At 36.7% G+C, this 71,084-nt stretch overlaps 7 protein-coding genes across 8 annotated transcripts; 5 read left to right on the top strand and 2 right to left on the bottom strand.

Moving 5' to 3' along the window:
* Positions 1–2,207: 2,207 nt before the first annotated feature.
* Positions 2,208–6,241, bottom strand: LOC126705091 (uncharacterized). The gene is made up of 5 exons (XM_050404041.1): positions 5,597–6,241; positions 3,818–4,237; positions 3,299–3,703; positions 2,921–3,160; positions 2,208–2,318 (listed from the first exon to the last, which is right to left on the bottom strand). Exons 1-5 carry the CDS (start codon positions 6,239–6,241, stop codon positions 2,208–2,210), a joined length of 1,821 nt encoding a protein of 606 aa, XP_050259998.1.
* Positions 6,242–7,104: 863 nt separating this feature from the next.
* On the top strand, positions 7,105–8,749 carry LOC126705092 (17.6 kDa class I heat shock protein 2-like). Its single transcript, XM_050404042.1, has 2 exons — positions 7,105–7,114; positions 8,364–8,749. Exons 1-2 carry the CDS (start codon positions 7,105–7,107, stop codon positions 8,747–8,749), a joined length of 396 nt encoding a protein of 131 aa, XP_050259999.1.
* Positions 8,750–9,589: 840 nt separating this feature from the next.
* Positions 9,590–10,476, top strand: LOC126705093 (uncharacterized). The gene is made up of 3 exons (XM_050404043.1): positions 9,590–9,687; positions 9,858–10,096; positions 10,145–10,476. The coding sequence occupies exons 1-3, from the start codon at positions 9,590–9,592 to the stop codon at positions 10,474–10,476; spliced, it is 669 nt and encodes a 222-aa protein (XP_050260000.1).
* Positions 10,477–14,256: 3,780 nt separating this feature from the next.
* Positions 14,257–31,714, bottom strand: LOC126706585 (serine carboxypeptidase-like 7). Of its 2 annotated transcripts, none has more exons than XM_050406115.1 (14): positions 31,474–31,714; positions 25,022–25,158; positions 18,546–18,622; positions 18,326–18,448; positions 16,726–16,828; positions 16,574–16,611; positions 16,352–16,453; positions 16,126–16,206; positions 15,880–16,029; positions 15,580–15,651; positions 15,129–15,253; positions 14,834–14,947; positions 14,649–14,703; positions 14,257–14,539 (listed from the first exon to the last, which is right to left on the bottom strand). In XM_050406115.1, the coding sequence occupies exons 1-14, from the start codon at positions 31,605–31,607 to the stop codon at positions 14,456–14,458; spliced, it is 1,395 nt and encodes a 464-aa protein (XP_050262072.1). In that variant the 5' UTR covers positions 31,608–31,714; the 3' UTR covers positions 14,257–14,455. The 2 variants fall into 2 exon arrangements, with proteins under 2 accessions (XP_050262072.1, XP_050262071.1); XM_050406114.1 differs by lacking the exon at positions 31,474–31,714 and adding an exon at positions 25,270–25,534.
* Positions 31,715–43,133: 11,419 nt separating this feature from the next.
* LOC126705094 (L10-interacting MYB domain-containing protein-like) lies at positions 43,134–45,081 on the top strand. Its single transcript, XM_050404044.1, has 3 exons — positions 43,134–43,196; positions 44,481–44,828; positions 44,920–45,081. Exons 1-3 carry the CDS (start codon positions 43,134–43,136, stop codon positions 45,079–45,081), a joined length of 573 nt encoding a protein of 190 aa, XP_050260001.1.
* A 6,925-nt stretch (positions 45,082–52,006) lies between these two features.
* Positions 52,007–52,772, top strand: LOC126706592 (17.5 kDa class I heat shock protein-like). Its single transcript, XM_050406128.1, has one exon. The coding sequence runs from the start codon at positions 52,164–52,166 to the stop codon at positions 52,617–52,619; it is 456 nt and encodes a 151-aa protein (XP_050262085.1). The 5' UTR covers positions 52,007–52,163; the 3' UTR covers positions 52,620–52,772.
* Positions 52,773–55,487: 2,715 nt separating this feature from the next.
* Positions 55,488–56,238, top strand: LOC126706589 (17.5 kDa class I heat shock protein-like). Its single transcript, XM_050406126.1, has one exon. The coding sequence runs from the start codon at positions 55,613–55,615 to the stop codon at positions 56,069–56,071; it is 459 nt and encodes a 152-aa protein (XP_050262083.1). The 5' UTR covers positions 55,488–55,612; the 3' UTR covers positions 56,072–56,238.
* Positions 56,239–71,084: the final 14,846 nt, after the last annotated feature.

Below are 71,084 nucleotides of genomic sequence, written 5' to 3' on the forward strand. Positions count from 1 at the left end.
GTCCTTCATAAAGCCGACGGACATAGAGCCTTGCGATCTGTTGGGGACAGAGGATTTAGGGGCGTCAGCCCTTTTTGATCTTACCAGGGTATGCTTTCTACTTTTTGGTCGAACTAATTTTATTTTGCTTTGATGAACTTTGACTGACGACTGTGTTCTTTTTTTAGGCCTTGGTGCGTGTTAAGACCCTTCAAGACCGTTGCATCACGAAGAAGGGAGTCATCACTCGGGTCCGGAAGCATAATACAAATCTGATGAATGAACAAAGGCAGTACAAGGATGCCGTCCGTACGCTGAACCAAGAGCTGAAGGAAGTTAGGGAGAAGCTGGTGGAGGCTGACCGTCAGAATGACAAGCTCAAGGAGGAGGTGACGGATCTAGGCCAAAGAGTGTAGATGGCTGGGGCTGACGCGGTTAAAGACTTTAAAGCGACGCAATCGTTCATTGACTCTTGTGCTGAGTATTATGGCACTGGTTTTGACGATTGCCTTAAGTAGGTTGCGTCAGCATTCCCAGAGCTGGACCTGCCCGGAATCACAATGGATGGTGGAGATGACGGCTCCTCTTAGCCTAACCCTATTCCGGAGTCTGACGATGTTGTTGTCCTAGCCCAACCTGCTGCAAACCCTCTTACTCCTGCTTCCAATACTCCAGCTGCGATTGTAAACGTTGAAGATCAACAAGCTGACGGGAATCCTGCTGACACTCCCGTTCCTTAGTTCTCTTTATTTGTATTTTATCCTTGCATTTCAATCATTTTGCAAACAATCGCTGTACTTTAATTTTTTTTGCAAACAACTGTTTAAGTGCCCGTTTGGTTTTCTCAGGGTTTTGTTTGTATACAGATGTATTTATTCATGGTATATTATTCCCGTCACTTTCGTTATTATTTTTTCTAATCAATGATTACAAAGTCTTGGCAAACATTCTCGTCTGTTTGGGAACCCCGTCAGTTTTTTTGAACTGGTTGGGAGACTCCGTCGGTATAGCCTTTTTGTGACTTATGAGATATCCTTCTTATCTTGTCAGTTTCATAGGTTTCCCCCTTAGATTTTCAACCTTGTTTGTCATTTTTCAAGGACCGTCAGCTTGGTTACACTATCCAAGTAATTTTTCTATTGCTTTTGGTCCGTCGGCTTTGAAGATTCTCCCGTCAATTGTCACCATTTTTGTTATTTTATTGACCTTATTGTGGTCGTCAATTTTCTAATTTTCAATCATTTTATAGGCTTAATGTAAGCCCGTTGGTTTTATAATGGCTCCATTCGTTTGGTGAGACCGTCAGCTTTTTAGCTTTAGTCTGACGGGCTTGATGAGCTTCTCATCTTTTGTAGACCCGTTGGTTTTAGAACCTTGTCCATATGATGATAGCCTTATTTATTAGGTGGGACCGTCAGCTTTTTAGCTTTAGTCTGTCATGGGCTTGATGAGCTTGTCATCTTTTATAGGCCCGTTGGTTTTAGGACCTTGTCCATATGATGATAGCCTCATCTATTAGGTGGGGCCGTCAGCTTTTTAGCTTTAGCCTTGATGACCTTGTCATCTTTTGTAGGCCTGTTGGTTTTTGGAACCTTGTCCATATGATGGTAGTCTCGTCTGTTTAGTGAGACCGTCAGCCGTTTAGTTCGTGTGTTATGGACTTAGTCGTTTTTGTTGTTCACTTTTGTGAACTTAGTTGTCCACTTCTGTGGACTTTAAACCGTAGATTTCTAAAATAGATACTTCAGCAATTTTGAATAAACTTCTCTTATTGCCATGCATTTGTAAATAAAAGTAATTCTAAAACCAAATCCTGCCTTTTGGGCTTAAAACAAAAAAGAGGTATTATTGCAAAAAACTAAAGTAAATGATAAAGCTGAGGAGTAAGACTAAAATTTGCTGAAATGTAAATAAAAAAGGTTGGTCTTCATGTTGCCGCTCCTACTAGTAATACTTTTGTAGGTGCTCGGTGTTCCATGGGTGTGGCAGTTTCTGTCCTTCTAACGTCTCCAGGTGGTAAGTGCCTTTCCTCTGTCACGATGTAACTCGGTAAGGTCCTTCCCAATTGGGGCCGAGTTTCCCTTGGGTAGGGTCCCTAGCGGTGCCCATGACCTTTTTAAGAACAAGGTCTCTAACTTGGAAGTCTCTGTGTCGGACCCGAGAGTTGTAGTGTTTGGCCATGCGATCCTGGTACCTAACGAGTCTTTGTTCTGCCGCCTTTATTCTCATCATGGTTGTGTACCCTGTAGCTCGTGAGCCCAACTTCGGCCGGGATGACTGCTTCGCTTTCGTACGTCAGTCGGAACGGTGTCTCTCCTGTGGGTGCCCTTGTCATCGTCCTGTATGCCCATAGTATGCTTGGCAATTCTTCAGGCCATATACCCTTTGCCCCCTCGAGCTGAGTCTTGATAATCTTGAGTAAGGATCGGTTCGTGACTTCGACCTGGCCATTAGCCTGAGGGTGGGCGGGGGAGGAGTAGTGGTTCTTTATTCCTAACTGTGAGCAAAAATCCCGGAAGGAGTCGTTGTCGAATTGCCTCCCGTTGTCCGAGACAAAGACTCTAGGAATGCCAAACCTGCATATGATGCATCTCTAGACAAAGCTTCGTACATTTTTCTTCGTAATTGTGGCCAAAGCTTCAGCTTCCACCCATTTTGTAAAGTAGTCAATGCCCACCACCAGGAACTTCAGCTGTCGTACTGTTGTAGGAAATGGTCCCATAATATCTAACCCCCATTGTGCAAACGGCCATGGGGCCGTCATCAGGGTCAGCTCTTCGGTTGGTTGTCTAATAATATTACTGAACCTTTGGCATTTGTCACAGGTCCTAACATAAGCTTCGGCGTCCTTCTGCATGGTAGGCCAATAGTACCCCGCTCGCACAAGCTTGTGTACTAATGATCTAGACCTTGAATGGTTTCCACAGATTCCTTCATGTACCTCTCTCATGACATAGTTTGCTTCTTCCATACCCAAGCATCTCAGATATGGTCGGGAGAAGCCTCTTTTGTATAGGACGTCTTTTATTAGGATGAACCTTGCCGCCTGGACCTTCAGTTTCCTTGCAACCTCCTTTCCGTCTGGTAAGACCCCGTCTTTTAAGTATGAAACTAACGGCGCAGTCCAGCTACTGTTAGAGCCTATTTCCTGCACGTTGCTGGGGCCTATTAGTGGAGAAAGCTGAACAAAAGAGAGTACATTACCAGGGATGACCATATGTTCTGCTGAAGCGGCCTTTGCGAGGCGATCAACTTGCTCATTTTCTCCTCTGGGAATTTGGACGATTTTGGCTTCTAGGTCATCCACTCTCGCTCTTACTTGATCAAGGTACCTTTCCATCCTTTCGCCCTTGCACTCGTAGTCTCCATTTATTTGGTTTGTAATGACCTGAGAGTCGCAGTAGATGACTACCCTCGCGGCTCCTACTGCTTTGGCGAGGTCGAGTCCTGCTATCAATGCTTCATACTCTGATTCATTGTTAGTAGCGGGGAAGTCAAGACGGACCATACATTCAATTATATCTCCTTCGGCCGATAGTAGTATGATGCCAGCCCCTCCGGCTTGTCTGTTGGACAACCCGTCTGTATATATGCTCCAATGAGAGGACTCTTCTGCCCCTTTGTCTTCGTCATGAGTGAATTCTGTTATGAAATCTGCGACGATCTGTCCCTTGATGGCGGTCCGTGGGTGGTACTGGATATCAAATTCGCTTAACTCTATAGCCTATAATGCCAATCGACCCACAACCTCAGGATTGCTCATCGCCCGTCGCAAGGGCTTGTCAGTCAGGACATTCACCGTATGGGCTTGAAAGTACGGTTTGAGCTTGCGAGCCACCGTAACTAATGCAAAGGCAAGTTTTTCCATTAGCGAGTATCTTTCTTCAGCACCGCGAAGCACTCGACTCGCGTAGTATACGGGCTTTTGTACTTTTTCTTCTTCTCTGACTAAGGCAGCACTAATGGTTATGGGGGAGACGGCTAGATAGAGAAAAAGCTCTTCTCCTGGCTGTGACGGGCTCAGCAGTGGTGGGGAGGAGAGATAAGCCTTCAACTCCTCGAATGCTTGCTGGCATTCGGCAGTCCACTCGAATGATCTCTTCAGCGTGCGGAAGAAGGGCAAACATTTGTCCGTCACCCTTGACATGAACCTATTCAGTGCCGCTATTTTTCCGTTGTGGCTTTGCACCTCCTTCACATTTCTTGGTGGCGCCATCTCCATAATGGCCTGGATCTTGTCCGGGTTTGCCTCGATTCCCTTTTGGGACACCATAAATCCTAGGAATTTTCCCGCTGTCACTCCAAAGGCACATTTTCCTGGATTGAGCTTCATGTTGTAAGAGCGAAGGGTGTTGAATGTTTCTTTGAGATCTTCCAGATGATCTTCCTCCCTTCGGCTTTTTACTAGCATGTCGTCAATGTAGACCTGGACATTCCTCCCAATCTGTTGCGCAAACATTTTGTTCATAAGTCTTTGGTATGTTGCACCTGCGTTCTTCAGGCTGAAGGACATCACTTTGTAACAAAAGAGGCCTTGGCTGGTCACGAACGAAGTTTTTTCCTGATCAGCTTCGTGCATTCGGATTTGATTGTACCCCGAGAAAGCATCCATGAAGCTCAGCAACTGGTGTCGGATTTGATTGTACCCCGTCACCCTTGACATGAACCTATTCAGTGCCGCTATTTTTTCGTTGAGGCTTTGCACCTCCTTCACATTTCTTGGTGGCGCCATCTCCATAATGGCCTGGATCTTGTCCGGGTTTGCCTCGATTCCCCTTTGGGACACCATAAATCCTAGGAATTTTCCCGCTGTCACTCCAAAGGCACATTTTCCTGGATTGAGCTTCATGTTGTAAGAGCGAAGGGTGTTGAATGTTTCTTTGAGATCTTCCAGATGATCTTCCTCCCTTCGGCTTTTTACTAGCATGTCGTCAATATAGACCTGGACATTCCTCCCAATCTGTTGCGCAAACATTTTGTTCATAACTCTTTGGTATGTTGCACCTGCGTTCTTCAGGCTGAAGGGCATCACTTTGTAACAGAAGAGGCCTTGGCTGGTCATGAACGAAGTTTTTTCCTGATCAGCTTCGTGCATTCGAATTTGATTGTACCCCGAGAAAGCATCCATGAAGCTCAGCAACTGGTGTCGGGCCGTTGAGTCTACTAGGACGTCGACCCTTGGGAGGGGATAGCTATCTTTGGGGCAGGCTTTGTTAAGGTCGGTAAAGTCCACACACATCCGCCATTTCCCGCTAGCTTTTTTGACCATAACTACGTTCGCTAGCCAATCGGGATAGTATACTTCCCTAATGAAGCTTGCTTCCTGTAGCTTTCGGACTTCTTCTGCTATGGCCCGATCTCGTTCGGGGGCGAACACTCTCTTCTTCTGTAGGACAGGTGGAAAGGCGGGCGATACATTCAACCTGTGCACCATGACTGAAGGGTCTATTCCTGACATATCTTTATGACTCCAGGCAAAGATGTCCCGATTGCCTCTGAAGAAGGTTATAAGCTCTTAACAGATTGCGGGGTTAGAGAGTGTTCCAATTTTGGTCGTTCGGCCAGGGTCGGAACTGTCAAGGGGTATCTCTTCTAGCTTCTCTACTGGCTCCGTTACCGTCCGGTGCTCTTCTATACTCAAAGCCTGAACCTGATCTTCCATTTCCATCATGGCTACGTAGCATTCATGTGCGGCCATTTGACTTCCGCGCAGCTCCCCTACTTCGTAGTCAATAGGAAACTTAATCATTAGATGGTAGGTTGAAGTTACCGCCTTCCATGAATTGAGCGTGGGTCTTCCGAGGATAGCGTTGTAGGCAGACGAGTAATCGACCACCAAGAATGTTACGTTCTTGGTTATCTGCTGAGGGTAATCGCCTACCATTTCGGACAATGTGACCGCGCCCAAGGGGAATACCCGACTCCCTCTGAAGCCCACAAGCGGGGCATTTGTCGGAATCAATCGCTCCCTGTCGATCCTCTTCTGCTGGAATGCCGGGTAGTATAAAATATCTGTTGAACTGCCGTTGTCGACCAACACCCGGTGCATGTTGTAGTCTTCTACCCATAAGCTGACGACGAGCGCATCGTCATGTGGATGGTGAAGGCATCGTGCATCCTCTTCTGAGAACTCGATTATGGGGCCTTCTCTTCGTGCTATCTTCGGCATAACTCCCGTCAGCTGAACATTTTGTACCATGCGAAGGTAGGTTTTGCGGACCTTTTTGGATGACCCGGCGACAGCCGTTCCTCCTACGATCATCCTTATATCCCCTATCGGGGGCCTCGGTCGCTCATTATCCCGTCGGGGGTGTTGGTCTTGTGGGGGTGGATCTGTTTTCTCCTTAATAACGAACTTCTGCAGTTTTTCTTGTCTGATAAGGGCCTCAATCTGCTGCTTTAGGTCATAGCAATCAGCCGTATCGTGACCATGGTCACGGTGGAAACGACAATACTTATCCCTAGAACGTTTGTTGGGATCGCTCTTCAGCTTTCTGGGGAACGTCAAAGCCTCCTTGTCCTTGATTTGCATAAGGACTTGATCTATGGGTGCTGTCAACGGAGTGAAGCTCGTGAATCTTCCCCCTAAGGGCTTAGGGCGCCTCTCATCCCTTTGGTCTCCCGTCCTTGCTTTTTTTCGGCCTTGGTCCTGCCGAGTGTCTTCCTGCCTCTCTCTTTTCTTTGGCCTCTCATCTCGCGCCAACATCACATCTTCGGCGTTCATATACTTTGTGGCCCGGTAAAGTACTTCCGACATGGTCTTTGGGTCGTTTTTATACGGGGAGAACAAAAACTTACCCTTCTTCAGCCCATTCGTGAACGCTGCGACAAGTATCTTATTGTCGGCTTCGTCGATCGAGAGTGCCTCCTTATTGAAGCGGGATATGTAGGCTCTTAAAGTTTCATCCTTTTGCTGCTTGATACTCATCAAACAAGCCGTAGACTTCTTGTACCGATGACCTCCGATGAAGTGTGCGGTAAATTAAGTGCTAAGTTCTTTGAAGGTGCTGATCGATTTTGGTGTCAGTTGGTTGAACCAAATTCTCGCTGCGCCCTTCACCATTGTAGGGAAGGCTCTACACATGATCGTGTTTGCTACTCCTTGAAGGTGCATCAGGGTCTTGAATGTCTCTAGGTGGTCCAGAGGGTCCCTGACCCCGTCATAACTGTCTATCTGTGGCATGCGGAACTTACTTGGTAGGGGGAAGGAGTTGACGGGGGCGGTGAACGGCGAGTCAGTTCGGTTGACAAGGTCGTCAAGATCACTAGACACTCGCCCCTTGAAAGCGTTCATCATAACCTCCATTTGTTCCTTCATCGCCTGCATCTCTGTGATAATAGGTGGCAGAGCCGTATCTGCGAGGGAAGGGAGGCTCACGTTCGGTCGCTCCGGTTTGCTCGGGGCGTTACTGGCCTGGGGTCCCTCTTGGTTTCTTTTGTCAGCGCTGGTTCCTTCTTGATCAGCTCCTTGGTTGTCCAGTACTGCGTTTTTCTGGCACAACTGCTCTTCCAGGTTGCAATTTTGTCTGGTGAGGCATTCCACGGCCGCAGCGAGAGTCTTAACTTGCTTCTCGATGGCGGTCGTGGGTGGTTCCTCTCCTTGAATGTCGTTAGTGGTTGCCATTGAGCGGGTGAGCACCATGCAACTTTTGTTCGGGAAGCGGTAATATGACTTTACACTACACGAGTTCCCACAAACGGCGCCAACTGATGATGCCAAAAATACCACTAGTAAGTCACACGGTCCTCGCGCGCTCCAAATAGCACCTGCACAGCAAAAAGAAAGGACCTAGCAGAGAGCACCGGTGTGGTACCGGCCAAATACCCTCCGAAGGTCAAGTCATAACTATTTACACTGCTCTAGAGTGTTAGAGAGGGTAAATTATGCGTACCTTGGTTTGTGAGGGTGCTTGGGTTTTATAGTAGTAGGGGTTGACCCCTTTTCCTTGGAGTAGAAGTCTTTTCCTTATAGGAGTCTCCTTGGGCATATTTTGCGGGATCCTTTCCATATAGGAATTCCTCTTAGGTTTCACAAAACGTGGAGGGCAAGTCATTTACTTATACACGCAAACGTGGTTAGCAAGCATTCTTTGATTAGTGCCGTTAGCTTATATTATGCCTTTGGTCTTCATCCTGTCAGCTTCAGGATCACCCTTCAACTTTATTATCCCGTCAGCCTATGGGTGCCTCTCCTTACAACTTTATCCCGCCGTCAGTCATGAAATAGGGGCTGACGGCCCAGTAGATACCATCACAAATAAACCGTCGGCTTATCTTGATCAATCTCTTTTTATCCTTATCACAACCCATCCAATCCTTCAACCATCGAAAAAAATTTAGCAAAAATCTGACAGTCTCTGAAGTTATTCACAACAACATCAAAGTCCAACGCAGCAATATCTTCGACCCATTTTCTCTAAACGTATGGGACCCACTCAAGGATTTCTCGACCCAAATTTCCAAAGAGAATTCTGCTTTTGTTAACACTCATATTGATTGGAAAGAGACCCCAGAAGCTCACGTGTTGAAGGCGGATCTTCCCGAGCTAAACAAGGAGGAAGTGAAAGTCGAGGTCGAAGATGACAATGTGGTTCGGATTAGTGGAGAGAGGAAGATAGAGAAGGAAGACAAGAATGACACGTGGCATCGTGTCAAGCGCAGCAGTGGCAAGTTTGTGAGGAGTTTCAGGTTGCCGGAGAATGTGAAGATGGATCAGATCAAGGCTGCTATGGAGAATGGGGTTCTCACTGTTACTGTATTTGAACCATAGATTTCTTTTTTGGGGGGGTAAATTATATTTTAAACCCTTTATTTAAAAAGATAGTTTCAAATTAAAGTAAACCTTATATCTTTAGATGTTTTAAATTAAACCTTATAATTTCTCTACTTTCAAATTTGAACACTAAACTTTCAGAATCTTGTTAATTGAAATCTTGGACGTTTTGGATTTGATTGGGGGTTTAAATTGATGATTTAAAAATTTTTGAGGGACATTATATATACTTAGATAAAATTAGTCTCATCACAAGCACTTTTCATGTGTGATGAGGGTTTTTTTAAAAAAAATAAATTTTGGATAAGTTTGTTTTGTTTTGAAGATATGGATTAGTGGGAGAGTTTTTTATTTTTATTTTTTTTTATTTTATAGGTATTTTAAGTGAAATTGGAGATATATTTTTATTGGATTGTTCTCAATTTTTTTTCCCGTTAAATCTAAGATTTAGGAGTATTTTCAGATAACAAAAAAGTCCAGTTTAAAGAGAGGGTCCCCTCCCTTCTATGGCCCCGGATGTGAAAGTGAGTTCTTTGATTGGTCCAGATAGAGTAGCTTGGAGAACAGAGGTTGTGCAGCAACTATTTCTACCCCATGAAGCTGACATTATCTTGGGTATTCCATTGAGCACTCGACGCCTCTATGATCGCATTATTTGGGCACACACACCATTTGGTATGTTTACATCTTGTAGTGCTTATAAAATGTTGGTTTCTTGTGATATCTCTACTAGTGCAGGTGGATTAAATCCAGACAGCTAGAAAAAATTCTGGAAAGGCATCTGGCAACTTCGAGTACCCAACAAAATAAGGCATTTTGTGTGGAGAATGTGTAACAATGCACTGCCTACACTGGTCAATCTTCACTGACGTAACATTGTGCCTATTCCAATCTGTGCTCAATGCCAAAATTATCCTGAAGATGCTCTCCATGCGGTATGGTGTTGTGAAGCCATCACAGGAGCTTGGTCGACTTTGGAATGGCTTCGTCATATTGCACCGCCATAACTTGCCTCCTTCAGCAAGTTACTAGTTGGATTCTTGTCCTACAGAGAAGAATTTAGAGCTGAGATTTTTGTGACCATTGCGTGGTTTCTCTGGAACAGACGAAATGCTGTTCATTTTGGTCGCCCCCAATTGCCCGTGGATAGCATATGCAGCAAAGCAGGAAGTTATTTGCAAGAATTTTTGCAAGCCCAGACAGAGGAGCCTGTTCCAAGTCGTCCTCCTCCCATGCAACAATGGTGTCCTCCAGATCATCATTGCTTAAAGATAAATTTCGATGCCGCGGTGTTTCGTCGATCAAGTATGGCGGCCATTGGTGTCGTTGTCCGCAACAATGCAGGTGAAGTTGAAGGTGCTCTGTCCTCTTCCATTCCCATGGCCTAATCAGTGGCGGATCTTGAAGCCTTAGCATGTTTGAAGGCTGTCCAATTTGCTCTGGAACTGGGTATTACTCGAGTGGTGTTTGAAGGTGATTCAGCAGTTGTCATTAATGCCCTTCTACACAGTGCGGGTGCATTTGCTAGTTTCGGCAACATTTTGGATGATATACACATGCTCTTTGTAGTATTTCAGTTTGTAGAATTTGTTTTTGTTAATCGACGGTGTAATTCAGTAGTTGATGCTTTAGCAAAAAAAGCTGAGCTTATTGTTGGGGCGCAGGTTTGGCTGCACGAAGTGCCAGTAGACATTGCCCCTTTAGTTCTTATTGATGTTCATTGACTTTGTCAGCTTATTTCAATAAAAGGCCCAGGTCCTTGATCTGGTTCCTCAAAAAAAAAAAAAAAAAAAAAAAAAAAATTGAATCAAGGGATTTACTATTGAACTGAAATTAATTAATTAATATAGAGCAACATAATGAATGAATTTTGTAAGAATCAAAAACTAAAAATATATTTTTCTTTCATTATTGTTTAGTCTTGAATTACATATTTAAATGTTGGAGACCAAGACTGCAACATGGATTAACATCATTGGAATGAGTCGCAATATGTACTCGAATTGAAATTATTTAAGGCACACTTGGTACATTAAATGAAGATTACGAAAGGAATGATAATCCTTATTGTAGAGTCTATATTTTTAGACTAACAACCATGAATAAATATAACATTTTATAACATAGTTTGTCTAGTTGATTAGTGTTGAATTAAACCTTGGAACAAGACAAATCAAGTTTAGAACAGCTGAAGACTCAAGAATGCAAAAAATAGAGTGCTAAAATACTGCATTTCAACTACAGGCTTGAAAGGTTGAAAGTCACTTACTTCAATTAGTTGAACTGCATGTTGTTGAGGACAAATTTTTCACACCACATGGTTTCATTTCATTGGCAACTTGTACCACATCAAGATTATCATGAATTTTGAGAAAATCTCTTCTAAAGTCCAAAAGAGCCCATATTTACACAAAAATGCATCAAAGTCCATGGTTCAAGCTCATAGCATATCATCTCATTTTTTGGCCCATGATCTAAACTCATGAGTCTCATCGGGGGAATTTTGGGAGTCGTGGTTTGGAGGGCCAAGAAGTATGTTCAGTAAAGCTCTAGTGGTTCAAAGTTGATAAAGGAAAGCGTGTTGCTTGGCATGTCTTCCCCAACTCCTTGAACTCTGACGGGTCAGTGTGCATGTAATAGGTAACATTTGGTGAGCCTCTCATATCATATAACAATTAAAATGATAAAACTTGCCATGCTCTTTACATAAAAATTAATGTTCATCATATAATATAAGTTTAAAAATGTAATTATAGTACTTCATATAAATTATATTATTATTATCTAAATCAATTCCAAGCACATGGCCAAATATATATTAATATCTCATATCTAGCATTAAATGCTCTTCTTACTCTCCAAGATTTGGTTAAAATACAAAAAGACTATAATTACATCTCTAAAACTTCATCAAATATCAACCAACTAGTCTATTACTTACTAAAATTATATATGGACTAAACATATAATTTTTCAAAAAAGGAAACTTAGCCAAAAATATCAACAGCAACTCCAGCAAAAACTGCAAACAACTCCAACAGAAGCTGCAGTAGCTCTAGTAGGTTGACGAATGCCCTAAAATGACATCACTTGCCCATTAATGCCCAATCCCAATAGCTTGCTGTCATAACCAAAGAAACAGAAGGATCCCATAAAGATTATCTTGTCATTTTTAGCCAAACCATGAATTTAATGCCAAATATTTTTCCTCCAAGCAAAAGATGTCATTCGGATGACATCATCTAGCTGTAATAGCTATGATTGACAGCTGTAACAACAGCATTAAGCCTTTAACTTTCTTCTTTTGGCTAAAAAACAAAATCCCACTAATGAAACCACTTACTTTGTCAAAAACTTTTCCTTATTTGCTAAATTTCCCTTCAACTAATTCTAATCTAGCTACATACTTGGCTTTATATAAAGAGGACCAAGCTACACACTAAGGAGAGGGATCCATCCCTCTCTCATCCTCAATATTCTGAAACTTCATTCACCTTGCTGCACATATCTCTAAACTTCTCCATACTTCTCCATCTCCCTTACAAAGATATCTCTTCCTAGATAACACCATTACATTACACCTATTACACCTATTACACCACACCATTACACACTATCTACCTCTCCCACACTTTAATATGCTGAAACTTCATCATTTTGCTGTCTAAAACACATCTCCATCTCATTCTTTATTTCTCATACAAAATCTCCCTTCTTAGAAAGCAACATAACCCATGACATAACACAAAAAACCACTCCAGCAGTAGCTATAATCTCATGTATTTACTATATTTAACATTCATATTATCTATCTCACACTTTCATATATTTTATAAACACATTCCTCACAAAATACCCATACATACTTCTCATATATCTTTAAACTCCATGTCTCACAAAGCATACATATACAAGATCCATATCCAACAAAGTATTTACATATAATTCCTATACATATTACAAATACCATATCTCACAAAATATATATATTTCTTACCATCTCCATATATCTTAAAACATATCAAACACTCTTCCAAGAACTTATTACTAAAAACCCTTTCTCATGGAAGACATATATTTATAATGCTAAAAGCCCTTCTCATGAAAGGCAAAAACTTATAATACTAAAAGCCCTTCTTATGGAAGGCAACATTACTCATATTTGACTAAAAATTAAAAGAGCATTACATGGGGAAAGTCATTTAAGTGCATGATGAAAGGGGATAAACTCAACCAACCTATGCACACGGCTCTACATATTCTCTCTTCTTCTAGTTGCACCCATTTTTCCCCTTTAATCATGAAGTCACCATCAAAGGACTCATAATATCATATTGTACCGTTGAACTCATTTTATCACGTTGCTGAAATGGCATAAGTCCATTGTTGTTCTACGGCTAGAGCTACAAACTATGAAAATAAGTCAATCTTTCTCTATTTTCAAGATTACATTATTAAGTACATGTTAACTTGTTATCATTTTATCTCACTAATACTTCATTAATGAACATACATATTAATAAATTGATAGATAAGTCAATACTTTCTCCATCTTTGAAATTACATTATTAAATATATGTTAACTCATTATTATTTTACCGCTGGATGCAAGTTACTTTAATATCATCTCACTATTTAATAAACATGATTTCACTAATACTTCATTAATGAACATACATATTAATAAATCGATCTACCACCATTGCACATATATTATTTGAACATGAACCACCACTGGATACATATTTTTTTGGAAATGAACTACCATTAAACATATATTATTTGGACATGGACCATTGCTGGACATATCTTATTATGTTGAACATGAATTATGAACCGCAGCTGGACATGGACTATTGGACTCATCCCATTGTCGGACATTTGACACCTAATTAATTATTTTCTAATATTGGACATCACTTAATATACATAATAATAACGTATCAACTCACCATCTAATCAAAGCTATTATGCTAAGCATATCATTTAAATATTTCAACCATTATCATGATTCTAAGACTTTAGGCTTCATCTATTTTGTAGACTTAAAAATACACCGGAAGCCATTGGTCTATGCGGCCTGATGTTGAGTCTAGGTTGAACTCCCTAAAACAAATCCGAGCTTAGCAGAGTCACACTTCCAGTAGGAGACACGTGGCTACGCGTAAAAAACCGCCCCCGACAAATATCTGGACTGATCAAGACTTGGGTAGAATGAAATTTCGACTTCTTTTTTTAGCCGTTTCATCTAGGATTTTGGTGAATCTTATGTACATATGAATACAAACCCTAGAGTACGTTCTTTAAGACACAGGAGGGTAGTGTTATGTACACAAGTTTGGAGTTTTTCCAAACCCTTTTAAAGCTACAACTAAAGACTACATGCAAACATTGGATCCAATTATTTAGTAAAGTTGTTGCAGTCAGTTAACCATAGTTGCTGATCAAATATTTTAGTAGAAATCTCGAAGTCACGAACATGGGAGTTCGTGTACAACAACCCATAATAAAAGAGTCCGTGGATTCAAAACTTCGTGTAGTCACACCAATAAATACAACATGAGATAGCAGTAGATTTAGAGTTGAGTTCGTGGTTGAAAGTTGATTAACCTTGTGACATCAGGGACCTAAAACCCTAACACTTATTACTAGGTATAAAATATGCTTTAACATTCCTCCAAAAGCAATAATAGAAGGAAAGAACTAGAGAGGATAGTAGTGAATCCATCTATGGAACATGTCATAACATTCCTTGCGTTTGTACTCTGTTGGAGAGTGTCCAGCTCCCTACACAAATTTAAAAGAATTAATGTTATTTTATTTTATTTTAAAAATTGATTGCATAAATAAATGAAAATCTTTTAATGAAGTAAAAAATTAAGGTTCTTTTTCTTGCCTTTATAGTTGCATATGTCAAACGATATCCGCTATTTGTATATTTCCTTGTGTACCTAGAGAATAATATACACATTATTAACAATAAGAAAACAAAAACAACAGTAAAGCCTTAGTTTTAAGTGGGAAAAAGAATATGGAAGGAAACACAATGCTTATGTCCGATATCATATCTTATAAACTCACCCTGCAACCTGGCCATCAACAAACCATGGTCTCCATTCAGTATCAATTGTCAAATCTAGAGCATTTATCCATCGTTCAACAGCAATATGTGTGATAGTCATGTCATGATCCCCACTGCAAGAGTAAAATTGTAGATATAAATAAAATTATTAATTATCTGGCACATACAATTTAAATTACTGTAATTTAATTATGTAACTAATTCTTATATTTCAGTTTGGTTTTATATTTGTAATAGCATAAGTAATAATTAATACAAATAAATACTTAGTGTAGTGATCTTGTAGATTGGAACCTGAAAACCAGGATTTGCAAGCCTGAATTTGTCAGATTTTTATGATAGGGAATTGCATCTGCGACATTGTAGGAGTACACCGAGGTCAAGGTGATGTTGCATCTAAAGACTTCTTTGACTGTTCCCTGTAGAGATAACTCACAATACAAGCAGCTTAGCGCCCATCAGTTTTTCATTGATAGTACTTGAAATATTCACAATTTCTATTTTAATTGTTGATGGGAATGTTATTTTGTAAAAAAAAAATTGTCCTTAAACTTGTTGTTTGTTATTGTATTGAACTATCAAGAATTACTTATTTAGCACTTATTTGCTTTTCGTTGATAGTATACTTAAAATATTCACAATTTCTTTTTTAATTGTTGATGTGAATGTTTATATCGTAAAAGAAAAGATTTGTGTCCTCAAACTTCTTGTTTGTCATTGTACTGTACTATCAAGAATTACTTACCGGTCGAACATGAAGAGCATCTTGGACACTTCTATAATTTATCCATACGTCAAAGAGAATATAATCAAAATTCTGCAGAAATAAAGTGACAAATAAATAAATGAATAAAATTAGTTCCACTATTGTACAGTCTTACATTTATAACACGTGGATGAATGAGCATTTATAAGTTATAACAAGTGCAAGAATGTTGCTTTATCCACAGAAAAAAAAAAAAAGTTATCACAAGTGCAAGAATGTTGCTTTATCCACACCAAAAAAAAAAAAAAAAGGGCAAGAATGTGAGAGAGAGAATTTTACTTTGCACCAAAAGTCTCCATTCCTAGACCATGGTAGGATGAAATTTCTTGAGTTTTCTTTGAGAAATCCTTGAGCGCCTTCTTTTGGTTTTGGTGATATGAACGCACAATTGGGACCCAAGATATCTGCTTCATTTACTTGCTCTATGCACTAAATATTCAGATTAACGATCACTCATTGCTGGTGCCCATATAATCGACCAAAATATATGATGTTATAATAAACATAAGTGATACTCTATCCAACCTGGGATATTAGTGCAACTGCCACGGTGCAGTTTGCATTTGTCGAATCGGTGTAATTCCCATTGCAACTAGTTTTGGCTGACTGAAATAGCAGTTAATAAGAACAACTATGAAGATGACAGCCAAAATGTGAAACGCAAATGAAACCCAATTTGCTAGTTTTAGTTACTTATCAAAACTTGTCTTAACTTGTTATCAAAAAAAAAAAAAAACCTTGTCTTAACTACCTTATACATTGCATCAGATATTAGAGCCATTCGGTGCGCAAATATTATTCTTGTGTTAACTTGGAGATCTGAATTTGTATGTGGGCATCCAAGCAAGAGTCCCTTGCATTATTTTGAAGAACATTATATTCTAATATTCATCGAAATACCAAATGAAAAGGATTTATATTAAAAAGAAAAAAAGAGAGAGAGAAATTCAAGTCCAATAATTTGATTGTGTACTTTGATATTCACTTGAGGCTCAATTCCTGCTTCATTGCCTGCAACTCAATAAAAAAGAATCAAGTTTGAAGATTGGGATTAATATTGAGTATACCAAAGATTTGATTCAATGAGGTAAGCTCTATTAGATGCTTGTGATCAATATAAGTTACCATTTATAATATCTTGGGCTAGAATTGGGGTGACAATTCCTTGATATGAGTCGCTCCCAAGATAGACGGGATTGTTCACAAAATCTAAGTGTTCGATCAACCACTGTGTCACGAATAAACATATCATGAGTTAATAAAAATATGTTGTTCTTCCATGTAACTAATTTTAGCAATTTGGTTTTAAAAAATTACACTTGGTCTCCTCTTAAATCTAAAGGCCATAAAAAAAAAATTATAAATCTAAAATTTTAAATAAAATTAACAAGTCTAAAAAAATTAGCTTAATAACAAAAATTACCAATAGTAAAGCTAAAAAGATTAAACTCAATCAATAAATTTTATCCAAAACAAACAACCTGACCTTTTAAAAAAATTTAAATAAAATTATTTTGCTCTTATCCAGTAGCAAACACAAGCATCAAAGACACACACCGAGTTTCCTTTTTCATAAATGATTTCATTGTAATGTATTAAGGAACATTAATTTGCTTTCTCACTCTTTTTTTTTTTTTTTGTTTTTTTTGTTTTTTTTTTTTTTTTTTTATACTTTTGCCCTCCTAACTTGAAGTCCTGCCTCCATCTTTGCTCCTATGAGCATTAGCATAGACTCAATATTAAAAAACTATAGAACACTTTGTTTTTCGAATCAAATTCTTGCTAAATTCATCTCAAATCCCTTGCATCAAACTTAATAGGTCTACTAAATAGCAAATTATACTCCTAAACTTTGTAATAATTTCAATTTCACCCCTTGAATTTTCAAAATTTTGATCCACTCTCCTAAAGTTAGGTATTGTTTGGATTTGCTCCCTTCCATCAATACACTATGTCTGGCCTTTCATGCCAAATTGGCATCCCAATGACACCTTCAATGTTTGTAATTGATTTGGTTTTGCACCCTTCATGTTTGGGGCTATTTTGATTAATTTTGAACTCTAATGGACAGTTAGGCACGGTGCATTGACAGAAGCAAATAAATCCAAACAATACCTAACGTTATGGGAGTAGATCAAAATTTTGAAAGTCAAACACTATTTAGATTTTTTTTTTTTTTTTTTTTTTTTTTTTTTTTGAGAATCTACCCTGATGTTAGTAAGAATCACATTGGAAAATCAACAATTACAAGGGAAGAAAATTCTTGAGGAATAGACTCCATCCAAACAATTAAAGGGAAAGAAAACCTAACTTTCCCAACTAAAGCATGAACTACAGAATTACTCTGCTTCTTACATGAGAGGAGTGAACTCTAAAAGAGTTCGAGATAGACTAAACTTTGTTCAAGGCATTATCGATGGCTACACCCCATCCCTCTCTCCATGATCATTTAACAATGGTGCTAACAAAGCCATTATATCTAGAGAAATAATATGTCCACAACATTTTTACAATAAATCCTAAGTGGTAGATTATTACTGATTGTTATTGTTGGGGCAAAAAAGTAATTTTAGTGTTAAGTTCAAATTTGAACTAATAACAACTAACCACCTATGATTTGTTGTGAAAATGTTGTAAAAATATGGTAGGCGTAGCACCTCTCTTATATCTAATTAAATGTAACAATTAGGCATTTTAATTGGCTATCACCATCAATTACACTCACATTTCTCAGAAACTCATAGGCTTGTGCAGCTACTTTTGTGTCAGACGCGCTCCAAGCTTCCGAGATTGTTGCATAGGAGAAGCCAGCACCCACAGGCAAATCTAAAAATAACACATTGGCTGTCTGCAAAAGCATTATGATTATCACTTTAAGCAAAATTCGAAGGAAAATGTGTCTAGAATAATGGAAATTAATGAGAAATAAGTACTAAACAGTGTACCTTTGTCCATGTGTTTGGTTCATATATCAGTGTTGGTAAGCCCCCAGTGTAATCAGTGATATTGAATTTTAATGGGCCTACGAGTGAACATGGAAGTTTAAATGAAAAATTTCTAAAATATCATTGAAAATAAACAATGAAATTAGGGGAAAAAATAGAAAATTTACATTTAGAAATGGGTCTCGTGCATTATTTATGGGACTCACAAATTTCACTTTTTAGCAATTTTTTCATTAAAAAATGGATTCCACGACACTATTCATACATTTAAAAATTATTTTGCTACAGTATTTTCAATTTTCAATTTTCAGTTTTCAGCAAAAATAAGTAGTATCCAAACGGAGCCTAAAAGTCTTGATTTATTTTGGTTCAGAATGATTTTTCCGGCCGAAATATGATATTTTGTTTAGTATAGTCGGAAGAACCTGGTATGACCGGTATTTGAACCTGTTAATGTATATTATGTTATGGGCTTTAGGCCCAATTAGGTTACTTGTATAGCACACTTGTACTTGTACTACATTCTACTTGTACTGCACACATATGCCTCCTATATAAAGGCAGTGATGTATATTCTTTTATTTATGAAATACAATACAATTATTCTGTATTTCTAACATGGTATCAGAGCCACTGCTCTGATCCTTTGGTGTGCCGCTCTTAAACAGTCTTGTCTTCTTGGGTGTCCTCTGTAGCCGTTTTTGTGAGCAGCACCGCTGCCTTCACCGCGACTCCAGTACATCAAAGACCACTGCCTTGCCGCCACCACTGCTTCCGCTTCTCCGATCAGACCACAGACAGCATCATTGGAAAGTAGTCTCTCCGATCTGCCGTTCTGTGAAATTTCGTCTTCATCGGAGTCTAGATCCGGCAGAGAAATATGTGTGACTTCAGATGGTGGTATGCACGTGTGAATCTTCTTTGCTGTGTAGAGATGTTTGTTTGATGCCAAGAATGAAACCTGGCTCGATACCATGTTAAATATTAGCATTGATACATCATGTTGTGTATGCTAGAGTAGATGCGGAAGAGGAAGTATAGAGGAGGAACACTGAGAACACGAGGGTTACGTGGTTCAGCCTTACGGCCTACATCCACGGAGGAATCCCTTAAGGGCTACATCTTTATTGTATGAGAGTGTAGTACAATAACTTCCTGTGTTACAATGAACCCTAACATGAGTATATATAGGCGACTAAACCCTAGACTACTAGTACAAGCAGGAATGGGCTTGGGCCTATTATATTGGGCTAATATGTCTAATATATATCTCTAACAGCAACAATCGTCGCCGACAATCCAACAAACGTTTTTGCAATTTTTGCAAACGTTTTGGCCATAATATTGAGACTTTCTATCAACGCAACAAATCAGCTGTTTCCATTTCTGCTGCTACTGTTGCTAACACTGAGAGTGTCCAACCTATGGCTCCCGTCTCTGCAAAGTCTCAGTCTTCTGGATCCACTTTCACCATTTCCAGAGATGACCTTATAAATATCATCGCCAATGTCATTCGTACGGTTGGTAATGCATCTTATTCCTCTTCTTTCTCAGCTTTATCTGGTATGTCTCCTACCTCTTGGCTTATGGATTCTGCTTGTTGCAATCACATGACACCTCACTCGTCCTTATTTTCTGACCTTAAACCTGCACCGCACCCTCTTAATATTCGCACAGCAGATGGTTCCACAATGTCTGGTCATAATATAGGTTCCGTTGTGACCTCCAATCTCTCGGTTCCTGGAGTCTTTAATATTCCTGACCTTTCTTATAATTTATTTTCTGTTGGACAATTAGCTGAGTTGGGTTATCGCATTATCTTTGATTATTCTGGGTGTATTGTGCAGGATCCGAGGACGGGACAGGAGTTTGGGACTGGTCCCAGAGTTGGGCGTATGTTTCCCGTGGACAACCTTCGTCTTCCACTTGTTGCTCCTGTTTCTGTTGCTGCAGCTGCTACAGCTTCTTCAATTCCTTCCCTTGCACTTTGGCATGCTCGACTTGGTCATGCATCCTCCTCTCGGGTACAACAATTAGCTTCTAGAGGTTTGTTAGGTTCAGTGTCTACAAAAAATTTTGATTGTGTTTCGTGCCAATTAGGAAAACAACCAGCTTTGCCCTTCAATACTAGTGAATCAATATCCACTGATATCTTTGACCTTATTCATTCTGATGTTTGGGGCCCTTCTTCTGTCTCTAGTATTGGTGGGTCTCGATATTTTGTTATCTTTGTTGATGATTACTCTCGCTATAGCTGGATTTTTAATATGAAACATCGTTCTGAATTATTGCAAGTATATTCTAATTTTGCAAAAATGGTTGAAACTCAATTTTCCAAACGCATCAAAATTTTTCGATCTGATAATGCTCTTGAATATACTCAATATGCTTTCCAAGCTGTTTTGCATTCCTATGGCACTGTTCATCAACTAACTTGTCCAGGTACCTCTCAGTAAAATGGTAGAGCCGAACGGAAACTTCGTCATATTCTTGACACTGTTCGTGCTCTTCTTCTCTCTGCCAAAGTTCCTGCTCCTTTTTGGGGCGAAGCTGCTCTTCATGCTGTTCATACTATTAATCGCATTCCGAGTCCGGTTATCCAAAATTAAACTCCATATGAGCGCCTTTTTGGGTCATCTCCAGACTATCACCACCTTCGCTCCTTTGGTTCTACTTGTTTCGTTCTTCTTCAGCCACATGAGCATAACAAACTTGAGCCTCGGTCAAGGCTTTGTTGTTTTCTTGGCTATGGCGAAACTCAAAAGGGGTATCGGTGTTATGACCTTGTCTCTCATCGTCTTCGTGTTTCCCGCAATGTTGTCTTTTGGGAACATCGCCTCTTTGTCGAGCTCTCTCACTTTCGTGCCTCCCTATCTTCCTCCTCTGTTTTAGATCTTTTTCCAGATGAGGCACATATTCCTTCTGTAGCTGCTCCTGATCCTCCTGTAGTTGCTCCTGATTCTCTTGTAGACTTCTCTGTCCAACCACCAGATATCACTGATCCCTTTCCTAGTTCACCCTTTAATGAACAGGTGGAAGATGAACAGGTTGAAGACGAGCTACCCAACCCCAACCCTGAGCTTGGGTCCCCTGCTCCTGCTCCGCCTGAAGATCTTGCACAAGACATTCCACCTCGTCACTCAACTCGAGTAAGATCTATTCCTACACATTTACTTGACTATCATTGTTACACTGCTCTTGCTAGGGCTGTCCACGGGTCGGTCCGGGTCGGGTTTGTGTCCAACCCGGAACCGACCCGATCACTTCGGGTCTCCTAAAAATGGACCCGCCGCCGACCCGCCGACGGCAACGGTTCGGGTGGTCGGACGTCAAAATTTTCCGGTCGGTTTCCGGTCGGACTCGGATTGTGAGAATCACGCCGGATTTTTGCCAAAATCTGCTTATTTTTGCTGGATCTGACCGGATTTCGAAGAGAGCTTGGCTGATCTCAACGAGCTTAGGCCGAACTTGGAGAGATCTTGGCAGATCTCAACGAGATCAGGCCCGATCTCGAAGAGATCCGGCGAGATCTCGAAGAGATCAGGCCAGATCTCGACGAGATCAGGCCCGATCTCGAAGAGATCAGGCCAGATCTCGGCGAGATCAGGCCCGATCTCGAAGAGATCCGGCGAGATCTCGAAGAGATCAGGCCAGATATCGACGAGATCTCGCCGGATCTCGACAGATCGGACAAAATCCTATCGGCGAACTACTTCAATCGACGGAGAAAGACTTTCCGGTGTGTTTTCCGGTCGGGTCGGTTGAAATCGGTTTTCCATGCTTTAACCCGTCAACCGACCCGCCGGACTCGGATTTTGGGATCGGGGATCCGCCGCCGACCGTCACCGGCGTCGGGTCGGCCGGTTCTCGGGCCGGATCGGACGGGTTGAGCGGGTGGGTCGGTTACCGGGTCTGGTTGGACACCCCTAGCTCTTGCTACATTACATGAGCCTCACACCTATCGTGAGGTTTCCACTGACCCTTTATGGCAGATTGCAATGAAAGAGGAACTGGTTGCATTATCTAAAAACCATACTTGGGATTTGGTGACACTCCCTCCCGGGAAATCTGTGGTTGGTTGTAAGTGGATCTACAAGATTAAGACTCGCTCTGATGGGTCCATTGAGCGCTACAAAGCTCGTCTTGTTGCAAAAGGTTTTACACAGGAGTATGGGATTGATTATGAAGAGACCTTTGCTCCGGTTGCTCGTATCTCATCTGTCCGTGCCCTCTTAGCTGTTGCTGCTGCCCGTAAATGGGATCTTTTTCAGATGGATGTCAAAAATGCATTCCTTAATGGGGATTTACATGAAGAAGTTTATATGCAACCTCCTCCTGGTCTCTCTGTTGACTCAAATAAGGTTTGTTACCTTCGACGTGCACTTTATGGCTTTAAACAAGCTCCACGAGCTTGGTTTGCTAAATTCAGCTCCACCATCTCTCATTTGGGTTACATGGCCAGTCATTATGATTCTGCCTTATTTCTTCGTCGCACTGACAAAGGCACTATTTTACTTCTCCTGTATGTGGATGATATGATCATAACTGGTGATGACCTCAGTGGCATTCAAGAACTCAAGAATTTTCTCAGTCAGCAATTTGAGATGAAAGTTCTTGGACATCTCAGTTACTTCTTGGGTCTTGAAATCACTCATTCTACTGATGGACTTTATTTTACTCAAGCTAAATATGCTTCTGAACTCTTGTCTCGAGCTGGACTCACTGATAGCAAGACTGTTGACACTCCAGTTGAGCTTAATGCGCATCTGACTCCCTCAGGGGGGAAACCATTGTCTAATCCCTCTCTTTACAAACGATTGGTTGGCAGCCTAGTTTATCTCACAGTTACTCATCCAGACATCTCCTATGCTGTTCATCAGGTGAACCAGTATCTGTCTGCTCCACGATCAACTCACTATGCTGCTGTTCTGCGCATTCTTCGATACTTGAAGGGCACCCTCTTTCATGGCCTTTTCTACTCAGCTCAGTCTCCTCTTGTACTCCGTGCATTCTCTGATGCTGATTGGGCAGGAGATCCTACTGATCGCAGGTCTACTACAGGTTACTGTTTTCTCCTTGGTTCTTCTTTGATTTCTTGGCGAAGTAAGAAACAAACTTTTGTGGCCCGCTCCAGTACTAAAGCAGAGTATCGTGCTCTTGCTGATACCACATCTGAGCTCCTTTGGTTACGATGGCTCCTTAAGGATTTGGGTGTGTCCACCTCCTCTGCTACTCCCCTTTATTGTGACAACCAGAGTGCCATTCATATTGCTCATAATGATGTCTTTCATGAACGGACTAAACACATCGAGATTGATTGTCATTTTATCCGTTATCATCTTGTCCATGGTGCTCTTAAGCTTTTCTCCGTCTCCTCCAAAGATCAACTTGCAGATATCTTCACCAAGTCACTTCCTAAGGGATGCACTCGTGATTTGGTTAACAACCTCAAATTGGTCTCACATCCACCTTGAGTTTGAGGGGGGCTGTTAATGTATATTATGTTATGGGCTTTAGGCCCAATTAGGTTACTTGTATAGCACACTTGTACTTGTACTACATTCTACTTGTACTGCACACATATGCCTCCTATATAAAGGCAGTGATGTATATTCTTTTATTTATGAAATACAATACAATTATTCTGTATTTCTAACATAACCAGAATGAAATTCATGTGTTTCTGTACCGTTTTAAGCTCGAGTAGGGAAAAATACTGGCCATATTGGCCAGTACGGTACTGTATTAACTTCCTTGCTCTAAATATATTCACAGTTGCCATCTTCTCTGATATTTAAAAAAAAAAAAAAAAAAAAAAAAAACAATTGCCATAGTTGCTATAAGAGGAATTCTATTGCCAAATCCCAAGAATTTCTAAAAAGGTTTCATTAAATATATTTTTATAATTTCAATAATCTACCATTAATTTTTTTTAATAATAAATTAATTTTGGGTCTTATAAGTTGGTTGCATTACACGTCTTAAAGTATGTATTTTAAGCTATTTTATCACGTGACTCATTATAAGTATATTAAAATTATTAATATAATTTACTCCAAGAAACTAAATTATAAAAAATTTCAAGAAATTCAAAGATAATTTCACTAATTTATTTCACATTATTTTATAATCTTTAATAATATGTATGTTTCTTCATAAGAACTCGATATTTCTTGATATGCAATTCTTATCAACTTTAAAGAAATTTGTGTTCGTATAAATTAAATTTAAAAAAAAAAAAGTAATTTTTTTATTATAAAAAAAGTCTTTTTTTGTTCTTTTTATTTTAGCTATTTATTTATTCTATTTATTATGCATCCCTTATCACGTGTGATTTCTTCAAGAATCTTTCTCGATTCTTGGCACATGTAATTTACTGAAAATTCACTCACTAGTCAGTGTAGTCACTACAATAAAGTATGAAATTAGTGTAGGGTCATTTAGATGCAAAGAGAAAAGGAAGAAGAAAGTCATACCAATCTGGTACAAAAATCCATTCAAAGCAGAACAACCAGGGCCTCCGTTGATGTAGAGCAAGAGAGGATCAGCTCCCGGGTTCCCTTCCGACTCGACGAAATAGTAGAAGAATTCCACTTCACCAACACTAATGTATCTATATACAAATTCCCATCAAACCATCACTAATCAATTAACCTGTTCTCTATAAAATCTTTAGAAAATAAATTAAGATATATAGTCTTAACTGCAGAAACTAATAGCATACCCAGTTTCAAGTTTAAAGGGCAATTCTCCAGGGAAGCCAGGAAGAGTCTTGACAATCCAGTGTGAGACTGCAGTTCTAGTGCCTGATACAAGCAGTAGAAGCAGCAAATACAAGCATACCGAACTTGATTTGGAAGACATTAATGTAAAGGTGATTATGGTTTGGTTATCAATTAGCCCCTAAAATATTTACTAATATTAGTATTACTAGGCTTCAAACTTACTAGTTAAGCTATGCTCATGCAGTTAGTTGTTTGATACTATCATACTAAAATGTAGGTATAGAAGGTTAGCTGAATAATCAAGAAAATAAAGCTCAAGAACGTTGGATGGAATGTTGTTGAGTTGAGTTTAGTAGTAATAAAATATGTACATTTGTTTAATTGAGCACTGAGGATGTCTTATGCTGGTAGAGTCAATTTTGTACCTAAAAAAAGAGAGAATTTTGTACTGTGCATCATTGCACATTTGGAACATAACTTTTTTTTTTTTGGGTGGTGGGGACCCGTGTTAAATTATATTTTAAATCCTATACTTAAATATGGTTTCAAACTAAACCTTATAATTTCTCTAGTTTTAAATTTGAACCCTAAACTTATAAAATCATATGAATTTAAACCTTCTACTTTTTTAAAACTCCATAATTCAAGTTGAACTAACAAAAACTACAGGGCTTAGTTTGTAATAATCTTAAACATCTTTAATTTGAAACTTTTGACACTATAAAGTTTACTTTGAAACCAACCCTAAATTATATGACTTTAAATGTAATTTGACGTGGTTTTTGTTTTCAGAGGGTGTAAGTTTCAAACCGTACTGGCTATGAAGGGGGTGTTTGGTAGAGGGGTTTGAGTAATGTTGTTTGAATATTTTTAATATATGTGTAGGTGAAAATGTTTGTGAAAATGTGTGTAAGTGTGTTTAAAATGCTCAAAAGTGTGTTTGAAATGGCCTACCAAACAGGCCCAAATTTCTCTGACAGGTGACCAAACTAGTACAAATAACCCTCCATTGCAAATCACTTTTTCGCTAGACTATTTTGGATGATTTCAGCAATTTCAGAATGTTTCGGTCATTCTAGTTGAAGTATTGATTTCTGTCCAAAATCTTTTTAGAAAAAAATCATCCAATTTTTGCCATTAGAAACCCGTAGATTCACAAAGGTAAGACATAACGAAGTTCAAACGAAGCCCACCAAAGTCAGTTCAAAATCTTTGAGTGATATTGAGAGCGTCTTATCTTATCTTAATAACAGGATTTTTTGTTTTAGTTTTAACATTTTACGTACTAAAATACCCTCATACAAATTCTTAAACTCTCTAAAATTCCCCAATCTTTTAGTTAAATAATTTTAAATTAAAAAATACAAATTGGTTAAAAGAGTAATTTACTATTCCTAAATTTTAGGCTTTTTCTTTTATCTTCTCTATTCAGCCTAAAACTTATGACACTATCTATATCTCATTTTTAAACATTATTCCATGTTACCTTACCTCTTTCTTAAAAAAAAATTACAAATGGTTATTTATATATCACTTTTAAACATTATAACACTAAACTTAAAAAACAAATAAATAAAAAAAGAGCATTATTGCATTTGCAAAGTATGCGTTATGAGTCTAATACTACTAATAACAAGATTCCCGGTTTGGGTTTCATCATTTTGCATACTAAAATTCTCATACAAACTCTTAAACTATCTAAAATATCCCTATCTTTTAGTTAAATAATTCTAAATTAAAAAAAAAATGGTTAAAAGAGTATTTTTTGTTCCTAAATTTTAGGCATTTTCCTTCTTCTTTTTTCTCCATTCTGCCTAAAAATTAGCACACGGTCTCTGTCACTTTTAAATATTATTCTACATTACCTTATTTCTTTTTTAAAAAAAATACACACTGTAGGGGTAAAGTCCCCAGATCAAACAATGGGCCTTGAGCCCTATACAGAGTCCAGCCACGTTCGAGGAGAAAGTGGGGCGCCAAAAGGGCTCCCGGCCCAACTCTTATGGGCCCGAACTTATTTAAAAGGCGGTCCGAGGAGGAATGTCTCCTTGGACGTGCCAAATATGGCTCAAACATGCATCCAAACAGCAATAAAGAATCACTCCAACGAGTATTGGTAGCAGGGATGAGCCCCACAAGCCCGGGAGAGGGAAGAGAGTATAGGATGTCAAGGGAGAGATTACAGCTGCCGCATTAAATGCAGGGAAGCTACTTTTCTGGCCGCATTAATGTGGAGAAGACAGGCGAACAGTGTTACCTTGGCCACTACAACTCACAGAAAGATAGGGGAGATGTCTGATGGGACGGGCACTCAAGTGAAGGTTCAGATGATCAACAAGTGTAAGGTTCTGATGACTTCAAGGAGGCTATATAAGAGAAGGGAATCCCTATGAAGAGGGGATCGGGAAAAAGGAGGAAGGAAGAACAGAAGAGAGAGAGAAAGACCATAGCCTTTGATTAAGAACAGAAGTGCACCCACACGTCTCCTCGGACCGAATATCCAGTGGACATAAAGGAGATATTCTTATGTTCAATTGTTGTATGGCTCAAAGTTTCCAACATTCACTTCGTTGGGGCCCAGTTCTGTAACCCGCTTTCTACAAATTCATTGTCTAGGGCTCCTTGGGCCATAATCACCTACCTGTTGGGCTTAGACCCCAATACGAGCCCATACACACACTATTTTATATATATATATATATATATATATATATACACACACACTTTAAAAAGATTACTTCCCCTATTTGACTTCTAATGCCTTTACATGAGAGTTGGAAAAAAAAAATGAAAAGTTTCAATTTCAAATAGTTTCTTCCATTCATATAGTCACCAACTCATGTATAAATAACTAATTAGAAAAAAAAATCACATAGAGAAAGATTCTAAGAATTAAGACAATATCTCAATCTTACTTCTAAATATTATGACACAAAGCCCCCCCAACCCCCCAACCCCCCCCCCCCCCCCCCACAAAAAAAAAAAAAAATCATTGCACACGCAAAGTGCGTGTGATTAGGCTAGTCTTATATAAAGGGCATATGCAAGACCTCAACTTTGTAATCCACGACTACGAGTATGATTCATATATATATATGAGAGAACATAATATATACTTTTATAATTTTGATCCAAGGGATTTACTATTGAAATGAAATTAATTAATTAATTAATTAATTAATATAGAGCAACATAAAGAATGACTTTTGTACTAACTGAAAATTATTAAAAAGTTTGTCTTTCATTATTTTTTAGTCTTGAATTGCATATTTGAATGTAGAAAACCAAGACTGCAACATGGATTAACATCATTGAAATGAAAGGAGCTTTGATCTTGGGGATTGGGTGAGAAGAGATGTGGCTATGAAGAAGGAGTTCATGTTCATTAGTTCAAAATTTCATTTTGGGGATTAAGAATTCAATCTGGTCTAAGTTGTTGCCTAGTGAGGATGGTGTTAAGTGAGTCATGTGAGAATCACGTGGGATTTTTAATTGTAATGGGAGCTAACGTGGAAGGGCTAACATAGAAGGACTATTTATATTTAAATTTAATTTATGCCATGTATGCATTCCGTTTACCACTTGAGTAAATTCCGTTAGTCATCTAACGATAAGAACCAAATTGATTGTGACTTGAAAATAGCAAGGACCAAATTGACTGTCCACAAAATGTAGGAACCAAATTGACCGTAACCTCAAAATATATGGACCAAAATGGTGTTTTCACCTATTTTTGCCACACGAGGTAGAAGAAATAAAATTGATTTTGGGAAACTTTGGGGTGAGAGCTCGTACGGAGTCTTGAAAATAGTAACTTTTGCTTGTCGCCTGTAGACATACTCCCAACTAATTTTGGGTACAAACCTAGAGCTATGTTCATGAATTTGTGCAGAACACAGGCCATTGCGTAAAATACAAGAAAGACAAGGCAATAGCTGCTGTTGGAGCGCTGTCCTGCGATAAGAATATCAGAGTCCATGAAGATAATGCAAGCCTTAATGTTAAAGCAGCCAGGTCTCTCCATGAAGATAATGCAAGTGAGGAATGCTGAACTTTTTCAGATACTGAAGAGGGTCCCAGGTTGGAAGAACCCGAAACAATTTGGTTCATTATCTTGCTGAAGTTTCGAAAATGCTTGTGCTTGGAAAGAAGAAACTCCAAACTTTATAGAAAAAAATGCATCTTTGATGTAACTTCAAATCAAATCATCAATATCAATATATATATATACATATATATAAAAGCAGAGATCTCAGATGGGAAAGCATGAGGTTCTATCAAGTAGCATATTGTATGACATTTTTTTCATTTAGGCTTTCCATCTCATCTAAATTTAGCATTTATGTCAAATTATTAAGTAATGACAAATGCATTTATTTCAATATATTAATAAAATTCAAAGAATTTGTATACATTTATAACTTAACATACTTTATTTTGATACGGATAGATCTAAAAAATCATGAGAAATGTAGGAATCAAAAAAACTTTTCAATTTTCTGCGTAAGACTAACTTCAATGTAGAATTGTAAGAGTCAAATTCAATAAATTAGGTAAATACTATGTCTCAACATTTGTCCAACATAAATCTCTATTTCTATTGGACTTAAAAATTAAACTTCCATAATTTTCTCACAATATCTTTGCTTTTTTGTTTGAGAGGTATGTTAATTTTCAAAACTTCCATAATTTTCTCACAATATCTTTGCTTTTTTGTTTGAGAGGTATGTTAATTTTCAAAATATTATGTAAACGTTTTTATTTACGTAGCATTGTAATTTATTTAGTCTTATTTTTTCATATTATGTGCCAATTTATATTTTTGGTTTTCTGTATGATGCGTGTACTTGGTAAAGATCTATTTTTTGCTACTTTTAGTTCAATTAAAATTTGAAGGTTAAATTGTGATATTATTGCATCACTATGATATTATTTTTTCTATTGTTGTATCATGATATTCTAGAAGATTTTATAACAAATTGATATATAAAACATAAATAATACAAGAAAGACACCTAAGAACCAATAGGTTTGTGGGTGACAATATGAACTATGATTTGGTAATATTTCTTGGTTGCATAAATTAAAAGAATTTTCCCCCAATGTATTTAGTTTGAATTTAGTTTTAGTAGAAATCCTCATAAATTAAGTGTGACTAACAATAATAGCATCTATGAAATCAGTGGATTATAAATAATTTCTTACAAAATTTATCAAAATGCCAAAAATAATAACAATAACAATACATAAATACATAAAAGCGTTCCTCACTTTAAAGTGCAGCCTTCAACTTTACTAAATATACTAAATAAAAACAAGATCTGACAAATAATTAAAAGGGAACTTGAAATGAATCTAATCTTGCCCCGATGCCAAACAAATGCCAGACAGAATTTGTGCTGAAAATAAGCGCTTTACCATTAATTAGCTAAAAATACTGAACCCAATGAATTTAGAGAAAGCAAGGGAACATAAAGAGAAGGAAAACTTTTGCAACAATGATCAATATATCCCGTCAATTTAATCAAAGTCCTAAACGACATATAGGGTTTGTCTTGATGAGACCAAGATCCACCTGCACAAAACAAGAGACAAATGAATGAACTAAATCCATTATGAAAACAATATGACCCTCATAACCAGAAGACAGAAAGGGCATATAGTAATTACCTTGTGCCCAAACAGATCCCGGATGTTATTATAGCCGTACAAGATCATAGTCGGCCTGGGTTTGAAAGAAAAATAAAGAAGGAAAGAAGAGGTCAATAATGTGTCAAAAATACTTTCCCTATTGCATTTGCATGCTAATGCACATAGAAAACATATAATCAGCGTATTCTATTCAATTTTTCTTCTCTCTCTTGAACTAAAAACAAATTTTCTTACCTCTCAAGGGAAAGGCCCCATGCAATAACACGAACATCTTCTGGTAATCCCATAGAAAGCAACATTTCAGGTCTAAACATGCCAGAATTTCCAACCTCTACCCATTTACCAAAGCCTTCATGGTAACTGATAACATAAAGAATAATATATGAAATTCCTCCTAGGCAAAGATGAAACAGCCTTTTAGAGAAACTCACAAAATAATATATACAAATTCCCATTAACACCATCACCAATCAATTGACCTGTTCTCTATAAAATCTTTAGAAAATAAATTAAGATACATAGTCTTAACTGCAGAAACTAGTAGCGCATACCCAGTTTCAAGTTTAAAGGGCAATTCACCAGGGAAGCCAGGAAGAGTCTTGACAATCCAGTGTGAGACTGCAGTGCCAGATACAAGCAGTAGAAACAGCAAATGCAAGCATACTGAACTTGCTTCCGAAGACATTGTCAAGGTGCATGCATGTGGTTTGGTTATTAGGCTATTAGCCTCCAAATTAATATTATGTACAATAACTAGGCTTCAAACATACTATTAGTGAAGTTATGGTGTGTGTTGGTTGAAACTTAATATCAGGTGAATGACCAAGGAGTCTAGCTCATGAGCGTTGGTTGAAATGTTGTTGAAACAATGAAATGCATGGGCGGCGCCTAGAAAATTTCTTTGCATAATTGAACCCATGGGCGGCCCTACACATTCTCAGGGGGTTCAAATGAACCCGTGACTTCCCCAAAAAAAAAAAAAAAAAAAAATTTATATATATATATATATAATTTGCTAGTTTAATACTATAATTTTTTTCTTAAAAATATATTTACACACCCTTATTACAAGTTTTTCCAACTCTAAGAATAAAGAGTAAGTATTTGTGAATTGTAAGTGTCATTATTTTTTATAAATTTATATTATGTGTGTGAGTATGTCTAATATTGATTGTGCGCATTATTTTTTGTTATAATATTATTTGTGTGAATTATGATGTGTGTGGATGTTTGTGTGTACATTATAATATAAATATATATAATTTAATAATTAGGAAATAGATATGGTTTGTTACATGTTTGTATATTGTTATTATGTTATAATAACTTTTTGTTATAAAGTTAGTAAAATTCAAGAAAAAAAAACGTAAAGTTAGTGATTGTCCAAGTATTTGATTGGTTAAGTGGACACTAGTGTATAATTTTATTTATGAATGAGTGTGGTTGTGTACGTCAATTATTAATACAAAGCCAATGAGTTTAGTTTAGTCATTTAGTTTAAAATATTTTTATAAATAAATAACAAATAGATAATAATAACTGCATAAAAATAAAAATGTTAGATAAACTTAACAAAATAAAATGATTATAGGCTCATAACTCCCCACATTGGCAATAGATACTTACTAGTCGCTAACCCGTGCGATGCATGGGATAATTAGTTAAATAACTATTACAAATAGTTTAAAAAAAAAAAAAAAAAAAACTATGTTCTTTGATTACAAATGTAGGATATTCCACATAATACATAAAGGCCACACATTGATTGCTTTATGGCAATGAAAACATTATTACCAACATTCCAATAGCTCATAAGTCATAGCTTCAAACACAGATTTGGGCACAAGATGAGAGTAGGACCTGTAAAATAAGTATTATTAAGTTATTAATATGTAAAGGGAATAATTTATAACAATAATAGTTTTATACTGAATTTTTTTTTTTTTTTTTTTTTTTGGTTTAGCAGTTATTAGTAGAACATAACTAGTTTACATTTATTTATTAGTTCTATCATTTCAGTTAAAAAAAAATCTTTATTAGTTGATTTAAATTTCTTTATTAGATAAGAAAAGAAAAGCGAGAGTTATATATTAATCTAAACTCTGTAATTGGTTTTATATAGAATAGTGATTTTAAATTTCATTATTAGATAAGAAAAGAGAGTTATGTATTAATCCAAACTTTGTGTTCGAGTTAAACTTATCTAACACAGTGTTCTTTAAATTGGATAGATTGGATTGTTATAAAAAATTTAAAGTTATTTTGTTAAATTTATGTTGGTAATAGGTGGGATAAGAATAAGATGATCCAAAAAAAAGGTGGAGTAACATTGAAAGCAAATTTTTACATTGCAAATACTTTGAAGGGATAAGCATAAGTTTAAACGTGATAATTGATAAGCTTAAATAGAACAAAATTTAAAATAAGAACAATAGTAAAAGCCTTAATATTGTTCACATTTATTTCTTTTCCAGTACAATTCCAACAACAAATGAAGCATCAAATTAATAACCTTTCCACACATTTTTTACTATTTAGTTTGATCCTAAAAAAAAGGTGGAGTAACATTGAAAGCAAATTTTTACATTGCAAATACTTTGAAGGGATAAGCATAAGTTTAAACATGATAACTGATAAGCTTACCAAGCATAAAATTTAAAATAAGAACAATAGTAAAAGCCTTAATATTGTTCACATTTATTTCTTTTCCAGTACAATTCCAGCAACAAATGAAGCATCAAATTAATAAGGTTAACAGTTTTATTGATCAGTATAGGGCTAAACTTGTTGCAAAGTAGTTTGATCAGGTTAGTGACCTTGTTCACGATAAGAATGGCTACTATCCGAAGCCAAAATAAAATAAACTCATCATTGCATCATCACATCAAGTTCACAATAAAAATTACTACTACCCTAAGCTAAAATAAAGATACTTATCACCTATCATGACATTATCATAAAGATGAGGGGCGATGTCATGCATTTTGAAATGAAAGGGGAAAGACTTTCCAAGCACAACAGATAAGTGAATAGAAGGGAAAAAAAGAATAATTGTTTATAATATTTTGTTTTCTGCATCAAATAGGGAAATAAACACCAAACATCAAATTTATTTTAGAAAATAACAAAAGTAATGTGAAAAATGTGAAGGACATTTATATATGTTATTAAAAACAAACAAACAAACAAACAAACAAAGAGGGAAAGGCTTACCTAACACCAATATGTAGGATTTGTTACAGAAAGAAGACTCTCATTGGAGTTCTCTTCGAGAAATCTTCTCTTAAGGTATTCTTTACTTGATCTTCAAGATGCAAAACTTACATGAGGTTTGTTTGAAGCAGCAACAGTAATAGCAAAATTTCAAAATTGTCTAAATGCTTATATAACTTAATAAGGATAACAATATGTTTAAATGCTTACGTGCCAATTTAGAATCTAATTGGATTTGTGCTCTTTGATTTTTACACTCAATAATTCACTTAATACTAAATTAAAAATTAAATGAGACATGTGGCGAAAAATTGAGAATTGTGAATCATGCTTTGCCAACCTTCCATTTGCATTGAGCCATCAAATCTTGACAAAACATGTAAATATATAATTTTAAGAATTTTCTTTTATCTCAACGTATGATGCAATAGATAACATAACATAATTTTCATTCATTCTAATTATCTTGTGCCTTTAGTGCAAGAAAACTTTCATTTGCTCTAAAGAAGTTGTTTTGTTTCTAGGGTTCACTAGCACACTAATGGCCTCTTAATAAAAATCCGGTAATAATAAGATAGTAATTGGGTGATCATAGATTAATGCTAATTGTGGCATATTTTTAATAGATAAAAGTCATATTATATTATTTACATAATCATTTTTTGTCACTTAAAAGAGATATGACCTAATTAATTTACTTTAGTTTGAGTATATTTTAAGTTATTATGAGTTAATTTAACTTGTTTCTTTCAGAAAACTATAGTTTCGTTTAACACTTTTGCTTCATTATATTTTAAGTTATTATTTACATTTATTTTAAGTTATTATTTACAAAATCATGCTTTGTCACTATAGGTTTTATTGGAAGTAGTATTTGAGTGATCATAGATTAATGCTAATTGTGGCATATTTTTAATAGATAAAAGTAATAATATATTATTTACATAATCATTCTTTGTCACTTAAAAGAGATATGACCTAATTAAATTACTTTAGTTTGAGTATATTTTAAGTTATTATTAGTTAATTTAACTTGTTTCTTTCAGAAAATTGTAGTTCTATTTAACACTTTTGCTTCAATATATTTTAAGTTGTTATTTACATTTATTTTAAGTTATTATTTACGTAATCATGCTTTGTCACCGTAGGTTTTACCTTCATTATTATGATGCTCTTTCAAGAAATTAGAATACCACAATTATTCATTTATTTAAAAACACTAAAAGAAGAAAGGCAAAAGGGAAAAGAAGAAGAAGAAGGAATATATGATCTATAAGAAATCTTACAATATTTCTTCAATTCTTAATATTCTTTTATAACAATCAAGAAAATAAGAAACAACATCAACACAAAGATACTTTGAAGAAGTGGACTTCTTTTTCTTTACATAAAATCGACTCAATCAAATTTAAAAAATTATGTGTACTTTGTTTCTTTGAAGAAGTATGTTCTTCTGTAAAGGGATTTGCATAATTCAAATGCCAAGCAAAGCATAAAGAGATTCGATTTCCTTATTTGTATATTGTTCTTAAAGGATTGAAAAGGACACTTCTTTTTCTTTATGTAGAATCGACTCAATCAAATTTAAAAATTATATGTATACTTTGTTTGTTTGAAGAAGTATATTGCTCTTTCTTTTGTAAAGGGGTTTACATAATTCAAATGCCAAGCAAAGCATAAAGAGATTCAACATCCTTATTTGTAAGAATAATTTTTTTTTTAAGTATATTGTTTTTAAAGGATCGAGAAGAAGGGCAATTAGGTCTTTTCATGTTGTGCTATATTTTTTATCCAAGTTAGCGGCAAACTTGATGTTGGGGTGCAAAGCGTAACAAGGATCATAGTTTTGAGTGCAAAATGTGCATTTGAAAAGTTTTGAGTGCAAAGTGTCATAAAAATATATAGCTTAGGGTGGTAAAATGTAATTTCTCCTTAAAAGAACGTTGTTTAATGTCCATTGAATTGGCATACTCAACCTAAGAATTAATTGAAGTTAAGTGCATGTAACTACTCAATCAATTTTTATTATTATTATACTTTGCTTGTTTGAAGAAGTTTATTGGTCTTTTCTTTTGTAAGAGGGTTTGCATAATTCTAATGCCAAGCAAAGCATAAAGATTTTTAATGTCCTTTTCTCAAAGGGGGAAAAAGCAATGAGAAGTGTATTCATAGTTCAAGAAAACGCTCATTCTTCAACTACAGAGAGACTTTTGAGAATTGTTTTACAATTTGATTTAGTGTGAATGCTTCATGAAGGAGGAAATGATACCAAAAGGAAAATTTCCATGTAATTCAACCATCTTAGTGAAACAAGTTGATACCAAGGATAAAGTTGAGGCTATAGACCATTATTGATATTGATTGAATTACTTAAGCGGTTAAACATTGAGAATTGAGAAGAATCATACACATATTAAAGAAAGAGTTACATACTTACATTAGTTGCACAAAGCATGCTTTCATGTCTTTTAGTCAAAATATTAAAGAGCAACTATGCTCAACTTTACTCAGCTAAACCCTACCAATTAAAATGGGGTGGCACTAAACATCTTAATCAACTAACCGAGGTTATATAACCAAATTCATTTATTTTAGATGAGGTAAGTCAAGAAACACGAATCATCATAAGCTAATCAAATGCGCACATTGATTGAATATCTACCAAGTATGCTAAGTAGGCAACACCACTTAGAAGTTCAATCAGTTCTTAAATCACCAACTAGCTAAAAATCAAACCATCCAATTACATTGAGAGATTATCAGACCAAACCTAGAAGATTAAGAAATATATGAGTGGTTAGAAAATAAAAATGGCTCTCCCTTCCCATCTTGATCTGAGTTATAGAGAATAAACCTCTTATTTGGAGCACATCCCTTTTATCTATCATGTGTCTACACAAACTCAACCAAAACCCCATATATGTTTCTACATTGCGCATGCATTTTGCCCCCAACAACAAAGCTTTAGATTTTCTTTTCGATCTCAATCCAACTCATACCTGTTTCTTTTGCCACCCCCTTCTCCCTCGTGCTCTTAATAGTCCCTTCTCTCTCGGCTTTCTTTGAGCAATGTTAGAACCACAAACAATCACACAACTTTTGCTACAACTTGCCACGTGGCGAGTTATGAGTGGTGGAGGTGTGGACCCACATGGACCCCCCACTTTTTCTTCACTACTTATAATTTGCCACGTGATGAGTTGTGATAAAAGTTGTATAATTGTTTGCAGTCTTAGCATTTTTCGCTTCCAGGTGCTGCCAAAATCAACTGATCTGTAGAATATTTTCCGATTTTGAATCACCATTAATGCTACAAGCACCGAGCAATGCTTGCCAAACAACCATACTAGGGATTTCTGGTGATCCATCAATAAAACTAAAACTGCTGTTTTAAAAGCAAAGTCCAACAAGCCAATGATTCAAAATGGTTGTGTACTGGTTTAAGAAAATCCTGCTCATGGAAGTAGCACCTATATATTTTTTTTGATAAACAAGTAGCACCTATATATTGAGTCTCCTATGACAGCACCTTTTTCTTTCTTTTTCTTTTTTTTTTTCTATTTTGGTTATTTCCCTTTGTTAATTTGATTAAATAATCTTTTCTCTCTATATGGTTTTGGGTGACGGTGCTATTATTTGAGAGTCCCTGTCCCAGTGCAAAGATTTAAACAAGCATTGTTCACCACCATTGTTATACACAAATAAAAAATAATCGAATATTCTTTTTCAAGAAAAAAATCAATAAAGAGACATTACATATACACAGGCCAATGGAACTTTCAGCTTTTCATTGACTTCCTGATTGACTTAATGGATGAGTTAATGAAACTGTTCCCAGCAGCAAGATCTCTATCAAAATCATCAACACCATTTACCGAATGGCATGTGTTCATTCTGTAATTTCTATCTCATATCTCTCGATTAAATATGCAATTAACATAATTTGTTAGGCTACAGTCTCATGACCAATATCCAATAGATCTCAGATAAAAAATAAATAAATAAAAGGGGACTACAAGAATTATTTGCAGTGGCACTCTCAAATAATTCTTGAAGTTCAAAGTATGTCTTACGATCCTATTATATTGGAATTATTCAATTAAAATTTAATATTTATTTGCTATATGGCTATATGGCTAGAAATTTTTGGTGTACGGTGCACTGATCAATTACTTGTTTGCCGAAATGGGAGGTTTGGCTATGGTAGGTGTTCTTTAGTAAATGAGTACAGTTTGCAAGTTATTGAAAATGGCAGTGCCCTTTATTTTCCTAAAAAAAATTGGAAAGTAATAAATAAAGAAAGAGGTGATACTTGTATTAATTAGGTAATAAAGTCGAAAGTAATAACATTTAATGATATTTTTTAATTATTATATCTCTTATAATTTGTGGTGTAAAAGATATGTAACTTAATATATATATATATATGCCTATCCTTGTAAAAGAGATTTGTTCCCTCAATAATACTATCTTTTTATTTTTAGAAACAAACACACACGAGAGAGGGAAATAAATTCTAACACAAAGGCACACAATAAACTTAAATTATACAACCTAGTGATTATTGGTTTTTCATGTTAGTATTTATATCCAAAATAAAATAAAATAAATAATTTATCTATATGTTATTAATGTGACATTTGTCAAACTTTTTTTTTTTTTTTTTTTGAGAAAGATGACATCTGTCAAACTTATATAGTAAAATGGACAATAAATTTAACATTTTCATTTTGAAAAATAACGTTTTAAAAGAACATTACTGTCTTTCAAATAAAAACATCCAAATTTTTTAAAATTAAGCTCTTTTATTTAAACTATATTGAAAGAAAAATATTGACTTTTTATATAAAAACTAGTGTGGGTTGCACATGCAAGGCACGTGCTTGCCTATACATTGGGTATTTGTAAATACATCCTGAGCTTTAAAATTTAAAGTTTTTTTTTTTTGAGAAATAATTACAACATACTGTTAACCCTACAGCTCGAACCCTTTCTCCCTTAGACCCCAAGCACTTTGTGCATGGGGAGGTGCCAATTCAGCTATAAGGCCTTTGGCAAAAATTTAAAGTTGACGCCTTATTTTAGTGATAAATTTTCAATTTCCATCTCATTGTCTATATTAGAGTAAAAATTTAAAAGTGTAACGGACAACTAACCAATCCTTAAAATCCCATATTAATCTATGCTGTAAACCCAAAAGTAGCAATACATTTAGTAAAAATAAGCCCTTAAAATCCCATAATAATCTATGTTGTAAATCCAGAAGACCCCATAAAAGAAGAAGAAAACAAGATTCTAGCTGATCATTGATGAAATTTAAAACACTTTGACAAAGTATCACTACCAAATATATATATATATATATATATATATAAATTTATAAGTATAATATGAAATAAAAATGTAACCAGGAGTATTGTCTAACTACCAAATATAGTTAGACACATCCACTACCAAGCATTATGTCTACCTTGTCATCATAGTTGACTTTAGCCAATGGTTCTTTACAAAATCAAAAAACAAGGCATGTTTTTCTACCTAAATTCAACCACTGTAGAAACTAAGCTTTTAGATAGAGCTCTATGCTAGAAGGTGATAGTATGTAGTACACATTCACATTCTAATGAGTTTGTTTACATCTCTAACCTTCAATAGCACAACACTATGATTTTCTATCATTGTGAACCACTTGATTTTATTGCACTTCATCTTCCACTCTTGTAGAATACCAAACCTTAGTATCAAGCCAACGAAGGGTGCTTCCACATTTAATGTGAGAGGAATCTCCTTGATCCTGCACAACCTCTTTGGTATGCTTCATACATCAACCTCTTTGCTACCTGTTCTAGCTCCTAGATTGGTTTTAACCAAAGCGACAACCTAGAAAGGGGGAAAGAATTAGAGAGTTGAAGCTTTAAAGGTTAAGAGTAATAGCATGTTTGATTAATTCAAAAGTCAAGCAAACACTTGACACCCATTCAAAAATTGATAAAAATAAGAAATAACATTTTTTTTTCCCTGTAAATGATAAAAATGCTAGATTAATCTCCATTGTGTTAGTAATGACTGCAATGAACAGTTTTTTGAATCAAGACACAATAACCACTTTTGGCCTTTCGCAATACACAAGGATCTCAATAAGACTGGAAAACTTAAAAACAACAACAACAATAATAATTACAGAATCAGAAAGCATGACAAACCTCATATGTGACAACATCCCACAATTCATCATTAGCAAGAATAAGATAAGAACCTCAAGGGAAGCATCAATCTTTTCCTCCTGCAAGTTTTATAAGGATGTCAATAGCTAATTATTCACCAAAAAAAAAATTGAAAATGAGAAGCATGAAAGGGGCACTCTTAACCAGACTAAATGTATCAACCAAAGCTCTCTTAAAGAGGGACTTGTACTACTATTGACAGGTGTCAATAAACAATATTCCTCTAGCAGAAAGCTAATTCACATATTTAGGTACATTGAGAAAGGCTAGTATAAATTTTGTACATTTTCAAATTAAAAAAGATTATTAGTACCTATAATTATTCTAGTACACACGAAGATAATTACAATGTAGGCATAACAATATCAGCGACTTCATTTGTTTTTCTTCTTAATAATAATATTTAAATAAAGGTGATCTTAAGTTTTCATTTGAATCACCATTTACCGTAGTAACAAAGTAAAACTTCCTTTACATAGTAAGCATCAAAAGTCAATGTTAGGAATCACCCGCACCTAAAATTTTGGATCAGCAGCAACATATTACATCGAGAGTCTATCTCTAAATGCACAAGAAAGAAAGAACTCCTCCAACTCTCCTAGTTGGTGTGGTATAATTTTAATCACCAAGACACATGCAACTTACTAAATCACCAAAAATCTTGAAAATTAATGTATGATGAGCCTACCAGCCCACATAACAAATTCACCAGCATTTCTCAATCCATTATGGCTCATTAGTTTGGTCTAGCTTGTGATCTAAAGAAACAAAAATAGTTGAAGAAAATCACAAGATGATAAACAAATGAGATAACAAGTTAGCAGAATAGGAAACACATAATCCTCTCACATTAAAAAGATTTTATATATTATATATTGTTTGCAACTCTCCATTATTAAATGGTCAATACATCATCTATAGTGGCGCACTTATCAAAGGAACTCATGCAATTAAATCAACTAAGTGCCCATTTGTTTCAACTTTTTCAGCCCAAAAAGCCCGTTTTGAAAATAGCCAGCCCAAAAAGTCCGTTTGGTTAGTATAAAACGCAACTTTTTGGAAAAAATTGCGTTTTATACTTGTGAAGAGAACGCGCAAGGAATGAAACGAGCTCTTCAGGTCCATTTTGCCAAAAGTCTGTGCGCGTTGTCATATATCCGTTGGACGATCTTGGGCAATTACCAAATTACCCTTCAATAAATCATGCTCATGTCCTTAGTTCTCACGCCTGTTCCTCATTCCTTTCATCTCATCTCTCTGCTCTGCCCTTTGCCCTGAAGCTCACTCACGCCTCTCATCTCTTCTCTCAGCTTTGCCCTCTCTGTGCTACTACAAGCCTCTCCGTGGTAAAAGTCTCTCTTTTCTTTTGTCATCCGTTGAATCTTCTTCCTCTTCTTCTTCTTTCTTCGCCTTCTTCAACGTGCATTCCTCTGTTTTTTTTTTTTTTTTTTTAATTTTATTTGTCTAATCTGATCTGAGAAATACATCTTGAAGGTAGAGTTTTGATCAATAAAACACCAAGCAACACTGATCTGCTACCAAAAACCACCAAGTACCAACACTGATCTGAATTTTTTTTTTTTTTTTACCTATCAAAATTTTTTTTTTCCAGATCTTGCATGCTTTGTTCTTGCTAAAGATCTATTTGTTCTCTTGCCGGGTACTGAAAAAAAATTGCGGGTACATGCTTTGTAATTTTCTTTTATTTTGTGGATGCTCTGTCTTTCTAAGTTATGCAATATTTGACAAAAAATCGGAATTGGGTATTTTAGTTCCAACCCCCCTTTCTCTGTTCAAGTCACTTTGGATTAAGATCTGATTTTTTAAGTTTAGCATGATTTGGGCCTTCTTTGGAATTGGGTATTTTAGTTTTCGTTTCAGGTTTCACATCTTCGGAATTGGAATTGGGTATTTTAGTTCCTGTAGGGCAGTACAAATGTTGGGTATTTCAGTTGGGTTTAAATACAATAGAGCAGTTTTTCATTTTGGGGATGTATGACTTGTACATACGATCTACATGTTTAAATACAATAGAGTACTTGTGAATATTTTGCCGACATCTACTTCCAAAAGAATACTTAAATTCTCTCTCTGTTGCCTTCCACCATCACCTATCTTGAGTTATATTTCGTCTTATCCATTTTTGTTGACTTGATTTCTTACATATAGCTATGAGGAACACTAAACAGAGTAGATGTGTGCTATACTTAATTGGCCTTACCATTATGGTAACACGCACAAACTCTCTCTCATTCATCTCCAAATGGTAAATGGGAGAGGCTAGGTATAGGTCTTTTGTTTATTTTATCACTTGTGCATGCTGATGTTGAAATGGTATTGAATACTTTTTGCCTTATTCTCATACAAATCTTCTTTAATTTTGAAGCAAATACACATAATGTTTGCTGCTTAAACATTACAGAGAAGTCTTTAATTGACCTTACCATTATGGTAACATGCACAAACTTTACTTTTTTACATAGTTTCTAGCTATGCATCCTCCATACTTTGTAGAAAACAGAGAAGCATTATGGGAAATTGATTGTATACGCATGCACATGCATGCCCCATCAGCAACAGACGCACCCCACATCAGCAACCCACGCACACCCTACCGCACCTCACCATGCAACAACACACGCATGCCTATAAATGGGTAAAACCACTAGATTATGGTTGCTAGTTCACTAGATTGGAATATTATGAATCATGTCAATTGCGAAATATCTCGTTTATTATAACACTTCCTAAAAAACTATTCCTTTGGACTAACAATGGGAAGGAAGAAGGCGAGTCGTTCTGCTAATTCCCCATTCTCCAATCAATCATTCCCATGGGTTAGTGTCCCACCAAATAATAAAATCAAGAATAATAATCAAACTAGGAGAGGCTTAGCCCTATACCATACATCCTACTGCCTCGGGACGACCGTAAGCTCATCTTGCATACAAATTCTGGGGGTCCCAAGTCCTGCATCCACCAAGAACATTTCTTCCCTTAAGTGTAAAACTTCAGATTGTAACACATTTGAAGTAGGCCTCTAGTTCCAAAGCAACGTCACCCAAAGAAGGGGGCACCCTTAATGGGGCATGAGTGGGGTCCCCTCTGGCTTGGGATGGACCCGCAACTGGGGGCGTGTCGGTTGGCTGAAAGGGAGCCTCCCCTCCTTCCGATGTCAGATTTGGAGCTTAGGCTGGTTGGGAAGCCCCGGTTTCCCTTTGCTGCGACTAACCCCAGGTTGGGGTCGAAGATGAGACTTCGGGTGCCTCCTCCCTTACGGGGGCCCGGGCAGTGGATGGTTCGGGGGCGTAAGCCTCAAGCTCATGAAAGATAACCATAGAAGGTTCCCTCGCCCTAGCGTCGACCACTAAGGGTACTCCTCTGTAATCGCGGATTAAGCCACCCGAACCACCTAACCCATTTTTTAAAGATTCATCTGAGTTGTTCAGCCAAGTACCTTATGTTCTTGGAAGCCATTTACACGATATAGACCTAATGTGTTCATAATCAGCATTAATGTGCCAGCAGCAAAGGAATTCCCTACTTTAAGCCGAATCAATAGCCTTAAGTTTTCTAGATGAGAAGCGCAGCCGGGTATCCGAACTGATCTTGGAAATGTTGGCCTTATTAAAGGGTGGTCGTAGATCAGAAGGGGCGAGTCTTCTAAAACTAAAAAGAAAGAATCAATGGCGATAAAAGTCGCTGGACAAGAAAAGCCCAACGCCCCTACACAAAAGAACGACTCTCTAAAGTCGGAAATTTCGATGAAAGCAAGGTAGACGCCATCTTTGACATGTTGATCGCTAACGGTTAGCTAACTCTAGAGAGTCGTGAAATCCTAATCGAATTCAAAAAAAGCCGTAAGTTCAAGGAAATAAACTAATAAAAAATACGTTTTTTTTTTCCCGGATTAGATCATGTTTGTAACTAGTTCACTAGATTGTTGCTAGTTCACTAGATTGTGGATGCTAGTTCACTAGATTGGAACATTATGGTTGTAACATTATGGTTGCTAGTTCACTAGATTGTGGATTTATTAGATCATGTTTGTAACTAGTTCACTAGATTGGAATATTATGAATTCTATGTTTTGCATTTCTTATGGTTGCTTAACTCTATAGATGCGTAAAAACACCACTTTCAAATCCGAGGCAAAAAAGGGTAGAGCATTATGGGGAGATCCAAGTTGGACAACTACTTTTTGTAACCTTTGTGTGGAACAGATTGAAGCCGAGAATAGAACAAAAGGTGCTGCCTTTAGTCCCAAAGTTTGGACCATTTTGGTGACCAAATTTTGTGATGAGACCGGTCTAAACTATGATAAGGATCAATTAAAAAGTAGGTGGAATGTATTAAAAGTTGATTGGAGAGTGTGGGAACAATTGAAGAGTCATGACACAGGTTTAAGTTGGAATGCAATGAAGGGAACAATTGATGCTAGTGATGATTGGTGGGACCGGAAGTTGAAGGTGAGTTGAGTATTTTATTAATATGTAGTTAGTTGGAGATAGTTTTTTTATATTATTGTAATATGAGTGAAATGACAATTACATTTTGTAGGACATACCCAAAGCTACAAAATTTCAGCAAAAAGGTCCACAGAATCTAGAACAACTTGATATAATGTTTACGGATGTTGCAACAACTGAAGTAGCTGATAGAATCGGGATTCAATTTCTAGAAGAGAACATTAATAGTGAAGCAGGTAGCAGTTATGAGTAGAACTCAAGATCTTTAACAGACCCTACGATGGTGGTTCTTCATGATTCCATTGCTAATTCCATTTAGGGGGATAATAATTAGTAGTTGTCTTTTCTTTTTTTTTTATAATATCATGTAGTACAATTTAAACTTGGGTTATTGGTATGTATTTTATCATCTTTTTACATTTTTATGTTGTACAATTTAAACTTGGGTTATTGATATGTATTTTATATCTTTTTACATTTTTATGTAGTACAATTTAAACTTGGATTATTGGTGTGTATTTTATCATCTTTTTACATTTTCATTTTGTGCTTCATGATGATGAAAATTATTTAGATTTAATTAATATTGATAAGAAGTCATTAATGGTAATAACAAATAATTATGACACTAAAAAAGAAAAATTGCCCAAACATTATTAAAATAATACCAATAATATATTTATTATTATTATTTAGTAAGTATATGAAGTAGTTGATTTAAGTATGAAATAAACTCTCTTATATATACATTGTCTTTTTTGGTAATTTATCCTTCAAACTGTCACTTTTATAAGTACTAGCCAAACACTCAGTTTTTTCAAAAAGCATTTTTTAACAGCTTTTACCAAACACTCAGCTTTTTGAAAAAACACTTTTTTATTATGCACTTTTTGAAAACTCCACTTTTATCAAAAAAACACTTTTTCAAAAAGCTTAACCAAACTCACCCTAAGTCTCCAGTATAATGAGAAACAAATCCTTGAAGGGATTTCAGAGTAGCAACAAATAGCACTCAACTATTCAGAAATGAATAAAAAAGAAATGACACAATTGAGTATTTTCCTATAGCAAGCAAGAGCTTTGGTAGTGTTAGTAGCTCCAAAGAAATTGGAAATTTGGTAGTGCATCTCTTGATAGAATTCAAAATGAATAAACTCAACTCAAGGGATCAAAATGCATTTTTTGCTTTATCCTTTTTTGTTCTTCTTTCCATTTGAATAGATAATGAGGGTCAAATTTTTTTGTTCGTTAAACATTACCTAAAGCATTCAAACACGTATGTTGCAGTATTTTTATAGTTCATCAATCTTGATATGTGATTTAAGGGTTGAATTAAAAATTTATAAGGGTGGCATAGATGGAAGCTCCAAACTAATTTATTCTCTAAAAGCTAGTTTCCAAGTGGTCTGCATCATTTAAGTCCCAATATTGCTAGAAAAAACATTCACATGGATTATAAATCCAAACACAAAGAGATATGATTATATAGAGTGTTCTCCAAATAATAGAATGAGATAGAATAATTAGTTGATAAGGAATACCACGTCATCCATTTCTTGGTGGAATAATGTCAGCAAAGATGGTTTAAACATGGTAAAAGCTGCTGATTCTAGTTTTTTTTTTTTTTTTTTTTTTTTTTTTTTTGCCCCTATTTTCTTTCGGCTTGGATGGTAAAAATAATAATAAAGGAACATTAAACGTTAATTAATTCTTTAAATCATAAGAAATATATAACCATTCCATATCACATTAGACATCATAGGGCCTTTTCACTTCAAGTTATATAAAAGTCATGCAATTTTCTCTACATATTGGTAAACTTATAAAATCTCTAATCCCAAAACCATGGGGTTTGTATAAAAATACATAATTTTCAAATGGGTAAAATCAAGAACAATTACCATATGTGTAGCTACATAATTGGGCACAATTTTTCTCCCTAAACATGACCACAAACTCATCTAAAAATTCATGCAAGACAAAAAAATTAGCTCATTAGCAATAAAATAAGCTTTTTTTTAATAAGTAATAAGATATATTGATACCAAAAAGGAAGCTCATTAAATTATTTAATCTTAGAAAAATAGATGTGTATTAGCTTATTTTATTGTATACACATCTATTTTTCTAAGATAAAATAATTTAAGTCAAACATTCGGACTCACTATAAAAATAAAAACTTGAAATATCAAATACCAAAATTTTAAGGAATTAATATTAGAGCTCACACAACTCAGCATGAGATTTGATTCCGTGCAGTATGAATAATGGTCGATCACGCTGTCTCTAGTGTCAATCGCATTTGAGTTTCATCTAATTTTCCACCATTTCCATAGCTCGAGGAACAAAGCCTCCTACTTTAACAAATATGTGCTTTGAGGCATGTTGTTTCATTGCACCTTTAATTGTGTTAACACCAAAAGTGAGAAACTTTTTCACTTCTTAAACAAAGAGATGAGCAAGAAAGAAATATAGGATAGGAAAAGAAATACACCTTATAACAATAATTTGAGGAGAGAAAGAAGAAGTACACCATTGACATCTTAGAGATATTTATGAAGATCTTTTCCTTTGTGTTCTCTGGGGAATTTTGTGAAACATATATAGGACTAGGGTGTTGTCATAAGGTTTGGGCTTTTGATTTGGAGGATTCCCTGGGTTAATCAAGAATTGCAAACTGTGTACCAAAATCTTTGGGCTATAAATATGAACCAACCGATGGTTCATATTACTCTACTATTTCTTCACAGATTAGCAATGGAACCACGACGAAGCTAGAAGGAAGTGAAATTGAATGACAAAATTTACCAACACGGATTAAAGAAAGATATCTAAAACAAGAATGAAAAACCCACTGAAATTTCAAAGAATTGGGTTTTGGCGCTTGAGTCAAAGCTTTCATCAAACATGTAAAATGCTCACTGCCAGTTTTGTGAAATCAGTACCTCAGTATAATAAACAAAAGAAAAAGAGAGATAGAAATCAATCAAACTATAGAGAAATTTAGAGATAGAAATTTTAAGTTTTGTTTTTTAATTTATTTTCTTTTTTGGTTTAAATTGTCTAACATGGCTTTTTTATAAAAAAATAAAATGCTAACGTGGCATATAAAAATACCAAATAATATTTTAATCACCACATCAGTGCCACATCAGCGTCACGTCAGCTAATAGGGTGTTCCGTTTGCCACCTCAGCTTTTCCCGTTAGTTAGCTGACGGTAAGGATTTAAATGTCATGCGTTAATTGGTTTAGAGACTAAAAGTGGTAAAAATAAAATGTATGGACAAAAATGGAAAAAGTGCAAAATGTAGGGACTAAAAGTGTATTTACGCCTTTCTTTTTTATTTGGTTTTCACATTTCAGCCAAACAAACCGTTTTGGCTCCACAAAAAACAAAAATTGACTAAATCAAAAGCGGCTCCACAAAAAACAAAAATTGACTAAACCAAAAGCACTGTAGATTAAATATTGTAGATTGAGCGATTCTTTTTTTTTTTTTTTTTTTTGAAAAATAGATTGAGCTCTCTTTTTAAATAGTCAGTAGACAATGTGGTTAAAGAAGGAATTTTATGCAGTACAATATTAAAGTATGCGAGAGGATAGAAAATGAAAAAGAGATGAAAAACTTGGATGATAGAAAATATTTTAGTTTTCCTTATTTGTGTTTGGTTGGCAGTGAAAAAGACTCATTTGTATTTGGTTGGGAGTGAAAAAGTAGAAGGATAGAAAAAATGAATTTTTATAAATTTATTCATAAGCTCTTATTAAAAAATGATGTCCAATTAAAACAAAAAAGTGGAAAAAAAACCAACAAAAAAAATCACCAAAATTTATTTTAAAAAAAAAATCATGCCAAGGAAAAAAAGTAAAAAGTAAAAAACAAAATATTCACATACAGTTAAACCCGAGGAAAAAAAAAAAAAAAAACTTACAGAAAAATATTGCAAAAAAATCTAACAGGTGCTAACACGTAAGAGGAAAAGAGAGAGTTCAGTTATTGTCTGCAACTATTCCTCTTTTCTCTATTTTCTCCTTAAATTAGGGAGTTAGAATTTTGGTGGGCCAAGGGAAAAACACCTAAGCCCACTAATTTTCCATCCTCCCCTTTTCTCCAATCAAACACCCATAAAATTAGTTTTCTCTCAACTTTTCTATCCTCAATTTTCTATCTTCCTTGTTTCACCCAACCAAACAGACCCTTACACCCATCAAAAACATAAAAAGTAGATAGAAAGGTCTTATTGAACAGAGAAATGTAAGAGTGGAAGTATGATGCCCTAATTTAACTGATTGTGTGATGTGTGTGGGTGTGTGATGAGTCCCACATCTGGTATTTACTGAGTAGATCTAGGCTTTATTAACAACTACAAGGAGCCTCAACTATGACTAGTTCTTTTGAGGTATAACGCAGATAAATTAGAGAGATAGAATTTTGGTAGGCCAAGGGAAAAACACCTAAGCCCACTAATTTTCCATCCTCCCCTTTTCTCCAATCAAACACCCATAAAATTAGTTTTCTCTTAAATTTTCTATCCTCAATTTTCTATCTTTCTTGTTTCACCCAACCAAACAGACCCTTACACCCATCAAAAACATAAAAAGTAGATAGAAAGGTCTTATTGAACAGAGGAATGTAAGAGTGGAAGTATGATGCCCTAATTTAATTGATTGTGTGATGTGTGTGGGTGTGTGATGAGTCCTACATCTGGTATTTACTGAGTAGATCTGGGCTTTATTAACAACTACAAGGAGCCTCAATTGTAACTAGTCCTTTTGAGGTATAGCGCAGATGTGGTTAGTGTTTTTCCTTGGGTTGTTATATGAAGTGAGCTTCAAAATAGCTTCTAAGTGATGGTTTAAAAGTACTCAAAATAAGTGGGCCATTTTTAAAGCTAAAGAGGAATACTTGAATGGGGATACAATTTTGTGGTGGAAACTATCCAGAAAAAATTGGGCTGGTTGGAAAGCAATGTTACTACCCCTTAGTGGCATGGAAGAAGATCACTAGGCCCAAATAGGAAGGAAGGAGTTTTGGACCTTCACACGACTTGAGCTTAATTTAGGCTCGGCAAGTTAAATTATGTTCGATTCAAGAGGACAGTTCTTTGTAGTTCCAATTGACTCTTCTTGCCTAACCCTTTTCTTTTTTCTCATCTTACAACTTTAGAGTAACACTTATCCTCGGTAGATGGAGTGCACCTATTAGTCACTACATTGGAAAATAGCCCTCTAAATCTTAATCAGGTGAAGATTATCCTAGTAAGCACTAGCACTTATCCAAGTTAACCTTATCCATTTCATTATGTGAAAGTAATAATTAAGGGTTTGAAACTTTGACGAGGCATCCCTATTCACTTATCTTGTGAAGTTGTGAATGCACTTCAATTGGTCATTTTGTATAAAAATAAATTTGAATAATAAGTGATAGACCAAATAATTACATTCGTCCAGACGAGCCAACTTGAACAAAGAAGAACGTCATAAAGACACCATTCAATGCCCTGACAGTTATGTATCGACGAAGAGACCGTTGTAGCCTCCATTAAGGCTACATTAAGCAAGCCTGAGACGTTACGAAGAAGGCATTCAAACCACCGTTAAAGAGGCCCAACAACTAGTGAGAAGAAGAGCCTATTTATAGGCTCAACCAAGCTCAAGGCAAGGTAGATACAATATTCACTCTTATTACGAGTTCTCTCAATTCTCTAATTAACTCCAACACTTTATTTTATAACTTTGTCATTAGAGACTTTGTGACTGGCACCACATCGGTGACCACTTGGGAGAATTTCCTATTTGCAACCTCTTGCAGGATCTTAGACGAGCTTGTGTTGGGAACCATCTAGATGAAACTAACTACTGACGATTTCAGCATCATCAATAAGTATAAAAATAAATATCATGTATGAGATGGTTATTGTCTTTCTTTGTACTATTGAACTTCAGGTATTGAACAATGAATTTCGGCAATGATATTGTTTGGAAAATTATTAATTCTACTTTTAATTTTAATAGAGAGAAAAAGTTAGAGTAAATTTTTTGAGAGATTTAAAATTGTTAACTTATTGTCACATGCTCAACTCTAATATCTATTTTTAAATTTGAATTTTAGATTTACGAAATAATGTTTTACTATTGTATATACAAGTATATACATAGATAAGTTGTAATAATGATATTTGAGTTTAGAGAGTATTGTTTCATAAAGTCGATAAAGTAAAAAATTCTAGTTTTGGAATTTTCTAAATGAAAATTTGAAATTCAGTATTTTCAATCGATCGAAACTTTTGCTCGATCAATCGAAATGGTAAGAAAATTTATCCTGGAGTCTCTGCTTATTTCAATCGATGCTCGATTCCTGTTCAATCGAAAGGAACTCTCGACCGATCGAAACTCGTAAAAACGGAGTTTTCTACAGAATTTTCTGGTAATTGTTTTGATTGTTTGAAGAGGTTTCAAGCATTGTGAAGGATTTTATGAAATATTTTAACTCTCCATACGTGCCTTTTGATGAAATATAACCTTATGGGTATAAATAAAAGCTTATTCTCTAGAATGGTAAGTTAGAGAGAAACACAAGAAAATCTGTGGTTATTCTTTAGAATTACTATTTGTAGAACCCAACATCTTGGTTGTATCCTATGGGACAAATTTGCTAGAATTTTTTAACAATAACAGTGTAGGGGCAAATATTGTCTAAAGATAACAATTTTGTGCTTCCAAGTTATCTATTTCTGTTTGTCTTTTGTGTTATTTTTATTCTTCCTTTATTACTTTGTGTATTATTCCCAACAATAACATATCAATTTGAACAAATCAGATCATTTTTTTTTTAAATAAAGCAACCCAAGTTCATAACACTAAACAAATTTTCATTATATTAGATGTTATCTTTTATTAATTAATTAAATAAGTCATTTTTCACAAATTATATAATTAATTAAATATATATCAAATTTTCTTTCTTTCTTTTTTTTTACAATTTTTTTCCGCGTAATTCAGGGTAGCTACTAGTTCTACAATATATGATTATATTGTCGGGCTATAAAGGCCAGATATTCAAGGGACTTGTTAAACCATGGGCCATGAGCCTCTTCAAGCTTCAATTAGGTCCTATAAACGTGCCCACAAAATAGCTCCTACATGGGTCTCAATAGTCCTAGAAAGTTCCAAAGAACCCAAAAATCTCAAAACAGAAAACTGGCCTAGACTACACTAGAATCCTCCTAATCATCTTTATAAATTCCCAACCCATCAAATCCTTCAACCATCGAAAAAAATTCAGCAAAAATCTGAGTCTCTGAAGTTTTTCACAACAACATCAAAGTTCAAAAATGTCGATGATTCCAAGCTTCTTCGGTGGCCAACGCAGCAATATCTTCGACCCATTTTCTCTAAACGTATGGGACCCATTCAAGGATTTCCCAACCCAAATTTCCAAAGAGAATTCTGCTTTCGTTAACACTCGTATTGATTGGAAAGAGACCCCAGAAGCTCACGTGTTGAAGGCCGATCTTCCTGGGCTAAACAAGGAGGAAGTGAAAGTCGAGGTCGAAGATGACAGAGTGGTTCGGATTAGTGGAGAGAGGAAGATAGAGAAGGAAGACAAGAATGACACGTGGCATCGTGTGGAGCGGAGCAGTGGCAAGTTCGTGAGGAGTTTCAGGTTGCCGGAGAATGTGAAGATGGATCAGATCAAGGCTGCTATGGAGAATGGGGTTCTCGCTGTTACTGTTCCTAAAGTGGAGGTGAAGAAACCTGATGTCAAGGCCATTGAAATCTCTGGTTGATTTTGTTTGTGGGTCACGTTCTATTAGCTTCATGGAATGGAAAAGTGTGTCTGTGTGTATGTGCCTTGAGAAACATGATTAATCTCAGCTGTGAATGTTGTGTGTGCGAAGTGTTCGCTTAAAATATCTATGCAAATAATACTTTTTGGCTAATTTTGTTGATGTTCAAGTATTTTTGGTCCTTATTTCCTCCTTCTGTTGTGAAATCCTCTTAAATGGATTTTTAAGACTGCATTTTTGTAGACATTTTCGATAGGAGGATTAAAGGTTGAATAAAATTAAAAGTTTGAGGACTGCATTGAATGAATTTGAAATTTTAGCATTGAATTGAGTTTTATTTAAATTTAGAAGGTACAATTTGTAATTTAGCCCAAAAATTCACAACGGTTGCTTGCATTCTGGGTTCATATATTTTTTGTTGAGCTTCCCAGCCTACAGTGTTATGGGCCTTATGTCTGAAAAACCTTACTACCAAGTTGGAAGCCCACAAACATGCACTTCACAAAAAATATGACATTTTAACCCAGAAAGAAGAAACTCTACAAAATATAACTTTTATACCCACCAAAAACATAGAAAGTAGATAGAAAGGTTTTATTGAGTAAAGGAACGTAAGAGTGGAAATGAGCTTTAGAACTAGAAGAGGTTCTGAGTGAAAGTTTGAGAGTACTCAAAATATGTGGGCTATTTTTAAGGCTCAAGAGCAATATACTTGAATGGCCGTGGGGATACAATTTTGTGGTGGAAACTATCCAAAAACAATTGGGTTGGAAGGAAAGAAATAAGTCTATCCCTTGTTGGCATGGAAGAAGATCAGCAGGCCCACATAGGAAGGAAGGAGTTTGGGCCTTCACATGGAGCAAATACGTGTATATTTCTCTTTCTTCATGTTATCATCAAATCAAGACATTAATCGATTTTTTATGTGAACGGATATTAAACTCTAAATTTCTTATTTAACTATTAAAGACTTTACTAGTTGAGTTAATTGAAAACTAGGTATTATATTATTTTTAACATTACATATACACACACACATATATATATATATATATATATTTCTCTGTTCTCTCTCTTAGGTTTCATTTTTTGGTTAGAATGATTATAAAAAGTATGGAAAATGGAGAAGAGAAAATGAAGTTTGTGGTTGTTTGGTTAAGAGTGAAAAAAGGGAAGAGATTTTGATAGGGTTTAAGAGTTTTCTTTCCTGGTCTACCAAAACACAATATCCCCAAATTGGAGAGAAAATGAGGACAAAAATATTTGGACAAAAATGCTCATGTCACAAGCTTCTCCTCCACTATGTTTGTATGTGCATGCGGCTGTGGCTGCTGTCTTTTGTTTTTTTGTTCTTATTTTTATTTTTTTGTCTGTATGTACATTTCTAATTCACTTAGTATTTATTGTGACATACTCTATCTTAAATAAGATTTTATCATTTTTAATTTAGGATAGCTATAGCTATAGTGTAATATGTATTGTTAGTTAATATTTTATAAGTGACACATGTATTAAAAAATTTGTCTAGCCTTTTTACATAACTTAATACGCTAATTGAACTATTTTCATATATATATATATATATATAACATATTTTAAAATTTTTAAGTCTAAAAATAAATTTGAATAACCATTATAAGGATAAATATCATGTATGAGATGGTCATTGTCTCTCTTTGTACTATTGAATTTTAGATATTGAATAATGAATTTTGGTAATGACTTTGTCTAAAATACTATTAATTTTAATTTTGCTAGTGAGAGAAATGAAGAGTAAATTTTTTAAGAGATTTAAAATTATTAACTTATTGTCACATACTCTTTAATATTTATTTTTTAATTTGAACTTTAGAGTTACAAAATAATATCAAAACATATCAATTTAAACTAATCAGATCTTTCTTTTTCAATAAACCAACCCAAGTTCATAACACTAAAACAAATTTTCATTAAATTAGATGGTATCTTTTCTGAATTAATTATAACAATTTAAATAAGTCTTTTTTTTTTAACAAATTCTCTAATTAAGTCCTAATTAATTATATATATCATATATTATTTTATTTTATTTTATTTATTTACAATTTTTTTTGCGTATTGCAAGCTAGCTACTAGTTCTAAAATATATCACTGCGCATTGGGGTACAAGTCTTGAGTACCGGGATACAAGTCTCGAGAGGAAACTTCACACACACATACACTTAGATTAAGTTAAAATAAAATTTCTATCTTGTATTATATAAAAAAATAAATAAAGAACTAGTTCTAAAATATAATCATCTCTATATATTAAGAAGATTTAGAAAGTTAATTATAGTTTCGTAAAATGTCAAAAATACCCCAAATCTAATCAGATAATTTTTATTCTTAAAATACAAAAAAAAAAAAAAAAAGATTTAAAATTGTAATTCAACAGAATTTTTAAAAAAATTACCGATAAACTTTGTTTTTCCTAAAAATTAACACACTCTCTATTTGAATATATCTCATGCACTTTTGATATATTTTTTTCCTAAAAACTAGCACACACTAAATCTTGTAATTTATTCCTTTTCAAATCCTAAATTTTAGTTTCTTAAAAATTTATTTCGTATAACCTCACTAACAATAGATAAATTAAAATTGAAAAATTATATTAAATTTAAAACAATAAAAAAGAGTCTCATCGCACATGTGGAACACGCCAAACTAGTATATATTGTTGGGCTATAAAGGCCTAATATACAAGGGACTTGTTAAACCATGGGCCATGAGTCTCTTCAAGCTTCAAGTAGGCCCCATAAACGTGCCCACAAAGTAGCTCCTAAATAGTTCTCAATAGTCCTAGAAAGTTCCAAATAACCAAAAATCACCAAAGTAAAACAGCGCCTAGACTACACTAGAATCCTCTTAGTCAACATATAAATACCCAACCCATCAAATTCCTCAACCATCGAAAAATTTTCAGCCAAAATCTGAGTCTCTGAAATTATTCATAACATCAAAGTTCAAAAATGTCGATGATTCCAAGCTTCTTAAGTGGCCAACGCAGCAATATCTTCGACCCATTCTCTCTAAACGTATGGGACCCATTCAAGGATTTCCCAACCCAAATTTCCAAAGAGAATTCTGCTTTCGTTAACAGTACTCGTGTTGATTGGAAAGAGACCCCAGAAGCTCACGTGTTGAAGGCCGATCTTCCTGGGCTAAACAAGGAGGAAGTGAAAGTCGAGGTCGAAGATGACAGAGTGGTTCGGATTAGTGGAGAGAGGAAGATAGAGAAGGAAGACAAGAATGACACGTGGCATCGTGTCGAGCGGAGCAGTGGCAAGTTCGTGAGGAGTTTCAGGTTGCCGGAGAATGTGAAGATGGATCAGATTAAGGCTGCGATGGAGAATGGGGTTCTTACTGTTACTGTTCCTAAGGTGGAGGTGAAGAAAACTGATGTTAAGGCCATTGAAATCTCTGGTTGATTGTACTTTTTGGGAACATGATGATTAATCTTAGCTGTGAATGTTGTATGTGCGATGTGTTCGCACAAAATATTAAATATCTATGCAAATAATAAAATTTGGCTAATTATTAGCCAAAAAAAATGATAATAATAAATTAATAATAATAAAATTTGGCCTTTTTTTTTTTGTTGTTGATGTTCTAGTATTTTTGGTCCTTATTCCTTCTTCTTTTCTGAAATTTCAGTGCATTCCTCTTGAGTAAATTACCCCTCCATTTTTTTTTTTTCAAAAAATACTTTTTAATTAATTGATGGGATTTTTAAGACTACATTTTTGGGCACTTAATAGACATTAACAGGAGGATTAAAGATGAATAAATTCTGAAATTTAAGCATGAGTTTTTGGTAAAGCTAAGTGAACAATTTGTAATTTGGGCCTAACATTTAAGAACGGTTAGTTGCATTCTATAAGTTTTATGGGCTTAGAGCATTAGCATTGGAGAATGCTAATGTCATATCTAAGGGAAATTTAGAATTTTAAGCCCCAAAATCATCTGCATTGGTGAATGCTAAACAGCAGTATTGCAAATTTTTTTGCAATATTGCTACAGTGCAATTCTATGTTTAGAATTGCACTGTAGCAAGTATTGTAAAAAAATAATAATATTTTATCTCACTCTCTCTCCTCTGTCTCTCATCTCTCATCTCTGTCTCTCCAATCTCCATCGCCGAACCCAGCAACTGCAACCTAGCACCATTTCACGCAATTCGCAACAGCCACCCGCAACCCAGCACCACAGAGCACAGCCACTCCATCGCCGAACCCAGATGGGCAAGAGCTTCAAATCCCAACCTTTCTCAATACTTGGAAACTTCCGCAAAAACTTGGAGTAAGTCTCAGAACTCCCCGCTGCACCCATCAACCACAACCTCTCACCATGAAGCTCCACCAACTGGCTCAACCTCGACACCACAAAACTCACACCACCACCCTCACTCGAATCATCATTGTCTTCGACCAAAGCCTTCAAATCCCCAAAGTTGACCACAACTCTCCCTCCTCGCTCATCCAAGCATTGCAGCTCACCCACTTCCTTCAACTTCAACCCCATCTTCTCTTCACTCCCACCTCCATTCACAAACTCCGAAATCTCATTCCCTATACAAATCACACTCAACCCACTTAACTCACTCGGCAAAACATTTTCTCCTCCATTCTTCACGCGCTCCGTAAAACTCCGAAGCGCGTCCATCGCACAAACCCCAAGCAACAACAGGTTCCTCTTCCCGCTCTTTCCCACCAAAACCTCCGCAATTCTTCTCGAATTCTCATCTTCCATACCCGGAAACCCGAAACTGCTACGTCGTTGTGTCAAATCCGGGTCGGTCAAGTTACAGAGAAAAACCGGCGGGCATCGGGTTCGGGCGAAGCGCGAAACCGGCGGGTGAGTAATCGCGAACTTAATATCGGTGCTCCGAAAACCTGCTTCGCCGAATACCCGGCTGACAATCGGGTCATCGAGAATCGCCAAAATGAAGTGCTTGAGCTCGACTTTCAAGAGCGACGTCGTTTGCTACTGCTGCTGCTGCTGAGTTTGGCTCTGAATTTATTGAGAAAAGAAAAAATTTTGATATATATTATTTTATTTTGTAAATATATTATTTTAATAAGTAAAAGAGGGAAATAGAAGTTTGGGATGTGAAGGTATTGTAAAATAAGATGGTATAATGATAAAGTTAGTTTTTAGAATGGTAAAATAGAGTAGCATTAGCATTTTCCAATGCTAATGCTCTTATGGCTGACAAATCCTTTTACCAAATACTGGTATATATGTTGGAAGGTCACAAATATGCTCTTCACAAAATATGACACTTTAACCTAGAAACTAGAAAGAAGAAACTTACGAAATATAACATTTAGGGTCTATTTGGATATCATTTATTTGTTGAAAATTGAAAACTTATTGTTAAAAATACTGTAATAAAATAATTTTTAAATGTGTAAATAGTGTTATGAGACCAAAAAATACATTGATATTTGCGTTTTACTGATTTTGATGGTTTCATGAATATTGTCATGGGACCCCAAAAAAAAGCCAAACGCAGCTGAAATATAATTTCAGATATTGGCAAATGCACGCTTATACCCAAGAAACATAGAAAGTAGATAGAAATTAGAAAGGTTTTATTGAGTAGAGGAATGTAAGTGTGAAAGTGAGTTTTAGAAGAGGTTCTGACTTCTGAGTGATGGTTTGGGAGAATTCATAATAAGTGGACTCTTTTTAAGACTAAAGAGGAATACTTGAATGACCATGGGGATAGATTTTTATGGTGGAAACTAGCCGAATACAATTGGGCTGGTTAGAAAGCAATGCTACTATCCCTTAGTGGCATGGAAGGCCTAAATAGGAAGGAAGGAGTTTTGGGCCTTCACTTGACTCGAGCTTAATTTGGGCTTGCCTAGTTAAATTGGCTTTTTTTTTTTTTTTTTGAGAAATTAGAAAGGAATATTATTACTTCAACAAAAACTTTTGTCAACACAAACAAGGTAGGTAGCATCATTATGGATGTTCTCTAGCCAGATTTGAGGGGCAATAGAATGTTTTACCAATTTGGCTAACTTATCAGCAACAGCATTGCCATTGCGTTTTACATGAGAAATAGAACATGAATGGAAATTTAGAGCAGCACACTTTGAGTCTTCCACTATATTGCCAAAAGATGCCAGACAATCCGATTTAGAGCTGAAGTGTTTGATGATAGTTTCAGTGTCCCATTGATCACCATGTCTCGCAATCCTACCTCATATGCAAAGGACGTGGCTTTTCGGCAAGCAAAAGCTTCTATATCTTCTATAGTACGGGGCAGAGAGGTTTTTTTAGAGAGAGTAGCTATCACTTCGCCCTTAGAGTAGCGGATCACAATCCCAATACCTGCCATTCGAACATCCTAAAAAATAGCCCCATCGAAGTTCAGTTTGTATGTGAGACTTGTTGGGGGGGGGGGGTGTCAATGAGGATTGAGGAGAGTGAGTGCTCGAGGAAAGAGGGAGAGTCGAGGGCTACACCTGAGCCATTTGGAACTCGTGTAGTCGCTCAATTGCATCTATGTAAATCTTGTGGTTTAGCAAGAAGCTCTTGCCCATTCTTTTAGCATTTCGGTTAAACCAGATACTCCAAGCTAGAATCGCAAAGGTCTCAGCCAGCATTGGTCTTTTGTAAAGGACAAAACCTAGGGGTGTCAATTCGGGTTAGCGTGTCGGGTTCGTGTCGTGTCAAGGTAGGAGTATTCGACTAAATGGCTCAACCCTAACCCGACCCATCTAATAATCGTGTCATGACCCTTCAACCCTAACCCAACCTGTTAATAAGGCGGGTTGACCTGACCCAACCCATTTGACACGCTTAATAAACGAGTTGTGTTGGGTTAACACGAATGTAACACAACCCATTTCAACCTGCATAATATTAAATATAACATTCATCTAGAAATAATTTTTTTTACATCCCAAAAAGTAGTGCATACACTTCTAGTCTTCAACTTACATTCAAAATAATATAGTTCAACAAAAATATAACATTCATCTAGAAAATAAGTTCTTTACACTCCAAAAGAAGTGCATACACTTCAACACAAATTCAAAATAACTAAGTTTAACAAAAATAAAATAACATAGTTCAAAAAAAATATATAATATCCTTGAAACTCGTCAAATGCTAAGTATCAATATTAAAAGAATTTGAGTAAACAGTAGACTAATCCTAACTATGACCACGATTATCATCCATAAATTCTTTGTTGATGTCCAAATTCATAACACTTTCCACAAGCTCATCCAATTTTATTTGTGCAAGTTCTATGCCAAAAAAAGAAGAAAAAAAAAAAAAAAAAAAAAAAAAAAGGGTATTAGTAGTTCTAGGGTCTGTAAAGTTTCAATTTCCAATTATATCCCTTATAAATTTTTGTAATTACTCACTTTTATTTTTAAATTTAAAATATATGTTGGATATAAAAGGTATTTGACAAATCTAAATAAAATAAATATTTATTTGTTAAATGAGTTAGTCGGGTTGTGTTAAGTGAGTCATTTCGGGTTAACACAAATAAATTGGCGTGTCAAACGTGTCTATTGCAGGTTATGCGGGTTGACCTGCTTATGACACGTTTCTTATCGTGTCGCTTTCGAGTCGACTCGTTTATGACCCAAACCCATTAAGGTCCAACCCTAATCCGAAAAAACCCGTGTCGGGTTCGTGTCGTGTTCGCGGGTTAGGTCGAACATTGACACCCCTAACAAAACCTTGAAAAAGACAAAACCTTGAAAAAGGTACCTAAAATTTGCAAAACTTTTATGCAGGTGGATTTTGCAGGTTTGTTCTTCCCACCAAATTTCCTTAAGACTAATGCAGCCCCACAAAGCATGTATCGTATCTTCCTTTTCACAATGGCATTGGTCACAAGTGGGATTAGCAGTGACTTTCCTTTTGAATAAATTCATTTTTGTTGGCAGAGACTCATTACAAGCTCTCCACATGAAATGTCTAACCTTGTTTAGGACATCAAGGTTCCAAAGTTTCTACCAAAAAGCCTTATGAGCCTGAGGATTTGATGAACCTGGTTTTGCAGTAGCTCAAGTTTCTGCAAGTAAACGATAGGCATTCTTTGTGGAATAGGTATTGTTTTTTGTTCCTCGCCATATGAGGGTGTCCTCAGTGGAGCGGGTGCTTAATGGCTTCAGCTTCAGAGGGGAGAAATTATTCTTGTACCGGATTAACAATCCAGCTTGGGTTATCCTTATCAATGAGGGTGCAGACTCGAGAGTTGCTTGGGAAGTGTTTCTGGGGAGACAAAAATTGATTTGCTTGCTGAATCAGAAGCCATTTATCACCCCTAATTCAAACCTTTTCTTGCTTTCAAGATACTCTACCATGCATAGGAACCTTTCTGCCTTATATAGTCACCCAACACAGAGCAGTTTGGAAAGTATTTTGCCTTAAATACCTTGTAGAAGAGCGAGTCCATGTTGTGTAATAGGTGCCACACCTGTTTTCCCAATAGAGCCAAATTTAAGTTTTTAGTGTCCTTAAAACCCAGTCCACCTTGGCATTTAGGATGACAAAGTTTATACCACCCAACCCAATGATTTTTTTTTTTTTTTCCTGTTATCTCCCTTGTATCCCAACCAAAACTTCCGAATAAGAGATTCAATGTCCTTACATAAACTCTTTGGTAGTTTAAAGCACCCTATGGTAAAGGTGGGCATAGCTTGAAAAATAGCCTTAATCAAGACTTCTCGGCCCGCTTTCAACAATAATTTCTCTTTCCAACCCTGAATTTTGTGCCATATTCGTTCGTGGATATAGATGAAACTTTGTTTTTTTGCTCTTCCGATAAATTATGGGAGATCCAAGTATTTTTCATAATGGGAAGTGGCCGAGACACCAAGCAAAGCTTTGATATTTTCCTGCATAGACCGAGGTGTGTTGGAACTAAAAAACAGCTGTGTTTTGTCTCGGTTTATTTGATAACCCGAAGCAAGTTCATATGTGGCTAAGATATCCATGATAGTGCTGCAATCAGTGAGATTTGCTCTTGTGAAAAGCAAACTATCATCCATGAAGAATAGGTGTGATACCTTGGGGCCAGAACTACATAGAGACACTCCATTGAGCGTGCTTGAGTTTTCAACTTGTTGTATCAAAGAGTGGAGACCTTCCGCACATAAAAGAAACAAGTAAGGTGATAAAGGGTCTCCTTGGCGAAGACCTCTTTGAGGGTGGAAGTGACCATGTGGTTCTCCATTAATCGTGACAGAGAAAGAAACTGAACGAATACAAGAGCTTATGAAAGAGATCTATGTTCCATCAAACCCCAATTTTTCCGTGATTTTTTCTAGAAAAATCCATTCGACCCTGTCATACGCCTTGCTCATATCAAGTTTTAATGCCATGAACCCAGATTTTCCCCTCCTTTTGGATTTGAGGTAGTGTAGTGTTGCAAAGGCTACTAGGATGTTATCTAAGATGAGGTGGTTTGACATTAATGCACTTTGTGTTTCAGAGACTAATTTTGGCAAGAGTTTTTTGAAATGGTTGGCAATGGTTTTTGCTATAATCTTATAAAGCACGTTGCACAAGCTTATAAGGCAGAAGTCTTTTGCTTTTTCTGGGTTTTTTATTTTGGGAATGAGGGAAATGAAGGTGTGGTTAAAGTTTGCTGGTATGGCACCCGTATTAAGGATAGAGAGTGAGGCTTCAACCACATCTAGTCCTACTATGTTCCAAAAGGATTTATAAAAGGTTGGAGACAGTCGGGGCGGGCACTGACAAAGGCTTCATATGTTTTAGTGCATGTTCAACTTCTGTTGCTGTGTATTTTTGGGTTAGAGCTAAATTCATTTGGGGTGTGACCTTTGTTTCAATCCCCTGTAAAATTTGGTTGAAATTTGATGGAACAGTAGAGGTGAAAATGTTACTGAAGTAATCAACCATAACTTCCCCAATTTTCTGATCCCTTTCAATTGACGAACCATCATCCAAAACAAGTTTGGAAATATAGTTTCTTTTGTTGTGCAATGTAAGGTTGAATTTATTCAACCATCTAATTGGCTTTATTCCGTGCCAAATTTGCTTGTATTTCAGCATTTAGTAACCCTGTATTTAGGTGGGCTTGTTGTAAGGGTAGTGAGTGAGATAGAGTGAAGTTTGCTCAAGAGTGTGCAAGAAAACAGAGACTCGCGGCTTGGCCTCGCGGGTGACTCACGGCTGCAAGCCGCCAGACGCAGCACACGTGCTAAGCATGCCAGAAGGTGAACAGTCATGCTAGGTGGAGCACTACAGGACAAAACAGGACAACTGGCCATACGGTTATCTCGTGACTAGATCTCGCAACTCAATCAAGTCGCGAGACCAAGCTGCGAGCCAGCCCTGTTTTGAAAAACCTGACGTTTCACATTCCTCTCTTACCCTAGTATATATACCCCTTATACCCACAAAAGAAAGAGAGCTTCCAGAGAGAATTTTGAGAGAGAAACCTAGAGTAAAACAAGATTGATTCATCTACAATCTTTACATAAGTGCCTCTTCAAATTCCTCAACTCTCTTCCTCTCCATTGCCAAACCCTTGAGAGGCTTTTTACCAAAACCTTGTTCTCACCATATCCATTACTGTGAGACGGCTGTTTGGTGTTCTGGGAAGCAGTTAGGAAGGAACCAATCTTCATTGGTTGATGCTATGGTCTAGTAACGGAATCCGGGAAGTTAGAAAAGAAAAAGGTTCGGCGCAACCTCGTTGGAGCAAGAAACTTGGAGGGCTTAGGTGCACTGGGTAAATTAGGCTTGGAGGGTCTATTACTGTCCATGTATCCCAACTACATTTTCTAGTGGATTGTTTACCGCTTGGAGGGCGGCGGAGAGGTTTTACGTCGAGGACTTCGGTTTCCTCTTCAATAACACATCACGTGTTGTCTTTGTGTTTGCATCTTCCTTCCCTTTTATCTTTGCCTTTTATTATCTGCTGTGGGTTGTGATTTTAATTTGGCTTAAATAGTTTTTTTCCAATTCCATATTATAGCTTATGTTAATTTTCCGCACACTAGTTGTTTGACATAATGCTTGAATTGCTTAAGTTGTAATTTGGGGGTCTAAACGTTCAAGGGTATTTTTATACACATATTTGAACTTTCATGCAAAGTTGCACAACTATGGAAGTAGCTCGTGTTAAAATCCCTTGACTTAAGCCATTCCACACTTGAACATTGCTGCCATAGGATGTCTTCTTTTACCATTAATTCATACACCTCACCTTTTAACTTTTTAACCAACTCATGGTTACCTCCAGCCATGGATCATGCTTCAGCATGTGCCAATAGTTTCTTTTTTTGGCTTAGCAAGTTGCGAATGTTACCAAAGGAAACCCAGTTCCAAGTTTGTAAGTGAGTTCTGCATGCATCAACTTTGCGAGTTAATCGATCCATTGGACTACCAAAAGCAATACTCTCCCATGCATTTTTTATAACCCCTTCATAGTGCTCATCCTTCAACCATTCCTCTTCAAATCAAAAAGGGTGATTACGTTTATAAAATCTAACATTTTCATTGTCCAAGTTTATCCAAAGGGGACAATGATCTAGGTAAATAATGGACCCGAATCGTTGGAAACAATTGGGACCAAGACGGCGTTGCCACCCCTCTGTTAAGCTAGATCCAAGTAATTTCCCCCATCAAATTGGTTGTTACACCAGGTGAATGGTGGGCCAACAAAACCCAAATCATGGAAGTCACAAAATCCAATGCACCTCTGAAATCCACCATCTGTTCTCTTCTACTTGCCCCATCAATTTTTTTTTTTTTTCCAGACCTCACTATCTCATTAAAATCTCCTACACAAAGCCACAATAACTCCATTTTGAGGCATAAGTGTTTTAGTAGTGCCTAGGAATGTTCCCGGTTGGCCGTCACTAGGTTTCTATTGAAACCCGTAAACCGCCAAGCGTCATCCATTCCTGGGTTCACTACAGCAACAATATAGGTAGGGGAGGAATCCAACACATTAAGATCAACTCCATTTTTCCAAAACAAAGCAAGACCACCACCAGAATTGATCGTTGGGACAATTAATACGTTTTCAAGATGTAGTTTATTTCTAAGGTTTTTGATGAAAGGTTCTTTAGCTCTGGTTTCTATGAGAAAAAGGATGGTTGGAAAGTGCTTTCTCACCAATTCAGTGAGTTCAGGAACTGACTATGGTTGCCTCAAGCCTTGGCAATTCCAGCTTATGCAATTCATTAGCTCGGCGGGGCTGTTGAGTAACCACCGTCATTGTGGATTAAAGTTCAGCATCATTTTAGAGGGTTTGTCTCTTTGGCGCATAAAGGTCTTCAGGGCAAATGGGTTCTCTTCATGATTCAGGATCGTACACAATAATCTCACTTGGTTGGGTTTTTATTTCCCTGATGAGGCGAACCCAAGTAAATTTTGGGCCATTTGGTTTTGTGTGTCTGGGAGTAGGGTTTATATGTGTGGGCTTTGGGAGTGTGGGTAGCCCAACTAATGGGCTAGGGTGAGGTTTGGGTTGTGTTTGGTTTGTGGGTTCCACTTTAATCACAAGATTAATTATGCCTGAGTCCCGCATTGTACCACTTTCAAAATCATAAATGGTCGTTACATTCTTAGGGGTAGTAAATGTACCTGGATTGATGATGGAGTTAGTGCCCAATTCATTGTCAGTAACCGCTACGAGTTCCTGAAAATCCAGGAGTAATAAATGATGAGTAACGTTTTCGTCTATCGATTCTGGCTTGTCTACCCTTTAGTTGGCCAGTGTTGGTTTGTCAGGGGTTGCTAGGTCTGGATGGGCAATGCCCTTGTCTTTTGTTGCTAACGTCCTCAACTACTGAGTCTTGAGGTCATCACGTTCCTTTGTGCGAGGCACCAGTTTGTGTGGTTTCGCACCGGAGACAATGATAGAGGTTTTGCGAGTTGACAGGTCCACCTCTACCTTCAACCATTCCCTATAATTTTGGTCAAATTTTGTCGAAGTACCTTTGCTTTGTAACCATCGCTTGTAATCCCAGTCATCATGGGACACATGACCACACCAGTAACAGAAGTTAGGGAAACGTTCATACCTAAGCGCTGCCCATCCAATGACCTCTCCCTCTTACCAGACCTTCCATACTCGGCTAAGAGGTTTTGTGATGTCAATTCACAACCTGACTCAGAGGTAGTTGCCCTTACCACCTTCCTCTTCAGAATCAGCCATGTGGAGGAGTTTCCCCAGCGATCTTCCAATATATTCCTTGACTACTGGTGTTAAGCAATGGAACAGTAGATCATGTATCTAAATCCAAAAGGATGTAAACTAAAAGCGGAGATTCGAAATAGGGACATTCTTTTGAACCCTTTCAAAGATGACCAGATGTTTTTTGTATGTCCATGACTCATGCTTTACAACCTGTTGGAGATCATATTCATCCTCAAAATCAAAGAAGAGTGTGTTATCACCCATGTCCTTAATCTTGAAATCGTTCTGTGTTCTCCAAAGAGGCTTAAAATTTCGCACAACTGAATTGATGTTAACCACCTGTTTTGTAAAGAACTTTGCAGCCAAGAGAAATTGGGGGTTCAGTGAATCTTTAGGACAAGAAATTCCAGATTCCTCCAAATCTGAAAGGGATAGGTTCTGCTATAAACTTTCTAAAGAATCCATTGGGGCAATCAGGGGGATTGTAAGAGATGAAAGCCCTATGGTACTAGCAGCACAGCAGGGGGGTTTTTATTAAAAAATAACTATAAAACCCAATCTATATTATTAGTTAGGTAACGTTTCAAACATATTTGGTTTCTAATAATTCGAATCTCTGCACTCAATTTTGCCCAGTGAATTTGCACTTGGAAATCGAGTGTCTCACACTCGATTTTCTTAGAGCAAAATCGAGTCCTCTGGACTCGATTTGTTAGAAATGAAATTTGTTTCAAACCTTGTCTAACTAATAATATAGTTTGGGTTTTATAGTTATTTTTTAATAAAATCCCAACAGGGGACGTGGAAACCTGTACTGGGACAGGGACAGAAAAGCTCTACTAGAGATCGTAGAAATTAGCGTAGCTAACCCTAGGAGCACAAAGAGCGACCTTGTCACTTAAACAATTAATTGAGTTTTTAAATTGGCGTTTGATTCAGCCATTCAGGAAAGTTCTTTTGTAGGTCCAATTTGCTGTGAAATTAAAGAAATATAATGACAAGCAGCCATGTGCTAGAACTTAGAAATGGACATGTTTAACACAATTGACTCCATTCGCCTCCTTTTACAATTGTTTAAAGCAGCACTTATCCTTGGTAGATGGAGCGCATCTGTCACTGCATTGAAATGGAGCCCTCTAATCGAGTGAAGATTGTCCTATTGTAAGCACTGGCAGCAGCAGCACTTACCCAAGTTAATCACTTAACCTTATCCATTTCATGATGTGAAAGTGTAATAAGCACGGGTTTGAACTTTGATTTGATGAGCCATCCCTATTCACTTGTCATGTTAACGCACTTCAATTTGTCCGGCCCTACAAGATTTGTACACGCAACAAAGTATGCATGGGCATTTTTAACCTCTTAATAATGCAACTGTGGTTGGTCCCTATTAAAAAAAAATAAAAAAAAGCAACTGTTGTTGGTCCCTATCCCTGTTGCATGCTAAACTTAGTCTCTAAAAAATGTTAAGAATACAAAAAAATTTCACAATTTTTACCATAATTTGCTACGTGATATGGAGGTGAAATAGTAGGTCTACACTTTTATCACTTGCAACTCACTACGTGGCAAACGTTATGACATTTTTTGTGTCATTAGCATTGCTCCTTAGTCTCTTTAAGTTACGTGCAACCAAGAGAAAGACACTTATTAAGTCTTAAACAGTCCTTCAAGAAGCTGTAGGCAATCTTCTTGTATGTCAAGCTTGTATCTGACTTATGGTTATTCTTAAAAGTAAGCATAATTTATGGACAAAGTTTAACTTTAAGTCGGTTTGGAAAAAAAAAAAAATCACCCACCATATGATCATTAAAATGATTATTGACGTACGTTTTTAGTCTGGTGATCTATGTAACGAGCTATGTAATTTGTCCTCCAAAAATCTTGTTTTTTTACTTCAACAAGCGATGTGTATAACTTGAAAGTTTAAGTGATAGTTCAATAATAATAATAATAATATTTTTTATGTTGCCTCGTGTCTATAGTCCTACCATCTCCTCCCAAACTTCAATATCATTATTGTGTATTTAATCTGAAAGGGTAAAAATTCATTAGGCTTATAGTTTAAATTTTTCTGCGTGCTTGTTTTGTCTAAAAATATGTTTCCCATATTTGGTATTTGACTTATCTAAAAATGTTGATCAAACTGAAAATGATACCGATTGATTGTAAAATCAACCATTTATGGAGTGTAAATTGTTTTACGCCCTTAAAGGGACTTAAAACAATTTACAACTTGCAGTTCACAATAGATCCCCATCTCACTTGTCATTGCGAACCAACCGACCCATTGCAAGCCTCTTTATCTCTCTAGCCTTTGATGGCCAACTCATCGACCCACCCAATCCCTTTGGTGATCATCCTATCGACCCAACAACTCATGAGTCCATGACCTAGTAGTGTAGATGTGTGGAATAAGGGATTTTATTTTGTGCAGGTAAGCATTGTGACATGATTTATGTGGTTGATTTTGTGATTCTGATTTTGATTCAGGTGATTTTGATATTGTGGACTAGTTAGCATTGTAGATTTATGTTTCATTATTTTTCATAGAAGCATAGAAAATATTTTATAGAATACTACATGTAGGGACACGATTTGTTTAACGGCCCAAGAGTAACGTTGGGCTCGTATGCAATGGACCTCAACAATATGATTTGTAGAGAGTGGGCTTGAATGGCATGACATTGGGCACAGGTGGACGGTTAGATCGTGGCGTCCATGGAAATTCTTGTACGGGCGGGCCTTGCTTGACTAGCTTAGCCTTCCTTTGGAACAGGTTGTAGGACTTTTGTCCTCATTCGCTGTCCAAGGATCCTTGTGCCATTCCCTCTCTCTTCTTTTTCAGGGGGGAGAGAGTCCCCATTCCTTCTGGGGAGTTCTTCCTTTTATATCCGTGTTTCTTCTCTTCCTTCAAGTTCACGTGTAAGTCTCACCCTTTTTTCGGGGTGCAGACCTGTCCTGTCAACCCATACTCCAGTATGGTTTGGGGTCGCTGGGAAAGTTAAAGGGTATGATTTAGAGCATGGACTTGTCAGATACAGGGCTTGATATTATGATGTTGGTAGTTTTTTTCCTTACCCTACCCCTGAACTCAGTTTCCCCCCTTCCTCAGGCATTTCGTGAGGTGTCGAGCAGTAGGTTGTCCTTGGCAATGGCTCTCCTCGGCATGGGCCCCAACCCTTGGGCCCCCATGCAGAATAGGTCTGGGTCGCGAATTCACTAGCCCCACAATAGCCCCTCAAAATCCTGCTGCCCGACTTTTAGTTGGGGATGAGGATTTTGATAATGCTGGGCCCACATCACGACTCATTCAAATTATGTACTTTTTGATGTTTGGGCTTTCTCCATTTGCATAGGAGATGCACCGGATTAAGAGGCATTCCTTTAGTCTTTGGTCACGTGGTACCCTTTGACGTTCCAGTGTTTGAGATGCGCCTTCACGTGATACAACTTGTTTGGAACAGGTTGTAGGACTTTTGTCCTCATACGCTGTCCAAGGATCCTTGTGCCATTCCCTCTCTCTTCTTTTTCAGGGGGGAGAAAGTCCCCATTCCTTCTGGGGAGTTCTTCCTTTTATATCCGTGTTTCTTCTCTTCCTTCAAGTTCACGTGTAAGTCTCACCCTTTTTTCGGGGTGCAGACCTGTCCTGTCAATCCATACTCCAGTATGGTTTGGGGTCGCTGGGAAAGTTAAAGGGTATGATTTAGAGCATGGACTTGTCAGATACAAGGCTTGATATTATGATGTTAGTAGTTTTTTTCCTTACCCTACCCCTGAACTCAGTTTCCCCCCTTCCTCAGGCATTTCGTGAGGTGCCGAGCAGTAGGTTGTCCTTGGCAATGGCTCTCCTCGGAGTGGGCCCCAACCCCTGGGCCCCCATGCAGAATGGGCCTGGGCCGCGAATTCACTAGCCCCACAATAGCCCCTCAAAATCCTGCTGCCCGACTTTTAGTTAGGGATGAGGATTTTGATAATGCTGGGCCCACATCACGACTCATTCAGATTATGTACTTTTTGATGTTTGGGCTTTCTCCATTTGCATAGGAGATGCACTGGATTTAGAGGCATTCCTTTAGTCTTTGGTCACGTGGTACCCTTTGACGTTCCAGTGTTTGAGATGCGCCTTCACGAGAGTCTTTTAATCTTATGGTTGCAGGTGGCGTTGGGAATTGAGCCGGAACCATTTTTTCTGTAGCGTTCCTTGGGACTCTGCGTGAATTAAATGCCACCTCCTTGTCTTTTAAATAAATAGGGTAGGAGGTTGCTCCACTTACACACAAATCCTTCCGTTTCCTCCCAAACCACAATCCTTCAGCCATAATCACAACTTCCATATCTGGTGTTATCCTTCCTTAGTATAATATGTTTGAGACGCGGGTTGGGGTGAAGGAACTCCCTCCGCCCCAGAGGCGCCGGGTCCTTCCGAGACTCAAGGTAGCTTGGTCTGGGCATGGGAGGCACAGATTCAAGAAAATGCTCCGTCTTGTCAAAGGGGGAAATGGTGTTTCTCCTCCTTTTAGTCAAAATCCGAAGCAGGTACTGGTCGCACCAGATTCTTGGTGCATCAGAAGTAAAGTTTTCCGCCATCACTGCCATCTGCCTTGTCACAGGCAAATTTTTGTGTAGGCTCTTCAACTTTCGGCTCGCTGCACCTTTTCTTCACCGGTGTGGGCCTCAAGTTGGGTTCCCTGCACCTTTTCTTCATCTGCACTAGCCTGAAGCTGGGCTCTCTCTGCACCTTTTTTTCAATGGTATAGGCCCCACGCTGGGTTCTTTTGCTGCCTGAGTTATGGGCATGTAAAAGTGTTGACGAAGAACAAAGTCTTGAAGCAGCAGCCAACCTCTCCTCTGTGCTACCTCCTCGGCTTTATCTTATTCTCTTGTATCTTTCTTTTCGATTATGTAGTTAGCTTTAATATAAGCTGATTCCAGCTTTTCATTGTACGCTGTACTATTTCTTTGTTTTAATAAAAAGGGAAATTTATTTACTTGTTTTGTATACTTTTCTTTTTTGCAACACTACTTTGTGAATGGGTGTGCTCCATGTGTGTTTTTCTTCAATGATACTTAGAGCAGGAAACCTTGAAACATAATCCAACTAATTCTAACTTACCGACATTACTAGGCATAATAACGATAATTCATAGTAAGTTAAACTTAGGAAACTAACCGAGATAACAGCTGAATATTCTGTAATAAGTGCGAGAATACCGTCCAAGAACGATAAACTCTAAACAATTCATCCGAGGGGGTGACCGAGCAGTAAGGGACTCTGATCGTGTTAT

This window comes from Quercus robur, chromosome 11, assembly GCF_932294415.1.
Source record: "Quercus robur chromosome 11, dhQueRobu3.1, whole genome shotgun sequence".
NCBI classification, from domain to species: Eukaryota; Viridiplantae; Streptophyta; class Magnoliopsida; order Fagales; family Fagaceae; genus Quercus; species Quercus robur.

What these genes read in the sequence shown, in the direction of transcription:
- LOC126705091 (XM_050404041.1), bottom strand. Translation starts at nt 6,241, where the DNA reads ATGATCGTAGGAGGAACGGCTGTCGCCGGGTCATCCAAAAAGGTCCGC. An exon ending in GTATAGAAGAGCACCGGACG is followed by an intron (nt 4,238 to 5,596) that starts GTAACGGAGCCA and finishes GTGTCCCAAAAG; the next exon opens with GGAATCGAGGCAAACCCGGA. An exon ending in TGGAAAGGTACCTTGATCAA is followed by an intron (nt 3,161 to 3,298) that starts GTAAGAGCGAGA and finishes TCTTTTGTTCAG; the next exon opens with CTTTCTCCACTAATAGGCCC.
- LOC126705093 (XM_050404043.1), top strand. Translation starts at nt 9,590, where the DNA reads ATGCACTGCCTACACTGGTCAATCTTCACTGACGTAACATTGTGCCTA. An exon ending in CTGAAGATGCTCTCCATGCG is followed by an intron (nt 9,688 to 9,857) that starts GTATGGTGTTGT and finishes TCTCTGGAACAG; the next exon opens with ACGAAATGCTGTTCATTTTG. An exon ending in CGTTGTCCGCAACAATGCAG is followed by an intron (nt 10,097 to 10,144) that starts GTGAAGTTGAAG and finishes TGGCCTAATCAG; the next exon opens with TGGCGGATCTTGAAGCCTTA.
- LOC126706585 (XM_050406114.1), bottom strand. Translation starts at nt 25,409, where the DNA reads ATGTCTTCCAAATCAAGTTCGGTATGCTTGTATTTGCTGCTTCTACTG. An exon ending in AGCCCAAGATATTATAAATG is followed by an intron (nt 16,612 to 16,725) that starts GTAACTTATATT and finishes ATTGAGTTGCAG; the next exon opens with GCAATGAAGCAGGAATTGAG. An exon ending in ATGCTCTTCATGTTCGACCG is followed by an intron (nt 15,254 to 15,579) that starts GTAAGTAATTCT and finishes TTATCTCTACAG; the next exon opens with GGAACAGTCAAAGAAGTCTT.
- LOC126705094 (XM_050404044.1), top strand. Translation starts at nt 43,134, where the DNA reads ATGGGAAGGAAGAAGGCGAGTCGTTCTGCTAATTCCCCATTCTCCAAT. An exon ending in CCAATCAATCATTCCCATGG is followed by an intron (nt 43,197 to 44,480) that starts GTTAGTGTCCCA and finishes TTAACTCTATAG; the next exon opens with ATGCGTAAAAACACCACTTT. An exon ending in GGTGGGACCGGAAGTTGAAG is followed by an intron (nt 44,829 to 44,919) that starts GTGAGTTGAGTA and finishes TACATTTTGTAG; the next exon opens with GACATACCCAAAGCTACAAA.
- LOC126706592 (XM_050406128.1), top strand. Translation starts at nt 52,164, where the DNA reads ATGTCGATGATTCCAAGCTTCTTCGGTGGCCAACGCAGCAATATCTTC.
- LOC126706589 (XM_050406126.1), top strand. Translation starts at nt 55,613, where the DNA reads ATGTCGATGATTCCAAGCTTCTTAAGTGGCCAACGCAGCAATATCTTC.